Below are 72,089 nucleotides of genomic sequence, written 5' to 3' on the forward strand. Positions count from 1 at the left end.
GATCACAGAGGCATAGTTTAATCCAAACATCAATAGCATCTCATCAATTCAGTCAGATGCAGCTGTCAAAGTGGACTTTTGGTTTGTTTAGAGCTTTGAGATTTATCCTTTTTTAAGGTCATAGAATATTTTCTTTGATTTTTGATGCTGAAATCTTTCTTAATCTTCTAAACTTGAGAAACATCTGTTAAGATTTAATGGGGTGACTTTTGTCTTAGAATTGGAGTTTGTGTTGCAAATCTTTGGTTTTGAAAACAGGAGAAAAGTACAAGCATATATTCCTTAGCAGTTATAAGCCCTGCTTGGTCAGCAAGCGATTAAACTAGTTAAAATGGAGCAGCAGGCAGTGCAGTTACATTTAAGCAGTATTTCAGTGGAGTGTGATTTAAAATTTGTTTTGTTTCACATTGGCATTAGCCATTTCCCTTTACCATGGCACTTAGCTGAGGATCTGAGTAGCAGATTTGTGAGAGCTTTTAAATAATGAGACAGTGATGTAACCAAGTGATACAGAGGCAGAAAGAAATATAGCCTGCATTCTTAAGCTTTGGAGATTTGGAGCACTTGGGAAGAATGTAGTAGTTAATATGTTTGGAGATAAATGGCATCTAAAAATACATGCCCCTAAAAACATACAGACAGCTGTCACATCTAGTGCCTGAATATATTAGTCATTATCCTCATTAACAGATGCAAAATCATCCCTGTTTTCATAATGCAAGCATTTCATATCAGGTAATTTGTAGTAATTTTTTATGGGGCTGAATCCTTCAGCTCCCATGTGAGTTGGTGTTTTGAAGAAAGAGTCAACTGAGAATTGGAAGATCAGGTCCAGACATCTTTCCTGTGCCTTCCTGCACACTTTCTTACCTACTCCATAATAAGATCATCTTGCCAGGAATCTAACACATGTATTTTTTTTTACTCAAAGCATAATATTGCCCCTTCAGCTTTTTCTGCAGTTGGTAACCACACATGTTTAATAAGTTTGATGTGAAGTTTTGTCTGCTGTCTTCTTCATTTCTATTTCAACAGCAGTATTACCTGGATGAAAAACACAGGATGTGGCTTTCTGAATATAAATGCTCTTTTCTCTTTTTCGGCTCATAGAGAAGAATGTGTTGTTCTATAATTGCAGAGACAGCACTGGCACAACTTGTAAACCTCTGCAAAGTACTGCAGAGCTGCCATTCATAAGTACCAAGAGCTAAGTACAGCATGAAAAGCAGGAGGGCTTGCCAAGTTTCTTGCCACTTCCTCCTACTTCTGACAAGGTTTTCAATTAGCAGCTTGTAGGGGCCCAGCCTGTGGTCCTATTTTCATGCAGTATGCATAACTTAATTCCCCAGAAGAGGCCGGAACTGCAGAGGAAAGGAAAATACACATAGATTTGTAATGTTATATATTGGAAGAAAACCGTTTACTAACAGTGTGATTCTGGGAAGAAGAAAGAAAGAGGGGCACGAGGAAAAGGAAGAAATTACTAGAGTGGGTCTTCAAAGTGATGAAATCTCCCTCAATCTGTTATGTTAAAAAGCATAGGTGCCCAATTTCCTCCCTGCAGCCTTGTGTAGTCCCTACACAACTCCTACACAACTCCCTACTCCTTCTGTAGTCCTCATGTAAGGTTAACCTTAAACAGCAGCACATTGAAGAAGATAGATGCACACCCCAAATGAAGCTCCGTGTCTGCCTAAGTGCCCCACAGAGCAGATATGTTAAATTAACACTGCTTTGTTACATTTGGTAATGTTTCTGAGTGTCTCCATTTAATGCTATCACTGCAAATGGAGGAATCCTCACCTATTGGGCCAAATATGAGTCTTTGTACAGTTCTGTCTCCATGTAGTAACCTGGGTCTCATGACAGGGGAGGCCAGGTGAAAGCAATTGTGAGTACAAATACACTCCTTGAAAACTGGTGCAAAAAACTGAGGCTGCTGCACTCCTGTTTGGATCCCTTGCAACTCAGCTTATTGATTCAGTGATTCAGATTTTGCTTTTAGCAATCCATGATGTGTCTGTGCATGGAGTAAGCTGTGGCAACGCACCAGCAAACCTGGTGAAAGCACAGGTTATGTTAGGGAGGACCCCTAGGGACAGCAGGAGTCTTATGGCCAGGCAGGGAGGAAAAAAGCCCTCCTGAGTCCCTGTGGTCACAAGAATATCTTAAAACATAATATCTTATCTCCATCTGTGAGCTCTGATAAAAACAGAATGAGGGAGTGTGGCCATGGCAGACTGGCAGACTCCTTTGGGAGCTGCTGCTCAGCGTGACTGGAGCGAATTGTTTCTTCAAAGCCCAAGGTGGAAACACAAGTGTGGATACGCCAGGATGATCCTGGTCCTTTGCTAGCCAGTGTACATGGAAGTACAAAGGCTTATGGAAGACACATTTACCTTTCCCTTCTTGTCTCTTTTCCTCTGCTAAGAGCTTCAGTGGGAACAGAGAAGCTGATTTATGGCAAGTGTATACACAGCTGCAGTGGAAGCCTTGAAGCAAAACTGGAATAACACAGCTACAGTGCTGAAAGTGCCAAGAAAGGTATGAATGATGTGGACAAGGAACTTACATCCGTGACCTGTAGGTGTGGCTGCTGTTGTGAAAATTGGCTTAATCCCCACTGGTGCTGCAACCATAGGTAAACCTTCAGCTATTGCCCTGGTATGAGACCCACTAGACAACTTCATTTGAGCTGAACCATCTGCACCCAGATTCACCCAAAGATGGCAGGGAGTTTGGACTAGGTGACCTCTAAAGGTTCCCCTCCAGCTCAAGATATTGCATTCTGTATATTCAATTAGAGGGGAAAAAAAATCAGCCCTGAAGGCTATGAGTAGGATTCCTATTTAGTGATTTTAGGATGCCAGCCATATCTGGTTTCCATGTATCCTGTATAAAGGAGAGGGAGAATTGAACCTCCACAGGGCAATTCAGAGCATCTCTCCTTGTCTCCTGCCTGAAGCTGGGCTCTGGAGGAGAATGTTTCACACGGAGAGCTCAGTGAGGTGCTCAGCAGGTGTCCTTGGGTATGGAAATGGGGCTTGGGCTCTCTGTATCCTAGGGACACAGGGCCACCCTGCTTACAGAGGGCAGGTTTTGGAGAGGTGCTGCTACAGGGAACAGTACGGCTCGGCGAGACCTCTGTGAGTGCTTCCCCTGTAGTCCTCTAGTAAAAGGAAGAGATGTGAATTTCATACATAAAAGGAAAAGTATCACATTTTCCCCAAATTCTTCAGGAAATTAGTCTCATATACAACCCCAGAATTTGGCTGCCTTACAGAGACAGAGTGTCATTTGCATGCCATTACCAGGCTGTAAAAGTCTCATGGTGACTGCCTACTATACATTTGCAATCTTTAGGGATCCTATGAAGGTCACCCCTGAGGTCAGGTTTGTTTAGTCTGTTCCATAATGGTGTAAAGTGGACTTGAATGTGTACTCTGCTCAAATAATACACAATCTGATTGATACTTAAACATCAGTAAGTGTTGTATATATGTTGCAGTTTCTAATGTTCCAGGCAGAGGCAAACCATGTATTTGCTAACAAATTGTTTTTACAAACAACCTGATGTGGCTTTGAAAAGTGAGTCAAAATAGGGAATGAAATATACCCTCAAAATTATAATAAGAAAAATCTTCATTTTTTTCTTTACTTGAGAAAAGTTGTGGGGTTTTTAAAATTTTTTTAAAACATTTTCTCTGAGCCTTCCCTGTACTAGGAATTCTTCCTCCTGTTTACTTTTAATTCACTCACCATCCATTCACTGATTGCCTTGCAATTCAAAAGCTAGGTTCCTTATGTTGCATTGTTCAAAGATGGCTTAATTAAAAAAAGATCACATCTTCTCTTTTGTGTCTAATAAGCATTGTGCTGATTGGCTTCATAGTGGCCTGGATGATATTTCAACCCTTTACATATCTTTCAAAAGGAATAATAAAAAGAAAGAGAGGGGAGAAAACCAATGTGAAATCTTTTTCATCCTTAATATGTCACAATTTAGTAGGCAAGAATTATTACTCAATGTAGGCTTAGGAGAATAAAGAAGGAGTAAAGAAAAGCTGATATATGAGTGACTTTGCACTATCTCTTAATTTTTAAAATACTGTAAATGTACTATCTGTTGTGAAGACTAGGCTCACCCAGTTTTTGTACTGCTTCTCTTTCAACAAGACTTTCATGATGAAAATATAAATAAAAAGTGACATAAAATTATACAGCTCAGCACAAGACTGGTTGAGGCAAAACATTCTTATTGCCATTTTCATGGCTACACCATAAAGTTATAACCAATTAGTTATTAAGTTTCTGATTTTAATCCTTTGTCAAGCACATGGGCTCAGAGAAGTAATCCCTCTTATACTTTGTTAATTTATGGTGCACTAATATGTCTGTGATGCTATATTTTACTTGATTCTTTCTTGCATTAAGAAGTTTAATAGTTATGCTCTATTTAGTGAAGAAGTTGTAATAAAGAACAAATACAAGAGCATGACCCTTTACAAGTAATTTGTAGTCTGGGTTAAACCTACTCAGCATCTACCAACCCTTCTGGTTTTTATTTTTTTTAAACCAGCAATAACATAAAATTATCTGTACTGCAGTCCAGCAAAGCTGCCTGCTGTGCTTTTGGAAGGGCTGTTTGCAGGTGTACCAAAAGTGAGGCTTCCTCTGCTGTGAGCAGGATGACCAGCACTGCCCGTGGGAGCCAGCAGAGCATCTCCCTTTCTTAATCAAATAGCAGCCCAATGCTTTGCTCTTCATCGGCCACACCTGGCCAGTCCCAGCTGGCCAGAGTCCACCCTGCAGGACATAAAAACCCTCAGGAGGAGCAGCCTGGTTTCTAGAAGAAAGTTTCAGGTCTTGCCTTTGCTGTGGAGGTTTGTGCTTCTGACCCAGGCTCACAAGGCAGCAGTGTTCTGTAGATGTAGCTCAGCTGCCTCTGAGCTCTGGGCTGTCCTGCAGTGCAGACACATTCCCTGGAGAGGCTCTGATGGATCAGAGGTGAGCAGAGTTGTGGTCAATGGCCTGCTTTGAGGAAATCTAAGATAACACAGCAATTTTGTCCCCTTGTTGATCTCTTCGCCACCTAAAATCTTTGTCATCTAGAGGCAGAGCCCCTTTTTTTACCAGCCCTAGCTAGGTTTAGGTTTATTCTGATTTTTGCCCTTCTGTCTGTTTCTGGACCCAGCCCTTTGCAGCCTTTATTCTTCTTAGGATCTGGTTCAGGAAGGTTTGGTTTGACTCTGAGCTGGCAAATTCTGACTTTTCAGTAACTTTCAAAGCATTCCTGCAGAGAGCGATGACATGGGGAGTCCCCTTGCCAAAATGTAATCATGCAGAAAATGCAAAATTGAGATCACCATATAGATTATTTTATAATGTGGTCACATGAGAGCACACGGTGTAGAAGCCAGAAACTGAACAGTCAGTGCAACAAACTCTAGATTGTTGTAATTTGATTCACGTAAGGGAATTGTGTTAGCTTTTTGGCTGTGGTCTTCATGTTCTGTTTGGAAATGTATGATGTCATTGTACCAAGCAAATCACAGCAAAAGGCTGCTTGTATTTATGTTGGCTGAAGGTTTAACCAAGTGTACATGGCAAGCTTAATTTATTGCTACTTTAACTTTGTTTAGTCACTGAAGGGCTTTATTTATGCTGGTAAATTCAAATAGTGGCTAACAGTGACCACACAGCTAAAGAAATGGCAAGAGTCATTATCACTAAATCACTTTGTTGCTGAGTTCCCTTAATTAAGCAGTGGGGGAAAAAAAAATTGAATCCCTGGACATTCAATAGTGAATATGGTGGTAAAAGAGAGTGATTAATTGAGATATCAGTTGCTTTCCTTAGGAAACTAAATTTCTGTAACCTACGATGGCAAAGCAAGAATGAAAATAAAGCTCAAGCATCATCTAAACTGCTGAATTAATTGAGGGCATATTTAAAAGTTTTATAGGCTCTCTATAAAGTAAAATAAATAGCAAGAAAGCTATATTCTTTATGCAAACATTTTTCATTACAGTACGTGTCGGTCCCTTGGTGAGAGCTCATTAACTTTTTAAAAATTACCTTTAATGGGCTACTCATTATCATCACCATCAAATGCTTCACTTGTCCGACATTCTAGCGTTTAGAGCAGATTAAAGCCAAAATTACCCTCTAGATACAGGGCATATTCAACTACACAGGAAAAAAAATAAAATCATTCTGTAAAGTCATGGCTTATAAGCAGTGAAAATTAGGAATGTTGAAAGCAGCCTTTTTTTAAAGCTCAGAAATGTCTCAGTGTGGTAGCTGTGGTTTTCAGCAATATATAAAAAAATGAAAAGGTTCCTCATTTTCAAGTCCCTTATTGAAAAGCTATTTGGTAAAACAAAATTGAGAAACAGGCACCTTGAAGCCTGGTCTCCAGGGCTTGGGCATATCCTTGTTTTGCTGTTGTTTTGCTAAGAGACTTGAACAAGTCACTTCTTCCTTTGCCTGAATTAAAACTTGTGGGTATTGAGATCTCCTTTGCCAAGGACTGCAAACCTCTGCATGAAAGCTACTTTAGGAGATCACTGGTTCATTGTTACTCATCCTGCAAGAGCTCTGCTTGATCTCAAAACCACTCTAAGCAGGAGCAGAAACAGCACAAGATCTGAATTTTTAGCTTGTTTAAATTGGCTCAAGCATCTCGATTTCAGTGGAAATTCACTCATTTGCACCAGTAGGGAAATTGGCGTCCACTCTGTTTTTTTTTTTTTGAGGGTGTTTGAGGAGAGTGTGAATTCAAGAGTGCTGATTAAGAATTACAGACATCCTGGCATGTTTTGATTTATTGGGCACTGCAGCACTCAAATGTTCTTGTGATGAATAGCAAGGTTCATCAAGGTTGCTTTAGCAAGGCAACCTCAAGAGCATTTTTGGGATGGCAACTTCACTTACTCCTCTGAAGAGGAAAACAGTATATAAACAGAGCTCAGCCTTAAGCTGGATGAACTCTTCTAACACTGAGGGAGCTGGCTCAGTGCTGTCAGCCATGGGTTTGGACCTCCTTTTGCCTTGCCTTTCCTTGGGTTATCTGAACATGGCATCAATTTACCTGAGTCACCAATATTCAGAGGTGCTCTCGGGCTGTGGTACCAAGAAGGCTGAGGAAATGGCACCACCCTTATGCAGATGAGGTGAGGTTCTTTGGCTTAAGTGTGCTGTGGTGCCTTGTTGTAGTCCTTCTGTTTTTGTGGAGATGTCCCAAGAATCCTTCCTCTGTCAGTAAAAAGATCCTGTTACTGTTCAAATCATCCACTGCTGCAACTTTTCATCTATTTCCTCCAAGAATCTTAGTTTATTTTTCAAAGCTATTGAACTGCAAATTATGGTGCTGCAATATTACAGCCAGGCTTTTTAGTTTAACTTTCTTCTTTGACTGGGTTTTGGTTAAAGTCCTGTATCAACAGTCCTTTGTTTGAAATAAAGGCATTCTGAAATTGTCTGGTCTACTCACAATGCTCTTTTCAGCCCCACAGCTGATAAGGTTCTCCAGATATCTCTCTTCTGGCACTTTACATCTGATGGAGGAAGTATCTGAAGATTGGTGAAAAGCTGTAGACACCCTGGTGCAACATAAAAGAAGCTTCAGGACATCTCAATCGATGGAGCTGGAGTGTTCTCCAGATATTCTGGACATATTGCTGGTAAGGTTCATAAACTGAAATTATCCAAAACTTGCCCCAAAGAACATAAACATATATGCATGACCCAATTATTTCTCATTGATTTAGGCCTGTTAGTTGTAGTGTTGCACATACCTTGTTAGGTCCTCATGGCAGATTCAGATGTTCTTCAGAGCTTTGTAGCATTCTCCAGCAAGTGCTTCTTTTAAACCTACTACTTATAGTAGTATATTACAGGCCAGCTGGATAATTTTTGAAAAGCAGACAAACATGCAATTTTTATCATGCTAGTACATTCTCTTGCTGCTGTATCTTTGCTGCACTTGGAAATGAAGACAGTGTAATTACCTAACAATTATCTTGTCAGCTTGTAGCAGAATGTGAAATTTGGATCGAGGTAGGGAATGAGAGTGCATCTAAACACCGGGCTCTTGTGATATGGTGTTCATTTACTTTCCACACTGATTTTGGGACTAGGTAATGAGGTAGATGTGTGTGGTTAAGCTAAGTGGCCCAGGATGGTTGCCCAGAGCACAGGAGACTCATTGGCCTCCATGCACCTATGCATTGCTGCAGTGTGGGGACAGACTTCCTGCACTGCATGGAATGGCGTGGCCCCTACCAGCATTTTTAGGAAGTTTGACAGCCATAGTGGGGGAGGTGGGGGGGTGCCATCATGTTTTTGACTGGTGGAAGAAGGGCTATTCTCTTCTTCACGGGGCCACTGAGGCAGCATGGCTCTAAGTGTATGCCCAGACTGTCCATCTGTCTTCTCTGTCAATCCTTGTTATGTTGCAAGGTGAAGAAATACAAGAGTACATGAAGAACAGTTCCCATTTTTCAGCCTGTCATTTTTGGTTCTTGCCTGTAGATATCTTCTGGAGGCTTCCTTAAACACAGGGATGTCAGCTGAGAGGAATTATCATTATTTGCCATTGTAGACAGCCATGTTAAATTCATTTGTACATATTTGGACAGGATATGGTGCTTACAGGGTTTAAATCTCAACAATGTGTCATTCCTTTCTGACTCAGAAGATGCTTTTTGGCAAACCTTTGACTGGTAGATATTCTTCTGCTTGTCAGGAAGTACTCCTCCCTTTTCTGATGGAGAGGGCTCTAGGAGTGTGACAGTCCTAAGCTCACACAGAAGTACTTTTACAACCACCATGGCCACGAATTCCAGCTGTTCTGTGCTGGTAAGACATAGCCACAAAGCAGGCTTAGTTCTCACTCTGATCAGTTTACAGCTTTTCCCCTCCTGACTTTGCATAGCTCGAGAGACATCTTAGCAAGTATACCAGGCAACACAGAGAGGAACATGAGAAGTGACTTTCAGCTGACAGACTCTGATGGGCCCTGATCTGGTATCAATACTCTTGAAGACTTTTCAAAACAAATGCTGTTTCTGTCAATGCAGCTCTTTAACACTTCGGCATTTCAAGGCCTAAGCCTCCTGCCTTTAGTCAGTAGTGTGGGATTTTAGAGATTAGAAATCATATTATGAGTTGCTAAGTGGTTTGTGTTTCAAAGTCAGCTGCAAGTTAAGATGTATCTTGGCAGAAGCATGCAGTAAATGGGCCAATCTTTCAAATACAATCCAGGCTGCCTGTTGCAAAGGACTTATCATTCTGGTGTAGGCAGTCAGGTTGCATTGCTGAATGCTTTGTGCAGCAAGAGTGGTATAAGAGTACTCTTGGAGTTACTGAGATGTGCTTGACAATCTCAGTATTTCCTTTTTTTTTGTTTCATAATATTGCACCAAAACAGTTTTGGTTTTGCACAGTTTCTTAAGAATAGAACATTATTCTTTACCATTATACATGTTTTTGAGGCCTTTACCTTTTATATTGCTGTGAATACTGTGAACATTTGCAAGGCTTTCTGTATAATTGCTACAAAAAGAGAGTTAAGGATATTAAGTGCATATTTCACTGGTTAAAAAAAATCACTTAGTTGTGTCCTTAGAACAGGAATGGTGTGTTGCCCTTTATCCAGTCCATGCTAGGACTGGAAGCCTGGGGTTCACAAGGTGTGGAAGAAACCCAGTGTAAGGCAGAGCAATGGCAAAATGTTATTTTACCACAAAACAACCCTCCTGCACTGCCCATCACCAGAGATGGGGATAGACTGTGTGTAAACTGTGGTGAAAGCTAAGGAAGCTTAAACTAGGAAGTGAGGAGGAAAGGTTAAGGTTGCTAAGGGTTTAATACCTTTCTTTCTTCTTTCTCATTACTTAAGTCAGTGGATTAGAAATGTGAATGAATTTGCAGTAACTTAAGTAAAAATCCCTCTAGTGAAGGTTAGCTAGCAGAAGGAAATGTGTTATTGGGCATTTGGGCTGTAAGTGTTTCAGCTGTTATATCTTGGAGAGGTAGTAGGTATGAACAGTGAGTCAGAAATAGAGCTTGAAGGTACCTGAACAAGATACTTAGAGTTGGGAAGATGAATAGGAAAGGATGTGTGTCAACTTTATCATGGTCTGAATATATGTACTCTTCACAAAATTCAACCCTCATCCCAGTGGGCTAGACTGTATGGATTAATTTTATAACAATCTGAATTCATGCTTTTGAAAACTTCATTCCCTGCTCCTGCAACAAATGTAACTGAGCTACAACATTTTGGATATATACGTATTGCATATGTCACCCCTTGCCCCTGTGAACTGCAGGGTTATTTGGGTTAACATATGCTGAGCACTTGCTACAAATTTATTTTAGTAAATTATTTATTTAATACCTTTTTCTTGCAAAACACAAAGGTAAGAATACAACAGACTTTTTCATTTATTTACTATAGCATACAAAGCAGATGATGACAACAGTAGAAGTAAAGATCACCACCACTGTTGGAGGTACCAGTAGGTTCATGACTAAAATAGCTGCAGGGCTTTTTCCAGATGTAAAATGTGTGGCAAACAGTGTTCTCTTGATGTAACACAGCTATTTCTCAACCTGGGCAATAAAATGGTGTACCAAATGGCTCAACTGTTATGGACATTGCTCCACATCCTGAACATCATTAACTGAGCCTTCTGTTTTCCCTGTGTTTGCAATTCCTTAACTTTCAGTTTCATGGGCTTTCTGCCTCACTTCATCCTTGTCTGGAACGTTTCTCTCCATGTGACTCCTCTGGCACCTCTCCCTCCGCGTGTCTCTTTCTCTTGGGTCTGCTGCTTGCTTGTAAATAACTGTGATGGGGCACTGTGTGCTCCTTTTGGGATGCCATGGACAATTACATCAGCTTTAGAGCCAGCTGCCACCTGCATAGAGCAGTTCACAGCCCTGCTGAAGTCTGCCACGTGTGTCCAGTGTGTCACTGATGAGATCATCAGGCATTCCTGCAAGTGTCAGCTGAGTGCTCATGCAGGAGTAAATCGGGTGCTTGTGAGCTGTGCCATCATGCATGAAATGGTCAGGTTCTCATGCATGAATTCAGTGATCATGTGTGACCTGAATGTGCAGTCTTGTGTGAGCAAATGGGGCATCTTGAACCAATTGGATGCCCATGTGTGAGCTAATTGGGTGCTCAAGCATGAATTAATTGTGCCTCCATGCAGGGATTAATTGGATAATCAAGCATCAATTCGCAGGACACTCATGCAAGTACTAGCTAGATGCTCATGCATGATCTGCTTGGGTGGTCTGGCATAAATTAACTTGGCACTTGGGTGTGAATTAATCGTGCACCCACGTCTGAGTCATTGGGCACTTGAGGATGAACTGATTGGGCCCTCATGCATGAACAGATAGATCACTCAGGTGTGAATTGTTTGAGTGCCCATGCATAAACTGGATGAGCACACATGCATGTATTGATTGGGTGCTCATGCATGGGTTTATTGAACACTCAAGCAGGAACAAGCTGCGCATCCCAGTGTGACTTCATGGGACGCTCGTGCATGAATGCAGTGCCCCCTGCAATGTATGCCCTGAGAGGCATAATAATACATGTTTGGGCTGAGTATAATCCCTACATCCCACAGGGATGGGGCTTGAAGTTTGTGAAGAGTAGATGTAGTCAGACTGTGATAAGGTTGACCCCCATAATCTAGTCCACCAACTCAAGGGGTAGAGCTTGGAATAGCTTTTGAATGGAAATTCAGATTGTCATGATGATAACCCTTGTAGTTTGGCTCCCTGAGATGGTGCTATTATTTTACTAGAAATGCACTAGAATTTTACTAGAATGCACTTGGTTATTATATTAATCCCTTACAGTCTGGTCCACCAGCATAAAGGGTAGAGTTTGTGATGGATAAGGTATTCTGTCTGTGTAGAATGGCACTTAAGGACATGGTTTAGTGGTGGACTTGGTAGTGTTAGGTAAATGGTTGAACTCAATTATTTTAATAATCTTTTTCAACCTAAAAGTTTCTATAATATGATTTGTGGGGCAAGAAATACAATTTTAAAGAGCATTGCTACAATGCTAATCCCTACTCTGTTCTGCGGGGAGGAAGGATGAAGTTTATAATTGCTGTATATTAAGATTGTGAAAATGTTGAAAGTAGAGATAGTAATATCTGTGTGTTGAAACATCTCTTAAATATGTGTGTTGCAGAGGCAAGGGGTGGGAGGTATTAAGGTTAAACTGCAGGGTTTACTTTGTGCATGGGCTCCTGACAAGCTTATGCATGAGTGCCAGTTTAGTCCATGCATGGTATGGGTGCCTAATTAACTCATGCATGATCACCCTATTAGTTCACACCTGATCACACAATTGCTTCGTGCATGGGTGCCCAATTAGTGCAAAATTTATTGCTCAAATAGTTCACGCATGAGCGCCCAATTATTTCACGCTTGAGAGCCCAATCAAGTCACGCTTGAGAGTCCAATTAGATCTGGATGAGCACCCAATTTACTCATGCATGAATGCTCAATTAGTACATGCATGAGCACCCGATGAGTTTGCCCCCCAAGTGCACCATGAGTTCTCCCCAGTGCTGCACTGGCCACACCTGGTGGGGTTTGGCATCCAGGGGTTCCAGCATAGCCAGCAGAGGAGGTGGCCATGAACTGTGCAGGTGGCAGCTGGCTCAGAAGCTGAAATGCTGCCCCAAAATGCCAGGCCCTCAGAGGACCCCACAGTGCAGACAGCATGTGGATATGCTGGAGGAGATCAGGAAGATGTCAGAGAAGACATGTATGAGGGAGGGTGCTCCATATCCAAGGAATGCATGCCTCGATCACTGCAGCCCAAAGACCATGTACAGCAGGGCAAGGAGACTTTGAATGTGGCCATGGGTGACCTAAGCCAGCAGAATGACACTGGGAAGCCAGAGAGGTGCAAGACACATGAAGGAGTGGCAGAAGAGAAAACTTTTGTGTACACAACCCCAACTTCCTGAATTGCCCACTGGACCAGTGAGATGATTGGTGCAAACCAAGTGTAACTTGTCATGCAAATAAGAGGAGCTTAGGAAGGTATGTTTAGCTTAAGTGCAGTCTAGGAAAGGGGGAGAAAAGGTGCTTTAAGTGCCAAGTTTCTTGCATTTTATTCTCTCTCAATCCTTTAGCCTGATTAGAAAGTCATTTGTGTTAACTTCCTAAAAAAATGTTCACCCAGGAGAGGCTGTTTCGTACACTACAGGGATTAGTGGAGAATGCAGGCAGAATGCAAGTCTGACATGGTTTGGGACTGCAATAATTTAAGTGACTTCGAGACCTCGGAAGGAGTATTGATTGTGATATTGGAAACTTGGGGTACTGTGGTGTATGTCCTTCATGTCCATTTCCTACCTGCAAACAGTGTGTAAGCAGGTAGGAAATGGAGAGTTCAAGGCTAATGGAACAAGGTCCTGAGGGATGGGAAGGTGACTGGGGCAGCATAGGATGGGGTCAAATTTGAGCCCCTGCCCCAGTGGCTTAGAGACAGGGATTCAGGAGCATCATCTATGTGTGCCTGGGAAACTCCAGGAAAGCTGCTGTGCTGTGGGGTGTGGAGGGACTGACTGTGTCCTCTAAACAGATCTCCAGACTCTCCAGAAGCACATGGCAGATGTGGGGAGTTGAGCTGAAGGTCTCTTATTTTAAAATAAAAGAAGCCTGCTAAAAGAAGTGTTAACAAGCGCTCAGTGCAGAAGGGTGGCCCTTGCTCATTATGAGCAGTGCTGGTAGTGCTGGGCAAAGTGTGCACTACACAGGGCTTATTCCTATTGCCTGGTCCAGGGGCTAAGAGTGCAGTTTGTAATTAGTGTACATTAAGATTGTGATGATGTTGAAAGTAGAGTTTGTAATGGACAGATGTTGAAACAGCTCCTATGTGCTGTGCACAGGGGCGAAGGGTAGAATGTATAGGGCAGAAATCACAGGCTTTTCTGCACTCACACGTGCACGCCCAGCTTGTTCACGCATGAGTGCCTGATGAGATCACGCCTGAGTGCCCCATCAGCTCTTGCTTGAGCACACAATTAGCTCCTGCTTGCACGCCCAGTTAATTCATGCATCAGTGCCCAATCGATTCGTGCATGAGAACCCAATTTCTTCACGCTTGCATGCCCAATTAATTTTTGCATGAGTGCCCAATCAAGTTATGCATGAGTGCCCAATTAATTTGATAAGAGTTCAGAGAAGTGCCACTGCTGGGAACCCTGAAACTGAAGACAGATGCAAATTAAACCCCACCCCTTAAAGGACCCCTGGACAAATTAATCTAGGCTGGAAACCAGTCCAGTGGTTTGAATTGAAAAGAAATGAAAACCAGCTCTAGTTCTACACCTGGGTATAATTAGTACAACATTAACTTGGATCCTTTTTTAAAACCCAGAAAGCAGATGTGTGGGATGCTGGCTTTCTCCATTCAGAGTTCTGGCCTTTCTGTTGCCATATGAGGTTTTTGTTTTGTTTTGTGCACTCATCATTAAAATGTAATTTCCCATCATATAGCTTCCTCAGCCAGCATGAAATATCCATGAAAACAAAGATATTTTAAATGAAAGAGCAAAGTTGAACCAGCAGAAAAATTCAAGAACACAGGGCTATTCCCAGCCTATTTCAGCAGAAAAGAGAAGTGATGCATTCTTACCTCCAATGGACACTGCAAAAGGCTGTGCATTAGCAATGCCTCGGCATGACCTTTAGAAAACTTAATTATTTTTGTTAGAGAAGACCTAGAGGAAGAGAATACAAAAGTCTTTTTTTTTGTTATTACTTAGGCTTCATTATCCTTTTGCTTTTCATTTTTCATTACTTTTTTGATGATAACAGTCCCATCATCTAATTTCCATTTCTTGGTGAACTCTGTTCTCCCATCCTTGGGAGAACTCTCTGCTGGGTGGTGTAGTTCATCAGCTAATGTCAGAGCAGTGAAATTGTCTCTGGAGGTCAGAGTAGCAGCTGATAAGAGTCCCAGTCCCTTCAGCAGATGTCTGCTTTGGGAATTGGGAGCACTAAAGAGGGTCTGTCTTCTGTTTTTAGACTCAACATGTAGATGCTTCTAAACTGACCTTTCTTGGCAGTGTCCTTATAGAAAGAAGTTTTAACTAATATCTGCAGGTTGCTTGTAGCAGTAACATGAAAGTGTTTTACCAGCTCACACCTTTTGAATCTATTATTCCTTAGAAATGGAACAAACCTTGTTGTGTCATATATGGCCAGACTGCAGCTTGGGACTCCAAAAACTACAAGCCTGGGACAGAAACCAAGCAGCTTTCATTCTAATTTGACTGGAAAATGAACAGGAGACCATAAAGTTGTCAGTCTGCCATTTTTTTACTTGCTCTTTATGATATAATACCTGATACATGCAAAGAATTATGTATTTGGGGTTCATAATTTTGCTACTGATTTTGAATCATTCTTTTCTAAAAAAAAAAGCTACTCTCTGTTCCATCTCTGGTACCTGTTTAAGTAAAACAAACTCCCTGACATGGCTCACTTGTCACTAGTTTCAACGTTTGGATCATATAAGTTTTTTTTTTATCAATCACAGAGAAACTGTTATTGATTTTTTTTTCTTTTAATGGTAGGCCAAGGCTAAAAAGAAGACAAAAATATCAGAAAAATATCAGACACGCTTGGGCATCTCCTGATGTGATTTAATATTCTGGTTTCTCCACCTCAAATTGAAAGAATGACAAGATAGAGCTGTTTGGGCTTGAAGATGCAGAGGGTAAATCTCCCTTGGGGCCTAGTTCTCCTGTTCCTATTTAGCTTGAACTCTCTGGGTGGTGTCCCTGATTTAGAGCATACTTAGCAGGTGCAACACGACTGGAATGAGGCAACATAACAACAAAGTATGTAGGAGTAGAGAAGAGCCAGTGTTTTAAAAAGGAGGCACGAAATGGGTTAGTGCATGCAGAACAAAGTAGAGGCGTTTGCAGACTCCACAAGTCTTTTGGAAAGTGTTTCTGATATCACTTCTCTTTAATTTTAATCTGGAAGCAAAGGGATATATCTGTGCATTTGTGTTCCTTCCCAACTGGAAGGTGCCTACTTAAACTTTCATAGGTCTCTTTTGAAGAATTTACTCCCAGCGTGACCTAATTGTAGCTCTGGTGATGCAGGCTTAGGCACAGTGTTGAATTTAAAGCTCAGCAGCATTAGCTCACAGAACAGGGAGGAAAAACTCTTCTGCAGGGCCATGGGGGCTCTGTGCAGTGTTCATGCTGTGTCTGGCAGATAACCAAGAAGCTTCCCATCAGACTGCCAGAGCTGCACTGCCCTCTTGGGCATGGAGTTAGTGCCAGCATAACTAAATGGAAGGAAAATATATTAACTTAACATGAAGGATTCCAAGGCATCTTTTCATCTTGATATGCCTTTGCTGCCTGATATTAATTTGCAATGTGGCAATGTGACTGGGTGGCAAAATGCTCTGCTGCCCACACATTGAACTGTGAGGCCTAAGGAGAGAGTGTGGGAAGAAAAAAACAAGAGGGAAAAGTCTATTATAGTTTCAGACAGTAAAAATTTTATTGTGCCTTTTACACATTCCAGGGGATGCAAGTAATTTTAAATTGGACTGTGTAAACTGCTGCCTCCTGAAGACAGGTGTGGTGTTGGTGTGATGTTTGGATAGACCTTCTCTGTGTAGGACGAAAAAACAAACTGATGTTCGGTTTGGATCCATAGTTAGTTCTCGCCCTGCCCCCTAAATTAAACAAGAATGGAGGATGTGTAGGTCTTAGAAGCCTTCCCTCTGCCTTTTGCTCTAGCTCCTCTTCCTGCAGTGGCTTAGGATGTAGATGAGCTGGCTTCTGAACACTAAAGAAAATTAGAAAATATTTGCAACCTGTGGTCACAGCGAAGAGGCGGCATTTCGGAGGCTTGAGAACTTATTTTCCTCAGCTGATATGTGACTTTTAAACTTAGCTGTAACAGATGTTGGTTTTGCCTTCAGCAATTTTTTCTTCTCTTTTGCCTCCAGTCTTGCTGGAGTTTACACCGAATAGTAGTGGAACAGACAGGCAGGTCCATAACACCCTTCTTTCTGTCTCGTGGTCTTTCCTGTGAGTAGCAGTGAGACACAGCTGATGCAGGCCCTGAGCCATCGAAGCTGTCAGACCTGGGCACTGGCCTCTGCTAGGAGTTGACCTGGCTGGGTCAGAGTTTAGCTGGCACAGTCCAAGGTCAGCTCCTTCACTGATAAGGGCTCTTGTGAAGAAAGCTGGAAGAGATGGCCTGCCCCTCCTTTCCTTTGGGAGCTGCGGCACAGCTGAGGCTTTCCTGCTGGCCCTAGCCGTGCTCACGATGCAATGGTCTCGAGCTGACACAGCTCTGACCTGGGCCTGCTGACTGGCATGCCTGCCTTGACACCAGATGTGCCCCAGCACTGCAGATTTGCTGTGTGATCACTGGACTATGTCTGACTGATCACTGCCTCTTGCCCTCATCTTGACCCAGACCTGCCAATTTTTGCCACAGCTCTGTGTTGGTGAGGTCAGTGCTGGAACCTTCTTTATTAGCCCTCTTTCTTCCCAGCCTCCTGTGCCTTGCAGAGCCTTCTGTCCTCACTGCTCCCTGGCACTTTGCAAAGGTGGGGGGACCTGTGGTAAAGCTTCAGCTTAAAAATGGTTCTCAGGGGAAATGAGGGGCAGGTCCTTGCTTCTGGCTTTCCTCACAGCAGCTCTTATCAGTGACGGAGCTGATCTTGAACTCAGCCAGCTAAATGGCTTCCTTAGCCAACTAAATCCTGGGAGGGGATGTATTCTGGGCCATGAGAAGATTCTCATACCCAGCTGAGCACCAGTGCTTCCCTCTGTCCTCTGTAGCACATTGTGGATAGATGGCTCAGATACAGTGCAAGACTGCAGGTTCAATAATCCTGCTCCCCTGGTCTTTCACAGCTGCATGTTCCTTGTTCCCTGTCCAGTATTGTATACAGTTCTTCCTGTTACTAGTATTTCTGTGGTCCCAGGGTGCTCTTGCTCTTGTTTCAGTGCTTATTGAAAAGTTTAACAAGCAATATAACACACTTTTAACTTTATTAACCCAGAGTTGCCATGTGCTGCCAGAGAGAGCCCAGTGAATTCCAAACCCTCAGGCCTGTGAAATGCCTCCCAGCCTGTGCCCCACTTGTGTGTGATTTGGTGAGCATGACCCTGCTGAAGTGGGAAGTGCTGTGCCCTCCATCTCCCTAGGGCACAAAGCACCATCTCTTGCAGTAGGATCATGGCTGAAATGTTTGTCTTCTGCTTCAGAGCTGAAGCTGTGCTGAAGATAGTTTTTATTCACTGGTTTTTAGGGAGGGAGGGAAGGGATAAAAGCTGGATAACCACCAGTTTTTTGATGTAATCTGTGGCTGGATTACGTACAGCAATATCTGGTGGGGAGTTCCTCTAACAAGTAAGGAGATCACTTCAGCCTGTTTTTTACTTGATGTTGCAAACCTGACACTATTCTCTTGAGACATCCTATCAGCCCAAAAAAATAGCAACTGTTCTTATTTTTTCGTGGATACCCCATCAAATGTGGGTTATGCAGGTTGATAGAATTACTTGGTTCCAGTATCAATGATACCTTATTTTTTCTTTCTTGCTTTGTTGATGTGTTTACCTGACAGTCAAGTCAAGCTTTTTATCTTTTGTGGGGAAGAGCACAAGCCCCAGTTGGGAAGGGGAGTAAGTTCCATATGTGAGGAAAGTAGATTTATTCTCACTTATGTGAATTGGAAATCAACAGAACATGAATAGGATGCTTTCATCTCTTTCCTTTCTTCTCTTTCCACCACATCTCCTTAATGCCTCATTTTTCTTAATCATAACGGTTGTTTTATCATATCCTAATGTATTTTCTGATGCTCTGCAAGACAAGGAGATGACATTTGTCTTCCAAGACTTTTTTTATGTGCATTTTTAGGCATGCGGGACTGGCTGAAAAGGAAATTTGTCAGCCCTGTTAAGGCATAGTTTGAGATAAATCTCAAATTGCAAATGGATTGCTGAATTTGTACCAACAATTCTTTTGGGTTTTGAATCTTAATTTAGAAGTAGACAAACCTAATGAAAAGATTGGTGGTGAAATATTGAGTATTTGGAAGTGAAGAGGTGAGGACCGGGACATGGTGGTGGGGGAAGTGAGTGTGTCAGGTGGGCCTAGTTAAAGTAACTTTAAATGAATTAGGGATAGTGGGGGTAAATTAGTCTGCACTGAGCTCCACACAACCACATCTACAGCAGCACCTGAGCTGGGGAGTTCTATAGCTAACTCAGGTACCTCTGCACTGCAGACATACCCTGAGGTAAAGAGAATATAAATAGGGTTGGAAGGCGAGGGACAGAGTGAGCAGCCAATCTGCAGAGGGCGGAGGAGCTGGGATCAAAACTGCTGCTGGTGCTTTGAAAGTCATGAAAAGCCAGAGCCTTGGTTTACTCACACAGGCACAACTCCTCTGGGCTTCGGGGAGAAAGTGTCTGAGAGGCTCTCAAAGTACATGTGCAGAGCCAGCCTTGTTGTGCTAAAAAAACAAGCTCTGATTAACTGTGCACGTGGCAGGAATTTTGCATTGCCACTAAAGCAATGAAAAGTCCTGAAAGATTTCCATGACATTAATTTTAGTTCATTTGAGATAATCCATGTAGGGCTTAAATAATACATGAGATTTATGCCATCGAAGATATGCAGTGTATCTCAGCCTTAGTGAAAAGAAATTTGCCTCGTTGACACCAACCAGGCAAACCAGCAGACAGGACAGAACTAGTTTTTCATCGGAGTATCGCTGCCTGTTTCTTCTCCTGGCTTTCATCTCTCACTCCCTTTCTTTCCCACCTCCCATTTTTTTTGTTGATTGGTGTCACCTCACATGCTTAGGATGTCTGCCTGTCTGCTCAGAGTGTGAACACATTCCTCAGAATGCTGATTTGTTCGTTTCACGCCAGTGTCAAAATGACTTATTAAATTCGGCACCTCCTGATACCCGGTGCCTGATGTGTTGCTATCCAAACATTAAATGACAATAAGCATATGCAGCCGCTGGGCCTAGCAAACTCATTTACTTTGATAAAAATGTCATGGCAATATGCTTTAAATCACTGTCCTTTTCATCATTGTTAATTGCTAGCTGTAGACCTCTTTCCCGTGCTTAGTGCAAGTGTTAGGATGCTGCTCCTCCTAGCCTGATTAAACATTTTTTTTTTTCTAACTGTAGAAATCTCTTTCAGTGGCAGTGTTATTTCATCAAGAGATGGATTTTGCTCTTAATTAGTCAACATGCCACCAGGGATACTTCAGTCAAGGGTGTGAAAAAGCCTCCAGCAAAAGATCATTCTCTGGGATTAAAAAAATAACGTATCAGTGACTTGGGGATAATTGGCAGCTTCGGCAACGGTGCGTTGGCTCTAGCAGTGACAATATGCTTTGGTGTAATATCAGTACCTGCTTCTGTCTGCTTTCCAGTTGGCTCACTGCAGACTCAACAAGAGCAGTTCTGTGTATAACAATGTGTGCCATTGAATGCTGGGGGTGAGGAACCATTCCCCACCTTTTCTGCTGTCACTGCACAGCTTTCACAAGGCACAGGGTTTGTGTTTTCCTCAGCAAAAATGCACCACCTTCTCTACCCATCCATGATGGCTTGAACTTGATGCTGAGTTTGGATTTGAATATATCTGTCAATTTCTTGCTACTAGGCATATGCTTAGTTTGGACTTTTGCTTTCTTTTTGTCTTTAGGAGCTAGATGCTTCTGCGGTCAGAAAGGTTTGAGCAACTGAATTCCTGGTGATATTTTTTCCAAAATAGTAGGAAAAAGATCTTTACAAACAAACAAAAAAAACCCACAAAAAAATCATTGAATCCTTCTGTTTCTAGATAATATAAGGCTATTTGTTGTGATAAGGTTATTTACAATGAGAGAATAGAATTTCAGACGTCTTTGTAAAGACACCCTTTCACACTTCAGGGATTACTTTCAAATAAACTGTCTCAGAGCTTGATCAGAAATAGTATCTGAAAGATTGATTCAGCCCAGTGGTATAAAAAAAATATATATCTTGCATAGAAATGATAATTATATTAATAAAATACTATTAATATATTTTGTAAACAAGTTCTAAAAAGGTGTGTAATTGTCTCTGTGTGGGGAAGGAAATCCATGCTGCTGAAGGTGTGGAAGTACAAGAGCATGTCAGTCATGCTGCCTGAATCTATTTCAACATTTGCAGACTCAACCGAAATTCTTTCAAGAAATCAAACCCTAACAGTCTCATTTGGTATATATATGCTTGATCCAAAACTTGCTGAAATCCATGACGAGTTTTGGGGTATGATTCTAATTGTCATGAAGATCTTCCAATTACTTAGTACATTTTCTAAAGAGAGAGAGAGATACAATTTCATCAGTCAAAGACGTTCTTTTCCTAATGGAATGAGCTCTAACACATCTTTCACACTGTAAGCCTGTCAAGCTGTAGTGGAAAGATGTGTGATCAGGCATTTGGAGGTGCCTGCCTTGTAGCAGTGAAGCAGAGGTTGTTGCTTTGGTGTCAGATGAAATGAAGAGCTGGTTGGACTTTGAAGGGTCTATCTTCTCTAGATAAAAGGCCAGTGACCTTTTCACATCAAGCCTGGAGAGAAGGGTCTGGTTAAGGGTGATATGCAAAAGTGTTGGCAAGAGGGCTGGTTCATTAGGGTTGAATCTCCTTTCTCTCACCTTAGGGAAGTAATTTGAGATGTGTCTATCACGTTGCTGTATCCTCACAAGGTGGTGGATCATTCTTTAAAAGCAGAAACACAAAGAGAAGCTCTCTGAAATGTTGAAGTAATACCTTTCACTTAGAGAAATGCAGAGTATTTTTCTTTTGAGCTTTTGGATATTTTGAAGTGTTTTGTTTTTAAAATTCTGTCCATAAGGAGTTAATAATAATAAAAAAAAAGAAACAGAACAGTTTCAGAGTACTACAAAATCTTGTACTGAGCAGAAGTATTGAAAGTTTTATTCTGATCTTTGTTTTCCTTTGGTTAGATGCCAAAGAATTAAAAAAGGTATTGTCATCTCCCTTCCCATCCTCAATCCAGCCACAAAAGAAAATATCTTGTTTATGTTATTGCTAATAGAAAGCCAATTTTCTATAAACATTTTTGAATGATGCCCCACCAGACAATGCTATCTATAGGCCAACTTGTAGACCCTTCTGAATGCCTTAGAACATCTTGAATTACTTCCTTACAAAGAGAAGAAGTTGCATTTGGGTACCTGATACAGTAATTCCTCTTGAAGTGGCAGAAAAGAACCACACATGCTTGTCAACCATTTCAAACACCTTTAACAATTCAAACACGTATTTTTACAGGTAGTTTGTCCATGCCAACAGGTATTAATCAGCAAGTCTTTCCACTTGTGTGTGCAAAATTTGGTTTGTAATATGAATAAAACATTGGGTGCTATAATGCAAAGTAATTTTGTTCAAGTTTTTACCAGTCAGTGTCAGCCTTGATTACTTCACTAGACTTGCATGGTGTGTGGGCAGGAGATTAGAATTTGCTAAGAGGTTGTCTCTGTGTACCTGATATAGTGGTATTACTTACACCTGAAGTGGCAGAAAAGAGCCACTCAGCATCAGTTTCTCTCATGCTCTGGTAATCCATTGTGGATTAATAGCGAGATCAGCTTGGGAAGGTAATACGATTTTAACACTCCAGCAAAGGGTAGGAAAGGAAGGGAAAGGAGAAAAAAAGAAACTTAAGGCAGTTGACAACTATCCTGTGATGTGAACAGTGAGTATTTTTCAGGCTCATGAAAGATCTTGTAAAGGGGTAGAACAAGCATGACAAAACTCTGAAAGACAATAACAAAATAGAATTTTGCAGAAGAGAAATTAATGTTTCTGGAGATAAAAAAGATTTTTTTTTTTGTTTTGTTTATATGTCATTCAGGTAGCATATTAATATAAACAATGCTTTGTTTTCAGTATTTTACAGGCCAACCAGGGAAGTAACTGAATATACTTGCTTGGAGAAAGAATGGAAGGTTCAGACAAGATGTCCAAGTCTGGTAAAATACTGGGATGTGGGAGCTTTTGGAAAGTCTACAGTTATCAGAGTGCGTGGTTTAAGCTGGTGCTGACTGTTGATTAAAAAACTCTGTCTTGTTTGTAGAGAAAATTTAAAATAATCTTGGTTTTCTTTCTTCTCTGGTGTGCAATGGCAAGGCAGTGTTGAAAGTATTTTATGATGATACAGAATACACAAGGGGCTAATGATCACTTTTAACTTCCCCTACTACTTCCATAGTTTTTGATTTAATTCTTTTCATTCATCAAACTGTTTGGATGTGGTATTTGAGTTGATGGAGGCAAATAGTATAGTGGAATGAAAATACTCATATCAAAGAAGACACTGAAAAGATGTGGAAATTGGGCCGAGTCAGGTTTCCATAGTTAGAATAAGAATCCCTCAAATAAACAAGCAGAAAATTGTTCTCATCACCGGTGCCTTTGAGTCTGTTAAAGTCAAGTAGAACCGACAGAGCTGCTCAGTGTCCCTATGTCTGAGTTAACAGTGGTGCCATTCAGGCAACAGACAGAAACTCTTCAAACTCTTCTGCGTACTCACATGCATGTTTTTGGAAAGAAATTCTCATTATTAGAGCCATTATTAGAAAATACCCCTAACAATTTGTTAATGGTGTTGAAAATAACATAACGGCCCCCCTTTGCACTGTATATTACTTTAGCTGAGAACACTTTTGAACAGAAAGGGATCTCTGGAAAGCTTTCCCAATCAAAGCAGAGACAGAGTTGGTGGGCACCAATAAGAACTGGTGCCAGTTCTTCAAACCAACAATTTGCTGGTTTGTTTTTGAAGAGTGGTAAAGAGTTAAATGCAGCTGGAAAGCAGTAAGTTTGTGGCATTGCTGCTGTGTGCTGTATTCTGGTTAAAATCTGTTGTCACAGCTTTATCATCCATGAAATCAGGTGTGATATTGCCTCTGTGTAGCCCCTCCTGCCTCCTTTCTCCCAGTTTACTCTGGGAAGAAGCAGAGTAGTAGGAGAAAGAAAGGGAACAGAAGCATTTACTTGGTCTGAAGTGCTGTTAAAAGGACATCTATGGGCCACTTATTTCATACGGTTTCATTCTGTAAATGCCACTTGAACTAAAATATTCCCTTTCATCTTTCTGACAGAAATATGACACAGTAATTCTTTGTGAAAATGTAGATGATATGCTGCAGTAGTTACAGTGAGTTAGGATTAAGTGGCAAATGCCTACTCTTAAAGGCTTAATTAAAAGACACAATAGCTCTGGGAGGTCATTATTGTAATTACAGTGCTGCCTATATTGTTGTAACCGAGTACATGGTTGTAGTGTCATGTTATCTCTACACAGCATCCTGGTTTGATGAGGCAGCTATTGCATACATTCCATGGACTGTGATTTGCATGAGCTTTTTGCTAGTCTGTTTAAGCTTGAAAATCTGATTCAGGTTTCAGTTTATTTTAACCAGTTTTATATGGGTACAATTCCATTAACTTAAGTGTGACCATCTTAGATTTTTTTTTTTATCCCCATGTGCTGGAGGAAAATTAGGTTCTCAGGCTTTGGTTACAATCTGTGGAAATTAAGGAAAGGGCTGAAAGATGATATTTGTCTTTATGTTCTCCATGTATATGGAGATTAAGAAGAAATAATGGTTTTCTTCCCAACTTAATCAACAGATAGTTTGAAGAGCAGATCCACAACAGAGGAAACCAGCGGGCTTGTGTGAAATTAAATCTTAATGTTATAGAATGCCACAATAATTTTCAGCAGTGTATTTGAGGGCTCTCTGACATACTTACCTTTCCTAGAGGTGAGATTTTTCCCTAAAGTATCTTTCCAGTTTTAGATTAAAGCCTTGAAGCAGTATGACTGTTGTTGCTTACCATGAGAGAGAACTCCACAACTGACTAATCCCATGCCTGGAAGTATTTTAATCTGATTCTTTGGGAAGGGGATTGCAGTGATAGAAAACATAGCAAGGTTAAAGACAGTGTGGGTACTAGTCTGAGTAGAGTTAGGGCAAGACAGATCTCAAGGAGCTCTATCTTGCAAGCTTAGGCTTGTGTGGACTGCTGAAATGATAGCTCAGTTTCCCCTGTTTGTGGGATGAAATCAAAGTGAGTTTAGGTCACAGTGGAAAGGAGTGGGAATTCTTTTATTTGAACATCTTCACTGAGAGAACTGAAAAAAAGATGAAACCAGGTAATCAACTGTTCCATTGCCTTCTCTAAATGTTGATATGAGTTTTTTTTTTCTTTTTCTTTTTAATCTCTGAGTATTCAAGCAGGGCTTGCAAAATGGAATGTAGTCAACACAGAGAGATGAAATTACTCCAGAGGACAGACGCCTTTGCTTTGGGAGGTGGGAGGCTGAACTTTGGATCACCTCATGTAAAAGTAGCTATTTGAGTGCTTCCAGCATGTGGCAGTATCCTGTCTTTGAGATTATTGTCTAAGAGCTGGTCACAACTTTTACTTTCCTTGGCTCATATTGCAAGCATCCAACAACAAGGACAAAAGCTCTTTTTACATTTTATCTTAGGGTAGGATTTGCATAATTTCAGTTATCTTTAAAATGTAGTTTATTGTTGAGAATAAATCAGGCATAGATTAATTTTTATCCATTTTATCCATTTGTAGGTTGTGCAGGTTCTCATTATTTTAATTCCTTTGTTCCCTGACCACTTCTCTGTTCCTCTTAATTAATAATATCACACCCACAAATTAATATAATGGATCTGAGCTGTATATTATGAAGATTATGAGTTTTGTGCTCTCTGCTGGGATATTGTCTGCTACAAAATACTGCCTTGACTTGTGTGCATGCACCAACATTGCCTTTCCAACTCTCTGCTTTCTATTGCTTTAGCTGAGATGGTGTTATTAGTCTTCCTTGGGTTCTTCTCTCCAGCCTAGAGGTAATTTTTTAGATGTTCCTTCCACAGTCTTCAGCCTTACCTTGTCAAGAGGTTACAAGGTTTCTGATAAAGATCCACAGTAAGGCAGACATAAAATAAACATTTGTTTTTTCAAGATATTTTTGAATTCATTTAACTGTGTTCCTCTACTGGAAATAACTCATTTGATAATGTCTTTTTAAAAATTTTTTTCCTGGGCTGCTTTATTTCAGGGATAAATCCATTCCTCTGTAAAAGTGGGAAGGTACTAAATTCTTGTGAAAGATGGGTTTGTTAAGCTTGAAATAATAGTATCTCTCAAAAGAGGAGTGCTGGAAGAATTATCAATTCCTCTGATCAGCCCAGCAGAATCTGGTGCTGCGCTCTGTATACCCAAATTCATGATTGAAATTCTAGCTGTGGTGTCCATTTAGGACATATCCATTTTAATGAGACTGCTGTGCAAGGAATAAAAGTTATGTGTCTCTGCTGGTAGGAAAGCTGCCTGCATGTGCTGTGATAGGAGGTTGGCAGAGAAAAATTGGATGTTTTTTCCCAGTTGTTTTTTTCTTCCTCTCTCCTTATCTTTTCTCATGTCTTCTGTGTGAGAAGCAGTTGAACAGATAGGAACTCTGAGCTTAAACAGAAACTGATGAGGTTGTTCTCATACCATTAGTTTATTATTACCCCCTCAGAGTTACACTATTGATATTATTGGGCTATACTAACATTAAGAGATGTGCTGAAGGGTACAGTCTGTTCAATCAGAGAGCAGAGGGATGTAGTTGCAGCCTTCTACTAAGTCTCTAATTTTATGTGGAATGATCATTTAAAAAAAACAACAGTTCAAGCTCCATGGGGTCCATCATTGACTCCAATCATCTCCTGCCAGCACTGTCAGGATCCCTAGGGCTGAGCTGGCTGCACCCTGGCAGGCAGAGCAGTGGGAGAGGAGGTCGCCACTGGCAGTGGTGTTTAATTTGAGCCTGGGAAGTATTGCTTGCTCTGGCAGTGCTTGGAGCTTGGAAACTTGGGAAAAAGATCTGTTCCACAAGTTATTTTGATTTTAATTCTCTACCCCTTCCCCCCACCCCTGATTTTTTTTTCTTTTCTTTAATGAAACTCTTTCAAGGCTTTTCAGTTTCTAAAAATTGGGGAGGGTGGGACTTATTTACTTTTATTAGGTGTTGGAGGCAAGAGATAAAGGAGGAGGAAAAAAAAAGAAGAACACAAGCTAGAAGATGAAAATAATTTTTTTTTTTAATAAGGGAAGTGCTGTCCCAAATCCCCATTAAACATGTGTTTTCCATGGGTAGGTATTTTTTGAAGAAAAGAAAAAATTATTTGTTGAAAAGTGGGGAGAGTACTGAATAGCTCTAATTGAGTGCTCCACTTGATTGCTGACATATGTTTGGGAGAATGAGGTACATGCTCCTTGCTGGCCAGGACAGCCTCCCTGAGGACAAAACCTAATGGGGCTACTGTTGTCCCTTGCTATTTTCATAATCAGAGAATAGGAATAGGCCAGAGGAGCTTGAGTTCCAAATATGATATCTGTATTTGCTGAGCATATGCAAACATAGGAATCCTCATGACATAGATGTGACTCTCAGGATTGGCTCCTGGCAGTTTTTCAAAATGTTGTGGGAGTACTAGTAGATGATAAAGCTGTAGCAAAGGATACTTAATTTCTGTTCTTTATAGTATTATACAGTTGTAAGTATCTGGTAGGCATTTCTGATATGTGCCAGGAGTCATTCTGTTGGATATAGTGCTTTTACACTCTTACAAAACTCTTAAAAAAAACCCTCTCTGCTCTTATGCTGGCACTGTATAAAAGCCAGGGCAGACCTTATCACTTTCTGTTCTCTATGATGCTTTGTAGGTCACATTGCATTACTCTGCTTGGCAGAAAAGGCAAGTTCAGTGGGAAGCAAGAATAAATATTTAGCTGGTAGTATACCCATGTTGCATTTTTTTTTTTTATTGTTCAGATATTGCCTTGAAATGTAGTTTTTGAAGACTGCCTAAGTCTAAATTCTTCTTGTGACTTTTCCACCTGTTAGAATTCAGACTTTGCCATTTTATGGTTTGGTTTATGGGTTGCATAACACATAAATCACAGGTTGCATTGAGGAAACATTTTAGTCTTTGATATTTGTAAGGCAAAAAATATGTCTGGATGTTAGCCTTGGAAACATTTTTTTTTCTCTTTTTAGAAATATGCCCCTCTTTCAGAATCCTGAGTAAACAGACTGGGAATTCACAGTAGCTTGAGCACATCCAAGACTCAGCTTTGTTTGAAGCCATAATAAGCCTGATTAAAAGACTTTTTCAGTGCTAAAAATGTTGCTTGAATTCACTGAACAAAGCCGATTGAGAAGTCAGCTGTTGCTTCAACCTCATATGTGTGTCAGATGCTAGAGGAGAACAAAGTTGACATTCCCACAGAATAGAGCTCCAGGGAGATCTCAAGGAAATGTTGCCAAATAGCAGGCTCCTTCACTGAATGCTTCCACTCTGCCTCATGAATCCAGAGAAAAACATTTGGATACAGAAACACTTGTCTCATGACAAAAATCCCAAGTTTCTTCTAGAGTATTTACTCAAGTCGATGGCCTTTGAATTCCAAGTACCATTGTGTATTTATATTCATGCCGTGTCCTTCAGATCTCCATCTGCTTGCAAAGTCTTCCAGAGAGAGTGAGAATCCGAATTTCTGGTGAAATTACTTTCAGTGGAAGTAAATCCTGTCCTCCGAATACTTTACCAGTGTCTGCTCCCACTGAGTGTATCTCAGTTGCTCCAGTTTCTCAAATCTAAGAATAAATTTTTAAATAAAAAGAATTAATGTGAAAACCATTAATATATAGTCTAATATTAATACTATAAATCACTATTGCTAATGCCAGTAGTGTGCATTAGAGAACTATGAATTTCCAGATATGCAAAATCAGGAGCTTCCTATGAAAATGAAAGGCAATTGGAGCTGGGCCATATGTTATCAAAACCAGAGATGCAAAATAGGTATCATATTAGGTAGATCTTCAGTTTCTTCTTCTGTTGGGTCACTTTTTTGTTGTCTTCCTCATCAGAGAACTTTCCTAAGCATGGAATGGCCAAACCATTCCACCACCATGATGAGGCTGTGTCAGCTGCTTTGCTCCCTCATTCAAGCTCCTCCTGCTGCTGTTGCTGCTGACCTTTCTGTGGCCCAGGGTTACAGGTCCTCAGTGCTCTGCCTACGGCACGAGTTGCTCTCAGTGCCTGTAGAAGCACTACCAGGGCCAGGTTATGCCTTCTTACCTCTGGCTCCAGAGTGTTTTGGGATTGGTACAAATAATTTTTCTTTTAAGTAGTTTCACTGTTTGTCCTCTTATCTCCCTGTCTAATTGTTTTTCCAGTGCCAGTCACGCTGTTTTCATCAGAAGGATGTTTCTTCCAGCAAGACTAGTCTTTGGACTCCTAATTTTTAAAGTATGGTATCCACCAGCACTCCATCCATTCAAATTCATTGCAATTTGTCTGCAAGTTTTCTTTTTTTCCTTTTCCTAATTTTCTTTTATCTTTATTTGGTTTATTTTCTTAATTATTTATTTATTTATTCTTTATTCTTTTTTTTTTCAGTGATTCCTATGCAAACACACACTTAGGTTTATTACACATTCCATGTGATGGCTTCTTAAGCTTCCTAAATGAACTGTTGTTTCCAAGTAGCAAACTCCAGAGTACTGCCCTCACCCAGACACTCAGGCTGCCAGCGATCTCTCCTGCAGTCTTCCTAAAACTCATTGTAGATCTAGGCTTCTCTGGGAAAGTGTAGAAAGGGACTAGTGTTGGCAAGTGTTTTTTGTTGGGGTGTGCAGCTGTGGGAGAATGTTATGTGACTATGTAGGGCTCTGACCCAGTTATGCAATTTTAGTGCTATCTTCTTATGGAAACACGGAATTTTAACTGTACTTTGGAGAAAAGCTACTTTGTGCTTGATATGTCTTCTTACCTCTTTGTTACTTGCTGTCAAAATAAGTACAAGGACTATTGGGCAGTCAATTTTCAGAGCATGCTACATAAAATTGTTTTATACAGCAAAATAAAAGCTAACCCCCAGATTTTGCTTATCCCACCATTCTGCCCAAATGCTCATTATCGGACTTTTTCAACTATGCCAAAAACCATCCTGTGTGTGAAAAGTCATTTCTGAAAATTCAGGATATCACAATTTACCCGTCAGGGCTAAATGAGGGGGTTTAATGAATTCCAACACAAAAATTCCTAGGGTGGTTGTACTAACAGCAAGTTGCTTTAAAAGGACTATTTTCCTCTGCAGGGATTTCAGTAAAGAGACAATGTTTATTTTTTCAGTGGAAAATTGATTGTAACTAAGAGGATACTTGGCTTGAAAGTGGGGAATTATCATATCATATGATTAAATGAAAGCTTACCTTGTTATAAGGTAACTAGACATATCCCAATAGAATTGAGACAATGTTTGATTAAGCCAGATTTTCCTACTTTAAATTCAAGGAACAAATTAAAGAATAATTGAGATCCTTTTCAGATCTTTTATAAGCTGAATATATAAAGCTGCAGCTCCAGGTGGCAAAGCAATTAGCTGATGAATAAAATCAACCACACTGTCATTCGTCAGATGTTTAAATTCTATAAGCCAGATAAATTAATGTGTTCCTTAAGCCAAATAAACGGTCACGCTCTTCATGTTACCACTGAGTTCCCCTGGGAATGGGCCTGGGAACATGTTGATAGAAAATCTAGGAACTGTCTCATCAGAAGGGTCATAATTAAGTTGCCTGGTTTTGCATGTCTGAAATAAATGTTCCCTTTCATTGAAAAGACGACTGTAGTGATGTTCTGTGCTTTATCAAATAGGAGGATAAGAGTGGAAGGATAAGAACTGGAATCTGAAGATTCATGCCTCCCTTGCTGGAGATGGGACTCTGGCCTCTGAGCTTCTGGTTAAGGACTGGGAATGGCACAAACTGTAGCACAGTTTCATTTGCTTGTGCTACTGCTCAGTTTGGCTTTAGAAGTAACATTGGGGCAATCAAGTGAGACCAATTAATCTAAGAGGACCTATTTGTCTATCAGCAGCTGAACTGGAACTGTGTTTTTGAACTTTTTATGGTTGAGTTTAGAATATGGGATTGTACTGTAAAAGTCTTTCCCCTTGTGCTGAGGAGTCTCTCTGAAATGGTTATGTGGCTGCCCAGACTGATAGTCAGTGTCTGGCCAACAGAGGCATGGCCTGAGCCCAGTTTAAAGGCTGCAATACCTTAAATTAAAAAGCTGCCAGGCAGAAATCACCTCTTTCCATACAGACCTGCTGTTGTAGAGGACTTTGCAAGCGCTTAACTCTACAGCTTTGGTAATAGGAAGGGGGTAGACTGTACTGTGTCTGAGGAGCCCCTAGACAGAGAAAATGCAAATTCTTGACTATTTTGATGCTTGTCTCCATCATTACAAACCTTGGGGTGGGTTCTTCAGGTGATTAGTAATGCAATTACTATTGAGTGAGTGATACTTGGGTAAAGGCAGTCCTGCACTACAGAGTTACTCACCTCTAGTGAAATACTGCTCCTCAGAGTGATAACTCAGTGCCAGTGTGCCTGTCTGTAACAGTGTCAGGACACTTGATATCTGGTTTGAGACATGAATTGGTGTTGGGGGTGTGTGTGTTCTCTCCCTGCCTATTTTATTACTGCCAGCTGGTTTATAACTAACAGTGAATGCTGCTGTTCCTTAAAACTCTTTCTTATTCTCTTAAGAAAAAAGAATTAAAAACTGTAAAAAGAATTGCTTTGAAATGGAATATATATATATATACATACATTCTATTCTGCTTGAATTTTGGTCAAGCAGTGCTTTTATATAACCTGAGTTAGCTTTTGAATGCTTCTGATTTTCTGACATTTAGAAATAAGAAATAATGGAAGAGTTATCCTCTGCCTAGGATTTAAGAAAACCTGGAAATGCACTACTGTGTGCATAATTGCATGATAAAGCAGCTGTCATAAATAACTTGAGGCAGAATGGGTGGCTGTTTGAAGGCCACTGAGGCCCAGCAGTGGAAACAGATAGAAACTGGCTTTGGTTTGATCTTTCATACCTGTTTGATGGATTTTGGCTCTTTAAGAGGGAGTAAAGATCATCAATCCATGTTTGAAATTGTATTTTTTAACTTCTATTTAAACATCTAGTACTCCAGGCAACTAAAAGTATCTGTAGGAGGTATTTATTTTGAGAATAGTGAGATGTTGGCAATCAGTGTAGAACAGCAAGTGTTGACAGACTTTATTTATGGGTGCATTTCACAGAAATTTGGTAGAAATTTCAGTGAACTTGTCAGTTCAGCATCTGTTTTGTGCAGCTCAGAGTGGCACTCAGGTCTCAGAACTTGCAGTGGAAACATTTATGTCCTCTGACAGGGAGAAAAGGGAGATTAAAACCACTTGGGCTTGTTGGCAAAAGGAGTGATAAGCAGAAAATCCTGCAGAAAATCTCTTGATGCAGAGATTACTTCAGTAGTCTACTTTCTTTGGGGACATTTTATAAAGAAACATTTATTTTGAGGCCTTATGCACACAATGATTTACAGCCACTGGGGTTTGCTGTGCAGACTTTGGTGTGTACCAGAAATCTTTATATTGAAATGGCTTTCTAGAGAGAGGTTGCAATTTCTGGGTTTTTTTTTCCTTTTTTCCTCTTGTCCTATTTTCCCTCTTTTCTGGGACTTCTTGAAGACTAAAAAGGAAGATGAAGGTTATTGAAACAACATGCATTGTTTAGAATTTCTGATCAACTGAAAAAGCAGGAAAAGCTCTCAAATGAAGCCATTTTTGGTGCTCAGCCCAGAGCAGTGAGTGTCCTGGGGAAACAGTTTTACCAGCCTGCCCATAGCATCTGACAAAACCAAGGAAGTGACTTGTTGTGTAAAAGCTCTGAAGAATGGGGTCTTCCAACTGCTCTGTCATTGTGGCAGCAGTTTAATGTGTCCTGCACTCACCAGGAGGGAGCTGAGGGTGTATAATGCTAATGACATGGCTAGATATAAATGTCTGAAAATAGAACTTGCTGACCAGCATTTTTTAATAAAGAAACACCCAACAGGTGATTTCAGTGATCCACAGCATTAAAGTAGCTATATCATGATAAAGTTCAAGACCAGGAAACAGTTCTGTACTTAAGAGCAGCAGGAGACTCCTTCCAGTAATGAAAAGTGACTAAGTGACATCTGAGGGAGCTGTTACACTACTTAATTTTACACATCTGTGTCACAGTTTTGCCTGTATCCTGAAGACAGCTATGGCCATTGTAGCCCTGCTACTTCAGACCACTTCCCTCTGAAGTCAAGGGGGCTGCTCACAGGCTTTGGCTTCTGCTCATGCTGAAGTGTCTGCTGCCCTGGCATGTTTATAGGTGCTCCTGTAGCTGGTACTGTGGTGCTGAGATTAGACCTGGGCATCAGCGTGAATCAGTCTGTGCCCCAGAACCTGAAACAGTTAGAAAGGGAGTGGAAAAATGTTGTGATGGCTCAGTTTCCCAAGAGGCATAGGGAATGGGAGGCATAGAGCAGCCCTTTTTGATTGTCCTTCCCCTGTTTTAATTTCACCAACTAAAAATGCATCCGAAGTGTCAGTCTTTATTGAGCATTCCCAACAGCACATTCTTGGGACTGATGTTCATATTACTTTATGAATAGTGACATGAGCTTGACTAGCTTTTGAATATAAAGCTGCAATCTGTTTTCTAGTTTTGCCATCTAGGGTAAACTAAAAACATTTATTGTGAATAATGGCAGGCACAGAGGAAGGTCTTTACCAAGTATCTCTGTTTTTCAGTTTGGATTGTATGTAAAAGATGTTGTCTTACTTGCAGCTTTTAAAGGAAATTTTTTGGTGGAAACCTTAGCTATACTTGTAAGCAGATGAGAATAACACAAAACATGGTCATCATCTCAGCATAGATAATCATTGCAAAGAACAAATCCATGGTTTTAAAATTGGCACAAATATGAAAACATTTGGCCAAATGTAAACAATCCCCTCTCACAGGACTTACTGAATTCAAGATAAAAGCATAAAAGAATTTTCTTCCCATCACAGGAGAGCAGTTACACAAAAAAGATGGCTTTGAATTTCTTGTTCATAACAAGTGAGTAGAAAATCTTTGTTTGCCCAGTGTGGCTGGGTACAGTTATGGATTTGTGCATTTGAGGGGAAAATGGATGATAACCCCCATATTAGTATTTATTCATTCTTCACATCTGTTCTCAGTCAATTGAGTGATATTTATTAAAAAAAATATTTTCAAGGCATGCCTAACTCAAATCTTCTGACATCTTGCATACATATTAGTTGAGATAATGCGCTTGCTTAATGCTTAAGTAGTTTAAATAGTTTGCTGAATCGGGGCTTCACTGTCTTTACAAAGGGAGCTGGAAATGGAGAATTCAGTTTCTCCACTTACACTACTAAGGAGCTGTGAAATGTTTTGGTGCTGCTATAAAATTTGACTTTACAAGTCAATAGCCTACTTAGAGGTTTGCAGTACTCATTTGCCTTTCCCTTAATGATGTGCAAAACTAAGTAAATGTAAAATTTTGTAAGATGTACACTAAAAATATTGTCTTCCTGTGTTTTTCTCCTCCTTTGCCTCCCGTCTCCCTCACAGTCTCCGTAATATTCTGTTATCTCTGAAGGAAATGATAAATGCTTGGCTTGCATGCTTTGAGGTTGCACATAGCCAAAATCTGTTCTCCTTCCCCCAAGTGAATAGCCCAAAGACTGAAGAGTTTTCTCACATTTTGCAAAGATGCATATTTTAAGCAATATTTTGATGACATTTTTGAGGCCAATTTAAGCCCCAAATGAAGACGCTATTTTTTCTTTATCCTGTTCTGTGCAAGTATTCTGCTACTGGAAAACAATTTAACAGAAGCTGCAGTGCAGCTGTTACCAACAGAGTATTAAGAAATTGCAAGGAAATGAGGCCCTGTGTTATCATATTAATGATATATTAGCATATATGTGTATATCCTACAGGACAGGGTAATGTACAACACGAGTGGAGGTAACAAATGGCATTGCTGGGGAATGAGGAATCGCAGCTTACAAGTAGCAAAGCAAAGCAGGAACCTCAGGATAGTCTTCTGTACTTCTTTACTGCATCTTCTGAGAGGTGATGCAGTAAATGGTTTATATTCATCTTCGTGTTGTGTGCTATTTTTATATATATATCCTCTTTGCTTATTCCACAATTAAAGGGTATCTGTATGCCCCAGGAATGATGCAGAAGACTGCAGCCGTGATAGATTGGGTTCCGTGGTCTTATGAGAATATTGTTACGGTGTTAAGGGGACACTTTACTGCCTCCAATATTTTGCACATTGCATCCAAGGGCAGAGTTCCACAGCTGGTGGGTTGTAGGGTTAGGCACAGTTCCCATGTACCTCCACTGAGGTACCTCCACTGCTGCGTAGCCCGCTTTGTGTCCTTGCTTTCTGGAAGAATACCATGGCAAGTTCAGTAGAAAATCATCATCCCAATGAAGCCTAAATTTGTTTAGCATATCTTTTTGGGAGATTATTAATCATGGGTAAATTTGAGAGACCTAAACAATAGTTTTAAAATATTTTTAGGTGTTTCAAGCAATTCCTACCTTGATTATCCTCGCTCTTGGTTTATTTGTTGTTTTGTTGGCTTTTTTTTTTTTTTCCCTAAGAAAAGGCAAAGAGCTCCAATATGGAGATTTAATAAGTCTGAGATAGCTAGTTATGACAACTTTGGCATGGGGAAGAAAGGAGTCACTTCGGAAATGCTGATTTATGTGATCTGTGTGATAGTTACTACACATCAGCATTTTTCTGTCAGAGCCTGATGAAGACTTGATTTCTTTACTGTGGGTTTTGCTCCTGGAGTTGGATGATTTGCTGCCTTAAGGTGTTATCCACAAAGGTGGGTGTAGGTATGCCTCTTCTTGAAAAATGTGCGCAAACCTTTTGGAATGGGCAGCTGAGACATTTGTGTGCTCATCCAAGAGGTCTGAGAAGCACATGGAAATGTCCTGCAGTTAAATGCTAGTTTTTGTGGATTTGGCTGTTTGGCAGTGCTGTACCAAGTATTGCTGAGTATTGCAATCAACTCCTTCCCTCAGCGGGTCCAGCTCTAGGTTTGTCTCTGCTTAAGCCTCCGTTTGCCACTGGCTTTTGCAGTGGTAAAATGATACAAAACCACTTCCTTGCAATCCCATGGAAAGTTTGGTGATGGTGATTCCCTGAAGCAGAGGTAATGAAGGAATGCAGCTCTTTCTATGTGCTTTGTAGGCATATTGTACTTAAAAAGAAAATGTCTCTTTTCCAGCTCTGTGCCAGTCAACCTGGGGAGGAGAGCAGCTGGGTTGTCCCAACAGGACATGCTCTCTTCTGGTGTTGTCTTTGTACCTCTCCCTGCTGCCCTGATTTCCTGTTCCACTCCTTCTTATGCCTTGTCAGTAATGTAAGGCCCTGGGTATCAAGGCTGATGAGAGGTAGGTCTCCAAATGATGAGTGCATGCAGTTCCCATATAACATCCTCCTTATCCTACTCACTAAAATGTGTAACAAATAATCTGTGCTGGCAGTGGGATTAACACATTTGACCCTTAATGGCTCTGAAGGAATAATTGTGATGTCTCGGGTCAATAACTGTGTGAGCTAAGGAGGATTTGCTTGATGCACCATAACATCTTCTACAGAGCCGTTCATCCCTTTTGAGGGCCTATGAACCATTGGAACTTTTAAGTCTGTGTTCATTATGCTCTGTTCTCTGTGTGCATGTGGTTAGGGCCTGGTACACGTTAAAAGTAAACTCTACAGAATGCTGACAGATCCTCTGATTCCTTTCTAAGATACCACATTTCTGTCTGATTCACAAATATCTTTTTTTAATTGAAATGGGGCCTGCAAGCAATCTGAGATGATGCAGTAACAGTGTCTGGGATAGCTGATGCTTCCACAGTCCAATAGGAATTTCTGTTCTTTCTTGCCTTCATGCTGAACTTGTCTGCTCTATTTATATGAGCTGTCAGTCTGCTGGTTTTCCATAGAAAGGGGAAAGGGGGAGTGGGGGGGAGTTGGGTAGAAGTAGCTTTTCGGGTTTCTTTGAGGTTAATTCTGTAAATCTTGTTTCTATATGGAATTATTTCTTTTAGGTTTCTTTCACTCCCCACCTCCCACCTCTTCTGTCTGCATGTCTCCCAGATAAGGGTAAATAGCTTTTGAGTTTGGCTTTTAGGAAGGCAAGCCTTTCTGATGAAACAGGTCAAAAAATACTTTTCCTCTGAAAAGTAGCAGCTGTTTTCACCGTCTATTTGCAGATATTGTTTGGGTATGTAGGAACAATTTAGATCAATGGGAAAAGAATCCACTGAATTAATGTAAAATTATCTGTGTAATAATCAAAAGAAAATGTCATCTCTTTACAGGAAATGCTACTAGTCTTAACGCATATTTGAAGAACAAGTCTAGTCAGCATACAATTATTTTTCAGGTCATTTTTCTGTGGTGGTTAGTATTAATGGTTCAGATTCCAGAATACCTGATTTTGCTATCTGTGGAGATCTTCCCAGCAGGTGCAGAGTTCTTCATTTACTTTTGGTGTGAAACCTTTAGCCGTGTGCTAATAACTGAGTTGAGCTACTCAAAGGAACTTTGTACTAGCACTAACATTACAGTGAACTTTAAAAAACCACAGAAACCCTCTGCTTGAAATTTGCCACTGTCATTTTTATTTTGTCAGGTGTCAAGAGAATGCATAGTGCCATCTAAGAAACATATGAAGGGCCTGATTTACAGAAGCAGGGGACGAGGAGTTTCTCTGTCGAGCAGTCATTTCAGCCTGTTCTGTTTTCCTCAGAAACCACACGGGAGCAGTGTGGTCCAGCCTTTGAGAAAGGAACTGCTAGTCTTTCCTCTGGCGACTGAACCTATCTGTCAGAGGGTGTCTCGGTCTGAGATATAAGAACACAAAACTGATGACAAGTAAAATATTTCACAGAACATCCATCTTTCACTTTGCAAATACTCCTTTGTGAGAAATCAGATTGTCAGTAAGGACTACTCAGAATACTTACTATATTGAATGAAATAAAGAATAAAGGCTGTATTTTGTGCTGTTGCAGTCTGTGATTGGATAATATGAAATAAAAAAGAAGAAAAAAAAATCCTACGATTTTGATGCCATAATGAATTCATAAATGTAAGTTACAAATATTCCATTTAATATTTCTGACAAGAGGTAGATACCAAGAAAAGAAAAATAAATACATTGGGAAAATACTTCAGAAGCCTTTAGGGTGAAGGCATAGGTGCAAATGTTTAGATGTTACAGGTTTTGTGTGTATGTACAATTTTGAAATTATTTGAGAATCCCTGTGCAGATTTTGCACTAAGATAGATAACTTTGCTTGTCAAAGGTGTGCACTGGATCCTTTCTGAAAGATCAGGTAGTTGTAAATGCAGCACAGAGGAAAGGGCCTTTGTAGTGTCTGGTGCTCCTAGGAAAAAAGAAGTAAAAGGTTGGTGTTGCTTTTAGCCCCATCATATGGGGTCATGGGATGGGAGGACCATAATGTGCTTTGGGGAAAGACTCAATTGCTGGATCCAGAAGCAGTGATTGTTTGCCTGAGGCTTGTTACAGAGAATGAAAGATCTCTCCTGTCCAGCCAGCCCTGGGGCTAATCCTTTTCTGTCTCTGTAGGTGTTGGTCTAGAGAGACTCAATGCTCAAACTCCTGGCAAGGCCTACAAAGACCTTTCAGAGGAAACCAGCTTACAGACCAGAAATAAAGTGTAGAAAACAGACTGATGGTTGCTGCTGTTCTCTCCCCAGGTGGGGGAAGACAGGTGAGAGCAGTGGTCAAGATGAATTTCAAGGGAAGAGCTTGGCCCCAAGTGTCTGGTCTGAGATGGTGTACAGGCATGCATCAGTTTAGAGCTTTAGGGAACTTTATGGAGAGAATTGCCTAGGCATCAAATTTGATTTCCAACTAGATGGAATTTCAGAGGCTTAGAATATGTTTCTGTTTTTACACTCAAACCCTTTTATCTTGTTACTTGTTCCTGAAAGCCTGAAACAACAGCATAGAGTGCCTGGGGGACATCAGGCACAGCATTGTTGGCTGCTCAGGGGAGGGGATTTTCCTGCTTTGCTCTATACCTAGGGCAGCCTCACCTCAGGTCCTAGGGGCAGTTTTGGGCCCCACAATGTAAGAAAGTTATAAAGCTGTTAGTAACAACCCAAAGGAGTTGGAGATGGTGAAGGGCTTGAGGAGAAACCATGTGAGGGGTGACTGAGGCCACTTGGTCTGTTCAGCCTGGAGAAGAGGAGACTGAGGGGAGACCTCACTGCAGTTACAACTTTCTTGTGAGGCGAAGAAGAGGGACAGGCCCTGATCTCTTTTCTCTGGTGACCATTAATAGGACCCCAGGGAACAGCATGAAATGGAGTTAAAGGAGGGTTAGGTTGAATATTACAAAAAGTTTCATCATCTGGAGGGGACTGGGCACTGAACAGAAGTGGTCACAGCACTGAGCCTGCCTGAGTTCAAGAAATGTTTGGACAATGCTCTCAAGCACAGGGTGTGACTCTTGGGGCTGTCCTGTGTAGAGCCAGGAGCTGGATAGATGATTCTGATGGGTCCCTGCTAACTGGGGATATTCTATGATTACATGAGTGAAACTCATGTCTAACTACTCTAATCTGTGCCTCATCTGATTCACCTGATCCCAGGTGCTTGGCAAATACCAGAACTGACATAACTGGACACTTTTTTCTTGCTGTATTTGCCTCCTCCCAAAAGCAGTGTATGAGGTCAATGATTCTTTACTGACATGAGTGATTTTATTTCAATGGTTCTTAGTCCCTCTTTGTATATGTGTAGAAAAGAAGACCTCTTATTGTTTAGATATGACTGCTAAGGTCATTTTTTGGGTTGGTTGTGTTTAGCTAATGATAAAAAGGGCTGAGAAATCTGATGTTTGGTCTTTTCCATAAAGTCCCAGCTTCTGGAGTCAAGCACTGAGGTGTTTTGTTTTGGATACCCCATTTATTCCAAGGAAGGGTGAAGATTTTGGCTTCCATTGATTTAGGGATGAGGTGCAGACAACTTGAAGAAAAATAATAATTTACTAGTGAGCATTAAAAAATGGAAAGCAAATCAAGAACTGTCTGTCCTCTTAGAACCTGACTTCCTCCAGGATAACATTGCAAACATCCTCTGACCACAGCATTAAATAACACTTGTCAAAGCACAATTCAGCAGATTCACTGGGGGCTGCTTAAATTCTGACATGCAAAGGACATTAGAGAGTTTGCAGTAGCTCTTCCCATTTCCATAACTTGGAAGAAATACCAATATATTTCTGAAACAAGCAACCAAATACAATCATTGTGTTTGCGAAGGCAGAATTGGTGCCTTACAGAAGAGTTACTTTGTCGACAAATCTAAATCAGGAGATTCTGAATAGATTTCTAAATCAGAAGATGAAGAGTTCAGCATTCTCCTGATGTAGGAGAATCTTTACAGAAGGTGCCTCTGGGATATCCTGGTGCTGCCCCTGTTCAGAAAAGGTCTTGGGCAAAATTTTTACTATTTTTGAAGTCTGCCTCAGTTGAAGCAACGATCCCATTAGTCTGGCACTTAAAGAAAGCAGTGCATTATGCTGACTAGATTTTGCTGCTGGAAAAGCATTTTGTTGGTCAAAACCACCCTGATAGTTTGACTGTAATTACAAATGGACCAGACTCTCAAAGCATATGACAAGATCACTGGTAGGCAGCAAGAGTTTCTTTACGGAAAGGAGCCTCTGTAATTTCAAAAGCCCAATATTCTCTTAAGAATGACAAAAAAAGGATGTGATCAATGAGAATACACAGGAGATATGATGTTTCATTAAATGTAGATTACAGTGATCTTTACAACCTTTCTTTTAAAAAGCAAGGCAGAGAATCAGCACACAGTAATTTAATAGAGTGAAATTCTTAGTGTGTGACCTCATTTGGTCATTTTTGGGGTAAAGCTCAAGTTCATGGGGCATTTACTAGAGTAGGATCATACTATTCTTCCACTCTAATTTCCAAGTATTGCATCAGTGTCAAATGCAAAGCAACTTGTCCAGCATTAGAAGGATCTCCATTATGTCCTTCCATACAAAAATATCTCTGTCGAATTTTAATTAAATGAAAACCTCTTAGATAATTTATTAAGAGTATGGAAGATGTGCAAAACATGTGACTTGTTATTTTAAGGGTTGAATCTTCACTTTGAAACTGGCATAAATCTACCAAAAGTCAATGGAAGTATCTAGATTTACACCAGCTGAAAGGATCTGTTCTCAATTTTGCTCACAGTTTTTATGGCTTTTTTTCCAGAATGGAAGCAAATGTTGAAAAAAATATACTGCAGTATTATTGGGCTGCTTATATCTCAGTCAGCATCAAGAAAATAGCTGCATAACCACACAATATGCAGGTGGGATAATCAAAGGTGTGGAGGGAGAAGGTGTCCCCTATGTACTTTATTAATTCTGGCTGTGACTCTGAAGTCTGGGTGCGTGGCTGAATATCACACTTTGAGAATGGTGCACAGGCTGAACAGCATATGGCCAGTGCAGCTCCCTGAGCAGGGGGTCTGGCATGCATTCAAGTGGGTTCCCTTGTGGACAGTGGGAGAGCTGAAGGCAGGGAAAATCAATCCAGCTGAATCTGCTGGCAGAAAAGGTGTTTGGAGCAGCAAAACTTCCCCAGAAGCAGAAGCAAAGACATTGAGTACTAATGGTGCATTTTGAGCTTAAGGTAGTGGGAGAATGGGAAGGGATCTTGGAGGCACATGCAGAGATGAAGAGATTGGGGGCAGGAAGGAGGAGTGGAGGGGTGGGCTTAGGTGACATCTTTGGTGTCACTCTGACTGGCTAAGCAAGAAGGGAACTGGCTGGAGAGGGAGAGAGACTGTGGGAGACAGAGAAGTGAATGTGTATAAGGGAGGAGGTTCTTGGAGTGAGATGACTTTGAGCTATGTCTGAACAGTAAGAGGCACAGGAATATGTATAGGTGTGAATTGTTTTGCCAGAGTCTCCAGATAAAGTGGAGAGGCACGTGGCTCTTGCAGCCATTACAAATGAGCGTGTCAAACTCGCCTGGGCTGCCGTTCCTTGGGGGGACAGCTGTTCAGCTGGAGCATCCGTGAGCCTGGAAAACACTGTGCCTCTACTAATGGGACACCAGGGGTGTCAGCACTGGTGTGAGGAGCTGAAAGTAGCTGCACTTCTCAGGCCCCTGTGTCTTTGACAGGATAACAGATGCCTGTCCAGAAAGTGCTTCAGAGAGGCCACAGAAGGAACATTTGTTGCAGCCAGCTCGGATGAAGGGAAGTGAAAAGCATGCTGGGCTGTGTGGGATGGGGCCAAAGTGCAGCAGCCTCAAAGGAACTTAGAAGTGAAAGTCTTCTGAGGCTGTGTGGGAAATGATCAGCTATGGTTCAGGGAATGGACAAAGATGTGAGAAATCTGTGTTTAGTTTAAATCAGTTCCTGGTTTAGTTCCTTTTCAGCAAGTCACTCCATTCTGGCAGTGGCATGCTTCTCAATCTGCAGCCTGAAGGTAAATCCTTTTCTCTTGTTCTGTTACCTAGGTTGCAAGCTTTTTTTCCCCCTTCACAATGGGTGTTGGGTCCTCTGGCTCCTCAGCTGATCCTTCAGTTTTACTGTCATACAAATCATTAATAGTGATTATTGAGGGTCAGCTGTAATGTCAACTGCAGGGAATAAGCCTTTGGAACAGGTACTTCTGTGTTGGACCTGCATTGCAATCTTTCTAATCCTGGACTGATTTCTGGCACCCTCAGTGCTGGTCCAACATACTGGAAAAGGAGAAGGATCCATTGTGTTTATGGGTCGCCTGCTCTTCTTGCATAGGGGTAGACTCTTTAGGGAAAATGATTTGAAAATGAATTGACAGAGTGATAAAGACCACCTTTGAAATGCTTGACTTCTTGTGTTTGTTTCACCTCAACAGCAGGTGTCTTCCTAAATATAAATTCCAGCTGAAACTTGGTCTCCTTCTCTCTTTTCAAATCTGTTTAGATCACAGTTTCAAGAAACAGCAAATGAGGTTTTGCTGTGAACACAATGGCAAGACATATGTCTTGTCAGGGGAAAATTCTTCATATAATTTCATTTTAGAGGTAAAATGAGACTCATGAGGATCCTGAGGATCTGTGAGAGATAACACCACTGACTTCCCACATTTTAATTAACTCTTATTTCCAGAAGTAGGAAGCCTAGTTGAAATGACCAATTGCATGCAGTTGTGTTGCTGGCCTTAGTGAAGTCTGCTGAGACAAATAGCATTTCATGTAGCCTGTCATTTATTCAGTCTTTTTATTCTTCTTACACCCCTCTCTAGCATATCACTGTCTATTTCAGCAGGTATTTTCTTCTGTTAGATACCTATATTAAGCTGCTTCTAAAATAATTTTCTTGGTGTAGAAATTAGTAGAATTCCTTTGTATGTGTAAGTGAAATCTGATAGTGCAAGGTTTAATGACTAAGTGGATCCCTTTACATAGATTTGCTTGTGTGTGTGCAAGTACATACATGTAAGTCACATTTTTACATGGCTGAAATCTTCAATGTGGTTAATAAATGAGGGAAAATATTTAATCCTTTATTTTCATCAGTGGCTTCATCTGAAACAGATCACCATTAGTTTTATTATTTTAATTGCATTGGGACTCCTATTATAACCTATTGTTATATCACATTAGTCCAATAACCTGTGGGCCATGGAGCAGAAGTGGAAAGCCTGTTCTTCCTTCTATCCCAAATAATTTAAATATAGTGTTCATTGAAGGTTTCAGGTTTTTCAAACCTCTGGAGTCTAGTGTGGTGCTTTTTACTCTGAAACTTCAGAGGCTATGAAAACATTCCCAAACCTTCTGTTAGTCTGAAATATTTTTTGGTTTGAAACATTCCAAGTGGCAAAAGAGGCTCAGAAACTACATTTGGTGTGTCTGTGGCCACATGGCTTTGATCTGGGTAGAATGCTTATGAGGGGCTGTGCTTTTTGCTTAGGATTTGCAGCACGTTACCATTAATCAAATTTTCTGACAGGGCTCTATGAGGGGGCTGATACACACTCTGCTTTTTAAAATGTGCATCTGGCACACTCCTGTCACGGCCCAAGATGTGGAGATGTTCAGCAATGGCTTCTCTGGTGGCTGGCTCTGCATGGGAAGCCTTTGGACATTGCCAAAGTAACAAAGGCAATCTAAGTGACAAAATAAGTGATAGCCCACCTAAACACAAGTTTTTGTCAGCTTCCTAGAAATATTGCAACACTTGCAGCAGGAGCTAGGGATTCGTGATGCTTATTTTTCACTCTGCGTAAACTGTAGTTTAGAGACTCCAGCTTCCTATTGGGATGGTAGGGAGCTAAGATTTTAAAACGGAGAGGGGCAGACAGGGACAGGCTTTCACACTTGAATTCTATCGGCATGCTGAGAATGTCTTAATTTTCTAAAGCTGCAAAGCAGCTTTTTGCTCGATCAGCTGCTGAGAGTGGCTACTTGCAGTTATAACTAACGTAGCACAGGGAGCTTGGCAGGACTCTGGCATTGATGCTTTGATAGCTCTCCCCGATTCTCAGTCACACACCTCTTGAATGTTGAGTTAATAGAAATGCCTGCCCTGCCGGGAATACCTGGAGGCTACAAGGGCTGGCCATCGGTCTGTGGTGGGTGTTTGAAGGGGGAAATACAGCCTGGGGCGTTGTCAGGTCCGGTCATACAAGAGCATCTCCCGCTTTTGTGATGGGGCTGTGAGAAGGTTGAGTGGGCTTTGACGAGGGTAAAGCCATTGATAATGCAGCTACTGCAAACTAGGCTGTGTAGTTTGGGGGGAAAGAGCACTCCCCAGCTGGGAAGCTGCTGGAATCTTATAAACAGGGGATGGTTTGCTGCAAGCTAGCAGCGGTGCTGTGGAGAGTGCTTGGGGTTAGGCATGCAGTGTTAAAGGTCTGAGGGAGGAAGGGGGCAAATGTAGTTGTGATTTGTCACTGCCCTGTTTCATTCCTGACAGCTGCCTGGGGATCGTGTCAGCCCCCTACAACAAGGTGGGGCAGCTCGAACAATTCCAGCCTGTTCTTTCCTTCACAATTGTCCTTTTCCTTGAAAGAGAGCTTTTGACCCTTTCATAACCCAGAGCTGTACAAAGGGGATATCCCCAGTTTTGCCCTGCTGGTTCAACACATCAAAATCCTTCCAAAAGTTTTAATTTGTCTTGTACTAGAATATTTGATAGCAATAATGTCTTCTTAAAATATTTGAGGTTTCACCTTGATTATGACATTCATTTGAATATTGCCCCCTGACCCTTTCTTGGTGTCACTATAAATCTCTTTTTACTTTGTTTTTGCAGATACTCAGGAATGCTACAACTGAATAAGCCTAAAGCAAACTAAGGCTATTCCAAAGCAGAGGCACTACAATAAGCTATATTTATAGTGAGGTTTGTTGGGACCTGATGAGTTAACACCCATCAAACTTGACTGCCATTCTAATCAGGATGAAGCCAGAAATGGCTATAATCATAGTGTCTGACCATCCTCCTTGAAATTTTCTAAAGCCCTGCTCTAAAGTTGTAGGGAAGGGAATATTGAGAGGCTTCCTAAGAGGATTTATAAACCCTCCTGAGCCTATTCTTTCTTTTTGCTCTTTTATTTCAAAGCCATGGCATTTGCCTTTTTTTTTTTTTCAGGTCAGAATAAGTATTTCTTTCTCTATAGCAGGCATCTTAGCACAGCTTCAGCATTTACACGCCAGTCCTGTGCTTGTTGAAGCCACAGATTTCTAGGTGTGTAGAAGGGAGCCCTTCATGCCTGTTTTTGCCTTCTCTGCTCTGAACTTAACTCTTTAAACACAGTGCTCAAACTTCAGTCTGAGTTATCCAGCCACTATTTGCTCAAGGCACTTACCTCATCATCAAGGGATTTTACACCTCTCAGTCTAGGAATTTTTATGCCTCCAGCACTTTGTTTGAAGGGAGGAAGCAGTGTTATCTCTGGATTGCACAGGGATAGCCAGTGTACAGGGAGAGTAAGTGACTTGCCCAACACTCCTCGCATGCTCAGTGGCCAAGAACATTGGAGCCTCTGTGACTGTCCCCTGTTCACTCCATGTCCTGTCCCTGGAATATATTCTGTGAGAAGGGACCTTTGTATCTTGATAGAAGTGAGCTTCTTTTTTCCAGCAATAGGAGAAACTGGCTTTCCAACGTACCCTTGTGAAGTACCATCCTTCTAGCATATTGGATAATTTGGGTAATTTGCATTAAATGCTACTGTTGAGGAAAAAAAGTTAATCCGTTGTCATTGAGGATATTACAGTGTTGCACACATGTTGAGGGAAAAAAGACTAGTGGTAAATAATGAAGCCACCTGGTAGGAAAAGTATGAAACAGAATATTCATTTTTCTTCAATGGGAATAACAGATGACAAAAGCGAGGCTTTCTTCAGATTGTTTGTTTACAGAAAATTCATATCCACTGAGACTGTATGTTAAATTCACTCTCTGATGTTGCTGTTTGCCGGATGCATGTGGCCACTAGAGTATGTTCTTATGATCTTACCATTTATTTACCTTGATACAAAACTCCAATTACTGTCAGAGATGCTTCTTGTTAAATATGGTAAGATCTCTAGCTTCTAAGAGAGTGAATATGTATTCTTTACTCTGGGGCCACACTGAGCCTGATGTTAAGGAATGAAAATACTGGGGACTTTGGTGCAAATTAATTAAGTATCTAAAGATAACAGTGTAATGAAAATAGTTTGAAGAAGTTTGGGCTTTAGAGACAGATGAAATTTGGAAGAGAGAGTAACAGTCCCATGTTTGTCTTTCTGTTTAGGAAGCTTTTTTGAAGCATTGGTTTTTCTTTTACATAGATATAAAGTCTAGTGCTTCCAGAAGGTGAGGATCTATCACTTTTATTAGTGTTAATTCTTAATAATTTAACAAATGCCCAGAGTAGTTTTAGCTATGGTCCCTGTAGACACACTGAGTACTTGGAAGCTTATGTTGTAAAAGTCCCCAGCTTTTAGTTGTGATTGTGATCTGAGGAAAAAATAAGGGCAGCTGTAACATTAGAGGTGAAGCAATTTTTTTTTAGGGAAGAAGTTATATAAGCTCATTTTTGGACCACTTTGTGTCATTGTCTGCATGTGAGCCATTAAATCACATCCCTCCATAGTAGTCCAAGCTGAAAATCTTGCTGGCAATCCAGAATGCTTTCCTTTAAATCCTGGCTAGTAATGGCAAATTATTTCTGGGAGAACTTTTTGCTGCTGAAGCATGTTCTAGACTCAAGGAATTTCAGTGTCATACTCTCAAAAACAGTCAGTTGGCTTAAGTGTAGTGACTGAGGATGAGCAGCTTGGGATCAAACACTGAGGTCAGCAGAAGTTGGAGAGATAACAGTATCTACACAGTTGTTGGTGTTTTTTTTTTTTATTTTTTTCTTTATTTTTAATTTTTTAAAATTTTGTGGCTCAGAGAAGGTTCCGAGTATCCCAAAATCCAGACTCAGTTATTGTCATGGTTTTAAGAAACCATGGACAGCAACAAAAAGAGAAAAAATATTCAGAAGGAAGGATCAGTAAAAGAGAAATATAACTTTTCCAAAAGTATTTTATCTAAATGTGTTTGGATTAATTCCTCTTTATAATAATTTCTTAAACAGAAGAAATTAGCTTGATCTGCTGTATGGCATTGGTGTTACACAGGCAATTCTTCATTTAAAATGTTAAGGAGGCAGCTGCTAGAACTGTAATGTGGAGTGGAACTGGTAATAGACAAAGCAGTTATACTAAAAGAAATATTGTTATGCTGAAAGCAAGTTACAAAAGGAAAGTCTCCTGAGTGAGTTTTGGCACTGGATTTGGTTGAAGATTTTTCTTTAATGATGCTGGCATGAAAATTGGAGCATGCTTGCATTGATGGGGAAAAATGAGATGCACTGGCAATACAGAGGAGGCCTTAAATCTCCCATGGGAAAATAAAGATAACTCTGAGAAAGCAAGTGAAAGAAAAGGCATTAAATGCACTAGTGAAAAATGTAAAGCCACACTCATAAATATCCCATTTCCACTGAAAACTCATAATTTAGAAGTATGTAAGTAGGAGGGAGACTGGAATGTAGTACTTGCTTTGAGATGATTGAAATATGTGAAGTATCTCCATAAACGGTGTTCTCGGATGAGAAAAAGATCTAACCTCTGTAAATATTCCCATGTGCTAATGTGAGCAAACCATGTTCAGGAAGAGGAATTTGGAGAGGAGTTCCTAGGGTACTCTGGGTTTATCTCCTGTGGGAGTACAATTTGTTTAGCCCAGAGAAAACAAGGCTGAAATAAAATAATATTGTTGTAAAATCACAAATAAAAGGTAGGAAAAGGCTATGTATGAAATGAGACTTACAAAACACCACCATGAAACAAACCTGGAAGAACTTAAAAATACGGGTTTACCCAATGGAAGGTGAGCAGATATAGAATGCATTTAGTCTGAAAAGCAGAAGGTGGTTACTAGGCATGGAAAAGGCTGTTTCCCTGAAGCAGCTTTAGCAAGAGCAGAATGTTCTTTCTTGGCTCTGTGCCTGCTTCAGGGCCTCCAATATCATCTTTAAGGATGAAATTCCTATGTCTATGTATCCCAAGCTTTGAAAAAAGTGTAGCGCTTTCATCTTTTTTAGCTAAAAAGCTAATAAATGGCTAACTCTGACTCCATCTGGTTATTGCAGGTGTCTTGAATCTTTCTTCTGCTATGATGTAATCCAAAATGATGACATTTATGTTCATGAGTGGTCTAGTCTTTTTTTGGCTATTGGCTGACATTTTATGGTCATTCATGGTCCTGTGGCTGCGTCAACTGTTCCTGTTACCACTACTGGTTTTAAAGCTGCCTTTTTTACTATAAAGTTGTGTGAAGATTTTTGAGATGGTGCTTTTTTATTCCTTTCAAAAAACTCCAAGAAAGCTGGAAGATTTGTAATGGGCAATTTAATTTCATTCATCTTTCCAACAGTGCTCTATTTTAATTTTATTTTTTTCCCCCGATCTCATGTCATCTTACTCAGCATCTTTCTTAAGTGTGTGGTGGAGTTTTTGTGACAACTGGACCCCCATAAACATGCTGTTGCACATCATCTTTATACCAGAGGCAAATGACTCCCTCTCCAGCTTTTTGCATTGCCTGGGAAAGATCAGTACCTGGATGAAGGCCAGTCGGCTGTAACTGAACCCCTTCCACAGGAGATAAAAATGCCCGGGAATTCATCCATCCACAGAGCAAAAAAGCAAGATTTGCTGGCTTTCCCACAATCAGCCAAGCTGCCATTAGTGGGTGGACAGAGAGAATCTCTTATACTTAGTGCAAGAGTGATAGCTTCCTGGATAATGTGGTGATAAACACAGCATAGATACCCAGGGCTGGAATTTTTGTGAAGCACGTCATTCTGGCTTCTACCTATACAGGCAGTGGGGAAAGCTGTGTAGATTTCAGTGGAAGCAGAGACTGAGTAACTTCTGAGTTATTCTGAAAAATTTCAGTCAAGGTTGAAACGAACACAGATTTTGTTCAAATTTTTTTTCTCAGGTATTCAAAGAGTAGAAAAAGCTTTTCTTTAAGTGGTGAATAAAATAATTCTATAAGGTGACAGGTAAGAAAAATATCAAATTGTTTCTAATAATAATTAAAGCAGTTGCTAAGCCTTGCTGATTTATTTTGTTAGCCTGAGCTGTATTTGAGCATTTGTTTTATTTATCACAGAATATTGTAATAACAATATCAAAAGAATTTACAGTGGGGTATACTAGTTTACTTTCATCAAAAAAAGTTACAGCAGATGCTTTGAATTTACTGCAGATGGTGGCAAATATTTGCCTTATTATGAGGTTACACTAGTAGAGTGTCATGGCTGTTATTTAGAAAATCAGCTCATGATTCAGGTGGTAATATCTATTAGCTGTAGCTGGCAAGGCTCAAGTGAAATAGAAAATAAACCAAATACTCAGCCAGTTCTTGCTCTTGGAGCAAATGTTTTTTCTTTGGAGAAACAATATTTTTTTTTGTTTTGTTTTGTTATTAACTCTCTCATATCCCTCTTTCCTACTTGATTGTGAGAATTCCTGCAGCCCTGCAGGACTCCCACCTGCCCAGAAGCAAGGCTTCAGCATGAGCAGAGCTGCTGATGTGCCCTTGCTGGTGTCGCCCATCACAGAGGGGGTCTAAGGGGTGATGTTTAACAGGGGCCTTGCTGAATCCAGTGCTGCCTTCTGCTCCTGACTGTCACCTGAATGGCTTTGTCCAGGCCAGAAGCATGGAGCCTGCTCCAGAGGCTGGGCAACACAAGACATTTCTTTTTCCTCAGGAGCTCAGTAGAGCTGAACTTTATTCTGAGCAGTAGTGTGATGGTGGATGCAGGAGCCTGCATATAAGAGCTTGATATAAATGGATTTGACATAGAGGTGCAGGGGTGTGACCTTGTCCCCTGGGATCAAGAGGGTGCTGGGTTTGTGGTAGATCAATCCCTACAGTCTCAGAAGAAATTGCATTTTTATTGCCAGTGTCCCAAGTACACCATCAGACCTTAATGGTCAGCATCACCAGGAGCATCCACCACACCCTCTTCCCACATATTTGAGCTCTGTCCCTGCCTGAGCTGAGATTTGTTAAAGCAGCTTTAGTTTTCAGCTCAGCTGCAGCTGTGCCCCTCTCTGGCTATGACTAGCCTTAATCTCACTTGTTCTCTTGGGCCTGTCTTGTCACCATGGATGTCCCTGGTGACCCCTGGGCTGTGTCTGACTTGGCTGCCCTCAGCAGGTCTGATCCTGGCTCTGAATTGTGCTCCCGGCCTGATTTTGGTGCTGCCTCCTCTCCCCGAGCTCTGAGATGATCCTGGATGCCATCCTGGGACTGCCTTTCCCACCGTGCCAAGGAGTGGTGGGGCTAGGGTTTGCTGGTAAGGCCTCAGCCATGGGATTCCCCTCAGGAAGAGGGGACTCTCCCCTCAAGGAGAAGCTGACCCGTATGGTGCTCTGGGGTGGGTTAGTCCTGCCCCATTAGTCCTGCTCATTAAAAATGTCAGATATATCTGAGCCCTTCTGCATCTGGGGAGTGAGCATAAACCAGGAAATATTATTGGGGTAGGTTCACATGTTTTCCTCCATCTTTTTCTTCTCCCCTCCCAAGACATGTGGGAGGAAGCCAAACATGAAGAAAGTTGCCTTTATTCCGTCTTATCAGCAGTGCTGCTGCACCTGGTGCTGAGCTTACCCACATGAAAGGACATCGCTGCATCCTGTGTGAAGTGACGAGAGTGCCAGCTCATGAGGTAATTCTGAGCCGAGGGGGAGCAGGAAGCACAGCCCCTCTCCTCAGATATCTCACTCCCTGGGCAGACTCTAGAGGTTTGAACAGCTCAGATAAGTCACTAAAGTTTTTCATGCTTTTATCCCAGCTGGTTGCAACATATAAATCTCTAAGAGTGCAGAAAGCATAAAAGATGTACTTGAGGTCCTTGAGTTTGTTCCCCGAAAGATGTGATGGTTTTCCTAGGTGAGAGGTGCATCCACACAGACCGAGGATGAACAAACATTGCTCCTTATAGAGCTTGATATCGTAACTGTTGAAAATCACAAAATCTTCTAATTCAGACACTATGACAGGGTAAAAATTGTCTTATTTTGCCAGTTTGATCTTATGTGTGAGATAACTGATAATTTTTGGTGTGCCAGAATAGGTGTTAGAAAGCAGGAGGAATAAGACAGGATTAAAATATTTGGGATAAGATCAGAGAAAATACTCCTACTTCAAATTAATAACTGCATAATTTGAAATATTGGAGTGCTCACAGCCATTTGCTGAGCTCCTTTTGGGAGTAAGGGAGTGTGTAAAAGTTAATCCAGTTCCACAAAAGGTAATCTTGTTATGAGTTAATACTAGCAATTTCTAAGTTAATGGATATCCATGAGGAATTGTCCAATGTTTATGCTATCTAATGCATGTCTACGTTATGAGGGGAGTGGGATTCACTACTCTTGCATATTTTTTAAGAAAACAATTGCCATTAAAAAAATGTATACTTTAGAGAGTTTTAATTATGTTAATTATCACATATTTTGTTAATAACATTTTCTTTTGAAGATGCCCATTAGAGGTTTTAAAGTGTTAATTTACTAGAAAATCAAATGAGAACGCTGTTTGAAATTTCCTTTAAAATTAACTTTACTTACTTTTATGTCCTAATTAAGTGGAGATAATAGTATTGATGGAAATATTACAGAACTAGGAATTAGTGCTCAGATATTTTACTTAATACCGAGACTTTAATCTTAGTGTAATGTATCTTTTGTTCTAATCAACATATAGCCTTTGCATTTAATTTACTGACGTGTTTTGATCAAAATATCTAAATAGGAACATTGATGCAGTGAGACTATCCTAACAGATAGCATTCTGATACTGTTGAACTCCTTCTGAGTAATAGGTTCCCCCCACAGCAGCTGCAATCTCTACTGGAAAAAGTGTTGAGGGCTTTTTAGTATTTTAGCATTACCTCATCATGTATTAGGTAATACACAGTGATCCCACTTAAAACAAACTTTCCGTGGTGTTTGCAAATCAGTCTAGGATGTGTAATTCCCTTCAAGTTTGAACTGTTCTGCCTCCTGGTCCCACAAAAACCATGGAATTTGCCTATTGCATAGATCTTTATGTTGTGGCAGAGATATGTTGTAGTGATAGGGCTGTTTTCTCTGCAGTAGAGGGGGTGACATTTCTATGTATCATGGGTTTTGTATCAGTAGAACTGCATTAATTGCAGGAGATACAGGGGAAAAATAAGTAAAAACCCCTTACTATCTAAGCAGTTATATTCCTGCAATATTGGTGTGGGGATCAGATCTCAGGGGAAGCTTCAATCCAGCTGAATGAAATATCAGTTTTGCCCTGACACAAGGGAGTCAGGTTTTCCTGCGTGTCCTAACCCAGCCTGAAGGACTGTGAGGTTTTGTGAGGTTTTCACATGCTTCAGTACAAAATGGAGAGGCAGAAGTGGTGGGTGCCTGCTTAGCACATGCACACTCACACTCGGGGGATGCCCTTCAAGAGAATTCCACAGGTTTTTGTGAAGTTCATGCTTCCTGTATCAGGAACACCAGTGACATCTGTTCATTGACTTCTACCTCTATGTTCACTCACAAAAGAGCCATTCTGCAGTGCTTGGCCTTCATGTGATTTTTTCCTCTGAAGTCCATGCCTGACAGTCTTATAAAGGGGTAGAATTGATCTGAACCCCTGGAAAACCCATTCCATGTTTCCTGTTCTGCATGTATCACTACATTTTTTCCATTGAAGCAAAACTTGTGTACTGTTGGGCTTGTGGCTTGCAAAGCTGTGGCATAATGTGATGTCTGTGACAAGCTGAAGAAGATCTAAGCAGAGCAGTATGATGGGTTGGTGACTGAAAGGGAGCACTTGTAAAAGCAGTGCAAGATATGTAAACCAAATATCCAATTTGCTCAGAAGGGGTAATTTGAGTTACTTTTAAATAGTTAGCTTTTATGGTCAATTGGGTGCTGCCACATTACTAGTAATAAGCCATAAATCTATTTGGTATAATATGAAATCATTTTTTAAGACTCTCAGACTGAATTTTCAGGTAAAGAGGAGAAATTGAAATTTATAATCCATACCCCTTTTTTGTGTAAGTGTTATTAATAAATTAGCAAGAAAGAGGCAGCAGATGGAATGAATTGTTGTAGTTCATTAATTTTATGATGGCTTTCTTTGCATGAGCCAATTAAGTCTGTCATTGTATCTCTAAACTGCAGTGGTGCCCAAAGGAAAGGGCACATAGACAGGGACAAATCATTGAGGGGATTTCCTGCTTTCTGAGGTTGCCAGAGAAAATTCAGTCTCTGTTCTTACTAATAGCTTTGGTGAAGATATCAGGCCCCAGAAGCTGTTGCAAATGTGGTTCTTAATCCTACCTTCAAAATCTTGGTAAAGAGATGATTAGTCTTGTTCTGTGCGCACAAAACTGGAATCTTCTGTCTGAAATAATTATCAATTCATGATGATGATTACAATTTCCAAGTTTGATCTCAATGTGCCTTCACGTTCTCAGGATGTGTTCAGGAATGCTTTCCAGTGATGCTGTTCTGCAATTTGCAGAAATGAGTGCCTATGTGGTTAAGGACAATAGGAAGGAGAATTATACTTGTGGTGCCTGTGTCTCAGGAAAAGTTCCTTTCAATGTGTCATTGTGACCTCTTTAATTAGAAAACACTCTGTTATCTCCTGAGACCCTCTGTGGTAATACACTGATAGAGTTTCATGTGGAATATGGGTTGATTTGCTTTACCTTCAGACCTTGTATTCTTGACTTGGAGATAGTGGTTGTTTTTTCTGTCAGATGTATGCTTCACTTAATGACTGTAGTTTATTACCCAGCAGGTCATATCCTGTATATATTTTAAGAACAAACGCCTCTGAGATTGTGACTTGGTGGAAGGAGGTGACATGTGTCATTGCTGTTGTTTTCACTACAGCCTTGTGGAAAAAACTAATTACCTTTTCATCTTGGTAAATTCAGAGGTCAGTTTACCACTACTATATCACAACATGACAGGGAACATGGGTAATTAGGTAGGCTGTGTAACCTGGATATTCCATGGATCTCATTACATCTTATTTAGAAAGGCTATAATTTGATTGGTGGAAAATTAAGGCATCTCCTCATGGGTCATTTTATCTTTCTGCAATAATAATTCTTGGCTTGATTAAAAATTGATCCAGTGTCTTAAAGTGAATTTATTATTGCTGCAATCTATCACCCACAGACAGATAATCTGGTTCCCATCTTTATCTGATTTGAAAAATCTGTCACTTATTATGTGTTGTTTTTTTCCCAATCATTTAAATTGATGGTTTGCTGAGGCAAGGCGTGCTACCATAGGCTTCTTGGAGAAAGCATGCACGAGACTTTCAGCCAGTATTTTTTACTGCAAGGAATCTGATACTGTGTCAAATATCGATTGGAGCTGTGTTGTGGCATCATTTTCTCTGGGAGGAAAAAAACTGAGCAGAAATTTTGGATGCAGAGCATCAAGGACAGGCAAGTCATACTGCTGGAGAAGATGGTCTGTGTGTTCCTGAGTGTCTGGCTGAATTCCTGCCTTGTGTACTGCAGCTCCTCCTGAAAGCAGATCTTAAATTGATCAGGTTATGTAGAGGCTGGTCCCAACCTGTTAGCCTCAGAGTCCTGAAACCACCTTAGCTATGGAGCTGTGTGCTCAAAACCTGACCTGTTCTGATAAAAGACCAGAAAAAAACAAAGGTTAGATTCATGAGCAGTCTCACTGGAATCACAGATTTAAGAAATATTTTTCCCTCTATTGTATGCTTGAGCTTTGATAGATCTTCAGGCTTCACTTTTCATTTAATTTGCTCATGTAAAAGCAGAGTGGGAAATTCTGATGAGGGAAGAGTGATCTCCAAATTACTTTAAAAACATCCTAGTTGAAGAAATGTTGCAGTAAGCATCGCACTAAGAATACTAAAAGGATTTGACACATGCTCATCTCTGAAAACAACATTTATAAACCAGATGTAGTTGTTGGAAAGACACTATTTATGGTATAAGCACTAGAGAATCTCCATGATTCCTAGGCATTTTAACATACTTTCTTTCCAGTTTTCCAAAGTATTTTAAAAGAAAGGATCATATTTGTTCCTGTCCAGAACCCTAGCAGATCCAGTATACCTATACCTATGCTTATAAGGGAACACTGGCAACTATTATATATGGTCTGATTCCTGCAACTACCCTGGAGAAAAAGGATGAAAGAAGATTGTGCAGCCAGCTGGTCAAGGGGTGGGTGTGTGAGAGAAGAAGTGATTATTAACAGTCCTGCTGTATGGCTTTAGACTGAGGCAAATATGTGAAAAAATAGAGGAACACAATTTTTGGTTGAATTTCTTGAAGCAGAGTAGAGCCTGGGTCAGGTGTTTCTCTCAGATAACTTCCTATTGTTTAAAATATGCTGACTCTCATTAGATAAAAGATGGAATTCAGCTCTGGAAATTTGCGTAGTTTGGAATAGAAGACTGTCTATAAATTTGGACTGAAAACAAATGGTAGAAAATAATTGATGTAATAAACCCTTGGTTACGGAAGAGAAGCTGGCTGACATTCTATCCTTTGGGCAGTCAATGGGAATTTTGCTGCTGACTTTTGTAAATCTGAAATTTCCCTTTGTGCACATTGTAAAATGTGTCCTTTTTAGCCCAGAATAGGTTGGGCCCAGACCCATCCAATCAGTGTAATCCAGGGCTTATAGTCTAACATGACTTTTTAAAGAAAAAAAAAAAGTAAGAATTTCAAATTGCATGTGCAAAATTTAATCAATTCTGTAATGTTGAACAAGCATAGTTGGCTCCCTTTCCCAGCCTGCAAAGGACGGGTGTAACCTGTGATTCTGGACACTAATCAGAACAAGAAGTGATACTCTCAGAAGTGGGGGAAAATAACCTTTGTAAATTAAATTTTCCCGCTTATGTTCACTTACTGTATTTGTTCAGTCTTGCTGTCCGATTTCACTCTGGGAACGGGATGGCTCAGAAATGACCTGTACTGATGTATTGTGAGGTCCCACAGTCTGGAGACGGGCAGTCTTTGCAAGGGAGCTATGACAGGTTGTGCTTTTCTCTGTTTTGAGATGAAGCTTGAATTTGGGACCCCAGGGCAGGCCAGGAGATGGTCCTTCACCAAGAAGCATTTTGCTGTACCCTGGCCCTCAGAGCAGTATCTTGCCTTGGGGGAAAGCATCAGCTGCTGGAATTCAGATGCGGGAGCCTCGGGGTGGCTGGAGCTGCTGCCTCTCCACAGTGTTCATTTTGCACTAGTCCTGCTCCCAGCTCTGGGCTGTTTCATGTGCTGTTTGAAGTCTGACTCCAACAAGCACCAAGCTGCTGACCTTTGGCTCGGGTAATGACTGATAGCAAGGGAGAAGGTTGTCTGAAGAAGGGGCTTCCAGTTGCACGATCCCTCATTGATTAGCTCCTGTCGCTCTTCCCGAGTCACTGTTGATGTGATCTTGCTGCTGTTAATACTTTCCCCAGAGACTGTGTGTTCATTGCTTATTGCTTGTCCATATTCCCTATAATTAGACCCGACTACAGGATTGGAATGCAGATAAAAGCAATAAGGTATTACTTTCTCTGTGATGTGCTACCAGCAATATGTGCAAAGCCATCCAGATGGGGAAAGCTGCACGTCATCTTCAGACAGCAGAGATCAAGCTGGTAGCGTGGAGTAGTTTTCCTCTCTTGATTTCCCCTTTCACTGAGGGTAGCAATAACAGCTGCTGTTTGTTTGGTCTCCTTAAACCCAAATTTCAGTCTAAGCAAGGCTTAAAATTCATAATTGAACAAGATGTTTCTAGAAGCAGGGGATTCTTACATATACCAGTAGATTTTGTATTTGGGCTAAATATCCCTCGTGCCTAAAAAGCCCTGATGTTATTTTAATATGGATTTAGTATCTCCACTGAGGAAGTAATGCCAGTAGAAAATAGGGTCAACAGCACAGTAGCAGTAAGAATAAATAGGTAAAACAGAACTGCATGAAAAAATACCCACATTGGTTTTAGTGTCCAAATCAGCATTACAATCTGTAATTGGTGTTGCAAGATCAGGCCATAGTTCTGTGCCTCCTATTTAATTATTAATGAACTTTTCTGCTGTCAACTTATTATAGAAGGAGTTTTTGCACTTCATACCATTTGGACTGAATTTGGGTTTTTCTGACACAATGCAAGTGTGTGTCTGTAGCTAAGGACTCTTGTGCCAACACTGGAGATTCCCAAGGCAGAGCTGACATGCTTAAAGGCTCTTCTCAGTCACCTCTTGCCCTGCAGGCTGCTCAGGGCCTTGTTCCCATGGACTAGCAACCTGGGCTTAGGGTGCTGCAGTGGAGTTCTGCTTGTGGTGTTTAAAAACTTGTTTTACATTAGAAATCATAACATCACATTTTGTTCAATACAAATTACCATATGAGATTGTCTTGGAATTTTTTCCTCGGTAAGGTCATGCTGGCTTTAATCTTCCTGTTGTGTAAAAATGCTTGTGCTCATTTTCAAGCAAATGTACAGTGTTGTTCTCAGAGTGCAGGCTTGTCTTGTGGGTGTGGGCACTCCGAACAAGTCAAAGGGATTTGGTGGAAGATTGCTGTGCCCACACTCTCCTGAACACGGCATCAGTTACTCGGCTTCCTAAATTCACCTGCAGGCTCTTGGGCAATTGCTTTAAAAGGTGTTGGTCTGTATTTTCACTTTCCTCTTCCCTACCTTGTGATTTTCTCACTAAAGAAATACCCAAGAACATCCATCTTCTGTCTTGTCTAATTAGATGAGCCTTCAGAATCATTGTTGGGTCACTTGTCCTGTCCATTTCTTCTCACAAGTGACAAACGAGGCAAAGCTCCTGCTGTATTCACCACCAGCAGTGATACCAATGAAGAAGGGAGAGAGGAAAATGGTTTACAAGGTATTGACACAACTGATAGCCCTGAACACTGTGCTGTATCTGAAACCAAATGACACTTCCCCCTACTCTTCCCTTTACTTATAAATTCTCTTCTTGCCTTTATTTATAACTCTGTTTTCCCAGTACAAGAACTAATTATCACATTGTGTAGTTTCATTTACTCATCCTGCACATAAAAAGTACTTCCTGTGCTCAGAAAGTAACAAACTGCAGTAAAATCCAGTAATCTTATATACAAATGATCCAAGCACAGATACACTGTGTGTCAGAGGCTGTGTATGCTACCAGCTCTCCTGATAGAGCAGAGGCAATTCCACCAGGGTATTGGCAAAGTTAGCAGTTTCCCATGCATTATTGAATACAGGGAGAGGTACCAAACAAGCTGAAATAAAATTAAGTTAGTGCTGGTGATCTCAAGTTATTTAATGTATCATATGTAAGGGTTTTTTTGTTTTTGTTGTTTCTTTCTTTTTTTTTGTTTTGTTTTGTTTTGTTTGTTTCGTTTTGGAAGCAGGCAGGGAGGAGAGAAAAGAAAGGGGAAGACTTAATTAATTAGAAAATGAATCACATGAATTTGTAACTTGTAATTTCACATGAAAAAATAGTGATTTTTTTTGAGGAACAGCTATTATAACCCCTATAAAACCAACCTGAAATACCAAAATAATACCTGCTGGATCAGCAGATGTTCTGAGGAGTCTCACACACAAAAGGAAAAGCTCTGGATCTTCAATCCCTTGGAACCATCTCTTCAACACAGTACACCACTGGATGTGTCTTGCTATGATCCTTTGAAGCCTTTGTACATGTTTTCTGGGATCCTTCTGGGATGCATATAAACTAGTAAACAGTGATTTTGTGTAAATACACCTTCTTTCCAAGTGTTATATGGGACAGAAGATATTCTTGTTGGAGAGATGTTCAATGTGTGCAAATTTGTTGTGGGCTTTTTCCTTTCCCAGATGGTTCTCCAAAAGTAATTTTATTACAAAAGTGCAGGGTGCTAGGAGGTAGCAGGCAGCTGGGTTGTGCAGGAGGCATGAATGGGGGTTCAGAGTCTCCTTGTCAGTTTAAGCCCTGCCTCTTCTATATTTGCCTCCAGTAAATTAGTGCTCATCTGTGGGTACCTCAGAAAGCGTAACTCAACTCTGTAGCAGAAGTAGAAAACTGTATGAAAAAGATGTTGGAAGGGAATTCTGTTGATCACCTGGTCTGACCTCCCTGCTGAAAACTTTTTCCAGGACCCTGTCAAACTGAGTCTCTAATGTTGCCAGCAAGGGAGATTGCACTGCCTCTCAGAGCAACCATATTTCACTGTGTAGTTGTTCTCATGGTGAACAATATATATGTATTAATAGAGGATTTGCCCTGGAGCAACTTTGTTTTCTACATAGAATTTGGTGTGTTCTTTGTCACTGTGACTGAAAAGCCATTTTACAAACTACTTAGGTCTATTTGAGTATGTATGTTGTAAATTAACACATGCATTGGAAATGCAGATTTTTAATGAACATTCAGGAAATCTTTGAGAATAAAAATAGCCTTTGACCATCACTTTGAAATTATATCCAGGCCAGTAAAAAGCATCCAAGTTCAGTTCCTTTATGGATACAAGCTTTATTTACTAACTATGGCAATGATGGAATGATATTGCCTTCCATGTTACAAAGCTTTGATTCACCTGTTGATACCACTAGAAATATTAACGCTCTTTTGTGGCTCTTCCTTCCTTAGCACAATGCAGACTCATTTTGTGTACATGCTCTCCTATCAAAGGCATCCTGACAGTTGTTAAATCTGTTCTTCTTTATTGCTTTGAGTTAAGAGACATAGGCAAAGATGAAAAGAATGGAAGGGAAAGTTGAGCATTCGGGAAGAGAAATAAAAACCATTCTGGTGAACAGAGGCTACAGAATAGGAGACTCATGGCAGCAGGGAAGAGATTTGTCTGAGGGGACAGGCAATAAAACCACACAAGAAAAGTGTGGGGACTGGGGCAGAAGAAGAAATGGACAAAGGCGACTGTAAATTGATTTCTTGGCTTCCTGGAGATGCGCAATCCAAATGATTAACTACAAAATCTGTGATTTGATAGATCTGGTGCAATAGAAGAAAGATCACATCTTGCTAATGATGAAATGCATCGTTTGATTAATCCTTCTTTTCCTTTGTAAGTTTTGATTTTTGTCTAAGTATATCACTGCCAAAGCTGGTGTTTGCAGCACTAGGTCATTTTGGCTGTGTAACCTTTGCCATTACAAGGTGCTGGTCGGCACAGTGTCTTTCTAGTCAGAATATTTCCTTCTCTCAGCACATTTTTGAAACGAATGTGATTACATCCATTGTATGTGAACCATTAAACCTGATTTTTAAATATATCAGGAAGAAGTATTTTTCTAGAATTAGAAGACATTTGATCAAAATACTGCAGGAATAGCATGGTAGAACTATTTATATTCTAGGTCTTTATAAAGAGGATGTGCTCCATCATATTGTAGAGGGGGGGGGGGGCACACAGGGGTATTTTTGAACCTTGCAAGAGCTGTCAGGATTTCTATTTTCCCTAGGAAGTGAAGAAGAAAATGTACTTCTGTTTTCCCTGGGGAGAAGCGGATGACTACTCAATTGGAGATGTGCTATTACTCTCCCCCTAATTTTTCCCAAGGAAACTAGATATTTAATAATTGTCTTCATACAAATACTGCTGTTGGCTGATAGGCAACAAATAGTTGCTTGACATGAGCCCTGCCTCAGAATGTTGCTCGAGCCCAAGACTGAATTTCTGGGTTGGGTTTCACGTAAGTTTCCATTTGATGCTGGTCACCAGCACAACTGAGCACTTCTCAGCAGTGATTAATGTATTTGTTCAGTATGTCTTCCTCAAGGAGAGAAGAGGTGATATGCAATATATACACAGAGCCATGGGAGTGTTGTTCATTTTCCATTTTCCATTTGGGTGTTTTTTGTTTGTTTGTTATTTGTTTCTTTGTGGAAAGCAGTGGGCTTTCTCTTGCTTTTTGAGGCTGCTTATTTCCTGGGTAACACCTGAGAATGAGAGATTTGTGTTGATTGTAGGAAGTCTTGCTCGCACCAGAGACATTCTAAACTAAAGAAGTCATCATTGATATTTTGTCCCACATAAATATTTTGTGATGTCCTCTGCTTTTGGTGCCCTGGTTATCACCACAACCCAATTGTTGATGAGAGTAGCAAGGGACAAGGCTGCTTGGATGGACTCTCCAGATCAGCATTTCTGATTCATGGCTTTCCAGTGTGTTTAAGGCATCATGTCTTTGCATTGCTATGAATATAGTGTCTCAAGTTTATTTTTAAAAGCTTTATATTTTCTGTTTTGCAGAAGAGGATTTAATGGGAATAAGCTTCTGTGAATTGCTGGAGTTACACAGCAGCTTGTATCCATAATGGAAATACTAAACAGTTTTGGGTAATCTGATGCCCAGCTTCCTGACCTTTGGCTTCAGATATATTTGGACTCTGCTTGTCATACTGTTGTAGTTTCCTATTCAAACTATGATTTGAGTGATTCCCCTCCCCCAGCCTTAATGAAGATGTTTACCAGAGTTGCATCTGTCTGGTGTGACTTGCAGACGTTGTTTAGTGGAGGAAGGCCCAAGGCTGGCCTGCCAGAGGTGAGATAAATTGGGACTGAAATCCCCAGGGAGAGCCTGAGGTGTGAAAGCTGTTCTGCTATGACTAGCTCTCATCAGTAATGATAACCCCTCAATTTTGTGCCACCTAAATTCACCCAAAATTATATGCTAAATATAAATATTCATTTTATAAATATGCATGTTAATTAAATATACATTTATTTTAAATGCATGTGTTAATTATACATGTTACATCAGATCACAATTAAGTCAATAGAAATTGGAGATTTGCATATAATCATCCTTGTATACTAATCAGTTGTCAGTCTAGAAAGCCATTTTCTGCATCCAGATAGAATATAGACCTTGGTCCAGTGATCAGTTCAAAGACTGTGTAGCAACGTCAGTTCTTTTGTTTTTATGGATTTTCTTGGGAAGAAATATGACTACTTTTCAGTGCATAAAGAATACTCAATAATTTCTTCATGTTTTATACTACTGCTTCCAGGAGCACTGTGGAGTTCAGATTTTGGCTGAATGAGGTTATTCCTCTGATGCGTCAAAGCTGTGGTAAACCTACCTCAGTAATTTCTTTTGATGTGGGATGCAAATTCTCTTTGAGCAACGCATGTTCTTTTTCTGGTGTGCTACCTAAATGTAACTTTGCCTGATCCTCAATCTTCTGGGAAAAATACAAGCAATTCTCCAGGATGTTTCTGGATAGTAGTTCGGGTCATATTGCCTTCTCTTGCCTGTTGATTTCTGCAGGGTGAGAGTTTTGGGTGTATCTTGCATTTCCTATATTAAAAGCTATTTCAAATCTCCATGACTTTGGTTTCATATCAGTGTAGATAAAACGACATTTGTCCCGTTCCAATACAAATATATAAACATCTCTGAGAAAACAATTGAGGCCTGAACTGTTCAGAAAGCAGAGCTTGAGAGTTTGGTTTATCTGAAGTGTTTCTCTAATGGAAGGAGGTGAATTTAGTGCTCAGTTTTGCCTGACTGTATTCACTGGTACCCAGACTCACCGTGGCAGTTGTTGCATCCAAGGCCATCCTTGCTGGGCAATGAGCTTCAGTCAGCACCCTGTGAAGTGCCATCCTACCCAAAGGAATTGACCACGTGTGCAAGTGCTCTGGGGAAGGGACTTCTTCCTGCACTGGGATTTGGGGATCAAAGAGGAGATGAACACTGAGCTCCTGATGGCTTTGGCAGTGGGATGCTATGTTGCTTGGGAATAAGGACCCCATCCAGAGAAGTAGTTAAAGACTTGTTTTGAGGACTGCCAAGGAATGTGGTTTGTGGAAAGGAATATGTCCTTAAATCAAGGCTGCTTTTGCATCACAACAGTCTTGTGAGGGGAATATGAGAAGTGTTGTGGTGCTTTCCTCCCCAGCATTCTCCCCACATTCCCAAATCCTTGGTTCAGTGTCTCAAACAGGACTGTGGACAGTGCTGTGTCTCCCACTATGTGTTCCACTAAGTCTTGTTGACTTTTCCTCCAGAGCTTTAAATTCAGTTTTCCTTGGAAACATTACCATTATAGAGCATTATTCACCCTGAATATTTTTCAGGTTAAAACCCAACAAGGTAGTAAGACAAACCCTGTGAAAAGTAGCTGTTTCATCAGTAATTTTAATCTTTAAAATATTTGCTTCATGTATCCAGGACACCGTTGATTGCTTGCTGTATTATGTAAATCCAGAGAATAAAATAGGTCACTCTTCAAATTGTCTTCTTGTAAGGATGTAATTAAGCTGCATTAAGACAATTACTGTATTGTAAGTATCTACTGATTTTTAAAAAACAATGTAGTTTTAGTTTTGACAGTGATATAATTCCCTATTTATTATGTTTTAATTAGAAACAGTGGCAAGTAGGATTAAGGTATGGTAATTTGGCGTAACTATTGAAATTCTGAAGTAATACAGTTGGTTTACAGTAGTAGTGGGAGGGGGATAGGGAAAGAAAAACTACTGATTATTCAAATCAAGAATTCTAGTAAATAGGAATCCTGAACCAGATGCCTCTGGACTCTGTTCATGTTTGGGTTTGACTCTCTTCCCCATTAAAAGAAGGGTGAACTTGGTGTTAACTTCAGGAATCCTAGAATTTTTGTAGCTGCTGGGAAGGTTGACTGTAATTTTGATGCCAGTGGTGCGATTTTTTTCTCAGTGTCTCCTTGAAGTCTGTATTTTGGCATTCTGCAAATGTAAGAATTAAGATGAACTGAAAAACTCAAGAAGTAGAAGATATAACCATCTTTTAGAGAGTGATGAGTAGAAAATGGCTGCCTTGGCGTGTCCAAAAGATTAGGAAGAATGAGAGAAAAAGCAAGAAAGCGCACATGTGTGGGTAGAAACACTACTCAGCATAGACTTCAGCAATGTGGCAATAGAAGGTTAGGGAACAAAGAGAAAATTGACAAGAAATCGGGTCAATTTTGGCTTTCCAAGGGTCTGTCAAATCCATGGTCTTCAGCTGTATGACAGCATGAAAATGAGCTTCCCAATCTGTCTGTTCCACTCTAATTCCCAACACCATTGTAAATTTCTATGTCTAATAAGACCATTCTTTCTGTGTCCTGAGATCTGCAGCTATGGAGAATAGATGATTCCTTCAGAATCAGCTCTTCAGCTGTAGGCATTGCTTGTGAAACCTTGGATTATCCTTCCTTTGGACAATCAGACTACTTAAATAAATATTGCTGATGTTTGCCCAGGACTAACCTCATATCTTGGGTTGGTAACTTTGATTTTAAAGGAGGAAAAGCAGTTGGCAAACTTCGAAGTTGGCTAATTTCCATCCATCAGGGTGTTATGGCTGCAAAGTGAAGTGAAAGGAGATTAGAACAGCAGTAACCTGGCCAAATTGAAGGCTGAAAATGCAGAGTTGTAAGGGAGCTGCTTGACTGGAGGGACACTGTGAGAGGTCATCTTCAGGAATGGAATTTTAAACCTGGTCATATGTTGGAATCAAAAATGCAGGGAATTCTCAGAACTTTGGGTCTGTAAGCCAAAGCTTAGAATTAAGTACAGGATTTGGGACCTTAGAAAAGGCTTCCAAACTTAGGTGCTAGAAGTGAGACTGTAGATTTATAGTTTAAAGCAGAGACACATTAATTTAAGTAGAAGAAAGTTTAGGATTTTAGAGTTTAAGATATAAAAAATAAAAGTAGTTACAAAAGTAAACAAGGAGTTTAGAATGCAGTACTGTAAGTTTGTGTGTCATAACATGATTAGCTAAGAAAACTTACACTATAGCATGAGTCCATAAGATGAAATATTTAAAGACTAAGTCAAAAACATAAATATCCTTGTTAGCAGTGTTTTATTAGTCAATAAATCCTTAAAAAGTCTTATAACTTGTAAAAGTCTTGTGACCTTCTGAGCCATAAGGTGAAGATGTAAGCTGAACTCACCCTTCCTGCCTATGTAAAAAATAAAAAAAACCAAACCACATCATCTAAAAAGTCAAAGTCCCATCTCTAACTCATTCAAAATTCCTTAAAGAATCTTCATAGTTGTGGTTAATGTTTCCTTCAGAAGTCATAGGGCCCAAAATTTTGAAACTTATTCTCGAAATGTGCAAATGATGCAATGATAGAATATGAACATTTCATAGTAAAGAGCTAGACAACCTATTGTCATTGAGGTGGGAGAGAAATGGGATAATATTGCTACATTAAATTTTAAGTCACAAGTGTAAGAAGTAGAAATAATTTTTGCTACAAGCAGGAAAATGCTGCACTTGGACATAATTTTGGAACCAGGCCTACTTGTGTTAAGACTTGACCTGATCACAAATTTCTGGGCATTATTAATTACTGTGAGCAACACAAGCCTTAGATACGCTGTGAGGAATTTTTGCAGTGGGAAAACACTGGTGGAAATTTGTGTAAATTTTGGCCATCCATGTTTAAAAAGGAAGAATTCAGTCAGGAGCATGTTCAGGCAGGTGAAGGAGAAGTTTCTTTTACAAGGGAAGACAACAATGGCCTACATAGTCCATTTAAAATGGGAAAACACTGGTGGAAATTTGTGTAAATTTTGGCCATCCATGTTTAAAAAGGAAGAATTCAGTCAGGAGCATGTTCAGGCAGGTGAAGGAGAAGTTTCTTTTACAAGGGAAGACAACAATGGCCTACCAAGGACATCTGACCTTTTCACAACAAATTAGGAAAAGATTCAGAATAGGGAGGTTTGCACTATTTATGAAAAAAGATAATAAATATTAAGAATAAACAGCTACTAATAGGCTGGGAGTACAGTTTTTACCTCTGTGATCCTCCATGAAATCTTCATGAAACCTTTGCTTACCATGGGGCTCTGGCAGGTGAAATATCTTCTGAAATTTCTCTGAGGCTGCTGTGAGGAGTCAGCAGTCTTCTCCATCCACTCCTGGGGACTAGGCTTGTGGATGGGGTTGTGCCCTTGGGGCCCATTACCTCTCTACAAACACCCACAAAAGAATTAAGGCACACAAAAAACTGAAAGCAGCCCCTGGAGGGGAATTTGGCATTCCAACAGAGAAGTCTCCTTCCCACAGTGTGGTCTGCCAGCTGGCACAAGGACAGCAGGGTCTGACTTGGTCACTGTGATGACCTCTGGAATAGCAGAAGTTCTCCTCCCAGAGAGCCATTACCCAAAGCATTTGCAGGATGAGCAGCAAAGATGGGAGCTAAGGGAAGCAACACCTCACTACTGCTAGTCTGTCAATTTTAGCCAATTTGCACTCATGAATACAGATTTTTTTCTTGCTTCACAGGTGCACCCCTGCTGCACCAGGCATATTATTCTAAGCTGCTGTGAAAGTGTGGCTGCCAGGGTAGGCTGTTACAGTTAAATTGTATATCTATATTTTACAAGATCCATAATGCTCATATCTGCAGATATTCACTTATAATTATATACAGAATTATACACATGTATTTACATTAAAAAAAAATCAGGCTAACCAGCTATCCATTAAATGTTTTGCCATTCTTGTCTTCTCTTTTCCTTTCTTTCATTCCAAAGATCCCTAGGACTCCAAGATAACATTCTTAAAATAAATGTTGGGCCTTTAAGTAAAACTTATTTTCTGTGTAAAGAAAGGTATTGTGACTCTTACAGCCTTAACACTAATCACTCACTGCTCCTTCCTGGAATATAAACTAACTCTGTTTATTAATCTGAAATAAACAGCAGGAACATCTCTGGCACCATTGAAAAAATGAATGCTGTACACTTTATTTTAAATGTAGTGAGTGGAAATTTTACTGTTGGTGCTTACTGAACCAGATCAGGTGAATAATTTAGGCATGAGGATGTAAATTAATTGGTAGGGTTTTTTTCTCCATCTTGGTTTTACTTACTGCATATGGCTTATAAATTTGTATCCAGATACGGAGTGAGATATATTTTGTTTAAACTTGTATTCCAGGCATGTCTGTGGTGGTACCAAGTACCCCGAAATCATCTGGCATCTGTGGGAGTTGCAAGAGTTCAGTGCTGAGCAGAAAATCAGGCTCTTTGTGCTTTGAGAATGCTAATCCATTGTTAGGGTTTCCTTTTAAACTGAAAATAAACACAATGTGTGTTCTGTTAACTTAGACAGGTGCTAGAGCCGACAGCTCGAGGTTTAAGGGCAAGGGTCAAGCAATCAAAAGTGGTCCTCACTGCACAGATCATCAAACAGGGAGTGCATCAATGGGCTCAGTGGCCAAGGCTGGAAATTAATCAGCTCAGCCCTCGGTGTTTAGCCATGCTGATTATATACTGGCAAAGTGAGCAGGAGCTGACAGGCCAGGGGAGCTAACGTAATAGGAGCGCGTTCCCAACAAAGGCAGGGAAGAAAGATCAATTTGCAATATTCTTTTCTGTACCCATGCAACAAAGCAGAAACATGAAAGCAGAACATTAAGGGATGCTCCCTATGAACTGGACAAATCAATAAACATCAGTGGTAAGGGGAGAAAAAAAAAAGTTTCTCGTTCTGTTGTGTACCCTGAGGCCGCTTCTGTCTTTGTGAAGTGCTGAGTAGCAGTGGCCTCTGTCATGTTTCCTGTCACCTACATGGTGTCATCTGCTTCAGTCTGAAGGTGAATGCTGGTTTGCACAATCAGAGCGAGTGTTTAAGGAAATTATTCCATCTCTTTGGGAAGAGATGGTAGGAAACAACACTCCACAGAAGCTGCAGTGGCCGCTCAATACACGGAGCTCCATTTCTACATTGGAGTTCAGGGTAGAAACTGGGACTTGGTGCTTGCACCTGGTGAAAGATTGCAATAGTTTCAAAGATTTCAGTTGAGAACACTTGAATAAGTGCCAGATACTTTCACAGGGAGTGCCAGATGCAAAATCTGGTTTGATGTATAGGAGTTTACCTTTTCTTGGAAAATGAATTCCCACAATCAATAGTTGGAATAATGTAGGAAGCCCAGGGAAAAAATAGAGAGAGATGGATCCAGTTTGTAGACATAAATAATGATTTCTAACAGCATTTGGGAAAGGGAACTACAGCTGAAAAGAAAAATGTTTATTGCAGCCACAGCTAAATCCGGTGTTTGGCCAGTTATTTTATCATCTTAAATATTTGGCTGTGAGAGCCAAGCCTGTAAATGAAAGTATTTCCAGCAGTGTTACAGCTTTGCACTGACCATTTTCACCTGTATGTGGAATATCTATTAGATGTACATTCAAAGCTATTGGTGAAAGAATACCTTTCTTTTGGCTTCCCACTGGCTTTGGTGGAGTCCTCACTCTCTTGGAACTTTATTTTTAAAAGCAAATTGAGTAGAATGCTCAAGCACATGTTCAAGCATGAGACTCCTCCCTTTTCAAGGAAGCCTGTGCTCTACACGGTGTGAATAGGCTGTTACCTGCTGGCAGGGAACCAGTGAGGGCTGCGGGACAGGTGTGGGCTTGTCAAGGTGGGCGCAGTCCCTCTCCACCCAAGCAGGACAGCAGATCTGGTCTGAGGAGAGCGCCCGTGGCGGGATCCAGCACGGGCCCTGGTGAGTGTGATGGCAGTGGCAGCTGCAAAGTACTTTGGTGGTGAATGACAGTAAATGATGAAACACTTTGGACTCAGGAAGGTGTTTGTGTTTGTCAGCAATTTTATTAAGTTAGTCTGTTATTTAAGAACAATTTTCTCCCATTTGCAAATGGGGTAATTCAGCCTGGCAGGTCCAGCCAGCAGGAATCCAGTGTGTGCTCTTTTAGCACAAACCCCCAAACTCAGCAGGTGCTAAAAAGCCTGTATACCTCCTGCAAACAGGCTGTTTAATTGCAGAGCCAAAGCAGGTCACCATCAAGTTATGTGTGATATGAGATGTATGCCATGGCTAAGGCATGGGTGAGGAGACCTTTTTTTGGCTGATTATTTTCTGGCAGATTTACAGGGTAAATAAATAAAAAAAAAATTTATGATAAGCCACTAGTGTCTGTCTCTTATCCATGATCAAGAAGTCCAGCAAAGGGATGTGGGAGGAGAGAGGAGTGGGAACAGTTGCAGAAGCCAAACTTGTGCCTTGGATTAGTGTCTAGTATTGAAGAGTCAAAGAGAGGTGCCTGCTGCTTGTGAAAAGCAAATTGATGGAAGTTTTCTAGAATAGATCACCTTTATGTAAGTGGTGCAGCCATGTGCCAAACTGAAACCTTTGGCATCCTGATAAACAAGACAAGAGTTGTGTGTGCTTGCTGTGTCCCCTGAGGGAGCCCTGGGCAGCCTGGGCTTCCTGAGTGTTACTGGGGAGACTGAGAGGAAATGATGACCCAGGAAATGGAGTGAGTCTTGAAAATGATAAGTTAATAAATGTTGGGAAAGGGAGGTGCAAGGATTGGTGGTGTCCTTTTGTCATGCTGCTGATCTCTTTATCATCAGCAATGCCTAATCATAATGCTCTAGGTCTTGTTAGTGTTCTAAAATATTTGATCTGAACAAGTTCCTTTTGCATGGTTCGCTGTGCTTTGAGGTTCATGTGGATTTCATACACAGAAAAATCCTTGTTTTGTAACCTGTTTTGTATCCTTGCAATAAGATTGCATGAACCTGAGAGCTTTGAAGTAATCAGAGGACTTCTGATGACTTAAAATATTTAAATTTTTCTAATGACAAGGTTTGTGTAAAGAACATTACGTTAAGATGTAAGAAATCACAGAAAATGAGCACTTCCCAGGAAACAAATCAGCCTAGGGCATCGATTCTGGTTAGAGAACTAAAGTGTGGAGTTTGTTATTTGTTGAAGTGTGGAATTCCATTTTGTGCCACCTGACTTGGTGTGTGTGCTGATTACTTTTATCTGGGTAGCACACAGCCATATTTTTTTGACATTTGTTGAAGGAGAATGTGAAGTGTTCAAAGGTTAGATGGTCCAGCTGATACCCCAACTCTGTGAGCAGAAAGCACGCAAGAGGCTTGTTGGTAGCAGGACATTTCTGCTAAAATAATGAGGAATAGAGCAGTTAAAATTAAGATTTTAAAAAACATATTGTCATCTCCAAGTTTCTAAGTTCCTGCAATGGAAAGCCAGAGCCATATATGCTCTTCTTTAGTGACCTCTTCACAATGAGAATGGTAGACATTTTCGGTATTTAAATAAAATAAACTTTCCTGTTACAGTAGATTCAGAAATTCTGTTTATCTATCCAACTTGATGAAAGCTACTGGACAGAAGAAAAAAAAAATATAAATTTCACAGCTTTGGTTTGGATGAGCAAAAAAGTTCTAAGTCACTTATGAATACAGGTGTTGAAAATCTAATGTCAGCTGGGTGGACTTGAAAATGTTGCCTTGTCTTTTCAAATAATATTGACAAGAAGATCTTGTCTATTGACAAGAACATTTTAGATGTGCATGTTGTTAAGAATGGAGCAGGAGTAATAGCTGATCTCTTTGACCTAACAAAAGTGTTCAGAATTTTTAAACAGATGGATGTTATCAACCATTTCCATTGTGCAACAGCCACAGCCTAATGAACAATCTATTTTTGACCATCAGGAATACCATCCTTTCATTATTTAATTTCAATTAAACATTTCTGTCTTACACTTTGGAAGTGCTATTCCATTGATGGAAAATGTGCAGAGGTCTGTAGATATTTTGGCTGTTGTAATGGTGATGGAACTGAGAAGAAATTTGAGGAGTTATTTAATTTCAATTAAACATTTCTGCCTTACTTTGGAAGTGTTACTCCATTGCTGGAAAATGTCCAGAGATCTGTAGATATTTTGGCTGTTGTAATGGTGATGGAACTGAGAAGAAATTTGAGGAAAGGATGTTAGTGGCTACAGAGGAAGGAGAGCTTCTGGAAAGAAATGTGAGGAAAGGGACTAAAAGTTTAGGCTCTCTTCTACTTGAGTTCATCATGCTCAATCCATCTTTTCTTTCCTGGATTAGCATCCTGCTTACTTTCTGCTATATTAAGATATGGTAAAGAAATGGTTGCAGTGGGAAATGCCTCGAAGGGTATGGATGGCCACCTGGCTCCTCCAAAGGTCAGAGCTGGTGCTGGACATTCTGTATGTGGATGCTGCTCCTCACTTCTTTCTGGTAGTCACACTGACAAACTTTGAGATCTGTTTAAAATTGCTGCTGTTTTTTTCTACTTTTTTTTCCTCTGGTGTAGACTTCAAGTGTCCCGTGTGTTTTGAAAATTCTATGGAACATAAACTTCCTTCTGAACACACCTGATTTTAAGTTGCTGGGCATGTAGGGTTTTTTTGTTGAGTTTTTTGCCTCAGATTTAAAGCTGGATAAATGTTGGTCATTGCATTCTGAGAATGCTGTAATGTTGGCATTTGGCCATCAAGAAATTCTTTGTGAGTGTTTTTCTTGAGCCTTCATTCCAGGTCTT

General features: G+C 40.5%; 1 long non-coding RNA gene across 1 annotated transcript; it reads left to right on the top strand.

Moving 5' to 3' along the window:
* Window positions 1-4,869: 4,869 nt before the first annotated feature.
* On the top strand, window positions 4,870-38,128 carry LOC120506907. The gene is made up of 5 exons (XR_005628631.1): window positions 4,870-5,007; window positions 7,510-7,685; window positions 23,015-23,097; window positions 36,357-36,522; window positions 37,773-38,128. It is a non-coding gene; the product is annotated as an uncharacterized LOC120506907 (long non-coding RNA).
* The last annotated feature ends 33,961 nt before the right edge of the window (window positions 38,129-72,089 follow it).

This window comes from Passer montanus, unplaced genomic scaffold (assembly GCF_014805655.1).
Source record: "Passer montanus isolate IOZ18808 unplaced genomic scaffold, ASM1480565v1 scaffold40, whole genome shotgun sequence".
NCBI lineage: Eukaryota > Metazoa > Chordata > Aves > Passeriformes > Passeridae > Passer > Passer montanus.